Below are 72089 nucleotides of genomic sequence, written 5' to 3' on the forward strand. Positions count from 1 at the left end.
ATGAAACTATGAAACTAAATACTAACTCCCTTGCCCAACGCTTCCTAGAATTTATAAACTCGAATGCCCTGGATCAACGGGTCAACACCCCCACAAGAGGTGACAACATATTGGACCTGGTCATCATCAATATGGGCGACCGTTGTTCTACACCAAAGGTCAAACCCTCACTGGTTAGCTCAGACCATAGACTAATCACTCTGGATATCCACATTCCACCCTCACCCCCAATCAAGGAAACCACTATGAAAAACTTTTCAAAAACAAACTTCACATTACTTAAGACCGAGGTGGAAAGGTTCACAGCCCCCATGCTAATGGACAATACTGTCCAAGCTGCTGAATCCCTTAAAAAAGCACTCTATGAGCACCTGCAAGAATGCATGGATCGTGCCATCCCAAGAAAAACCAAGACTCACTCTTCCAAGAAAAGGAAACCAGTCTAGTGGACCCCTGCCATAAACAAGCAATACAATAGAAGGAGGAAACTAGTACAGAAAAGAGTAAAATCCCAAGAAGGGAAGACATCCCTGATCAGTATCAGCAAGAACCTATGATCCCTCATAAAATCATCCAAGTTGAGCTTTGAATGAAAAATTGCCAAGAACTCCAAAGATAACCATAAAGCGTTCTTTAGCTATGTCAAGAACCTAAGTGGAAACACTCAGATCTGCTCTGAGTTAGTGCAGAATGGCACAAAATACACTGAACTGATTGATATTGCCAAGATTATGGCAGACAGGTTCAGTGCAAACTTCACCCCCTCTCATCCCCTAAAGGGCCCATAACCATACCAGAAGAATGTAGTGCCCTGGCAATCACTGACACACAGGTTAAAACAGCCCTATCCAAAGCCAAAAATACAGCTTCAATGGGACCAGACAGTGTCTCAGGCTGTGTCTTACATGAGCTCCAAAATGAACTAACCCCTCACCTAAACACACTGTTGAAACTCAGACTCTCTACAGGCTACGTACCCATAGAGTGGTGCACAGCAACAGTTATCCCACTCCACAAAGGTGGAGCCACAACGGACCCCAGAAACTATTACCCTATAAGCCTGACTAGCCTGGTCTGCAAGGCTATGGAGCACATCATCATGGAAGTCATTAACAGAGACATTGGGAACCTTCAAACATTGGGCCCTACCCAGTTTGGATTTGTTAAGGGCAGATCATGCATCCTAAACCTAGTGGACTTCTTTGAAACAGACAATGGAAAGGAGGTCCACACAGCCTACCTAGACCTCACAAAGGCTTTCAACACCATTCCCCATTCTGGTATTATAGACAAGCTTACCAGCCTGAACATAAACCCCTAAGTCACAAGATGGGTTGCCAATTGGCTCATGGATATAACCCACACAGTAAGAGTTGCAGGCTCTAGGTCCAACTCTGAACCAGTTACAAGTGGCATCCCTCAGGGCTCAGTCCTGGGACCTGTCCTGTTTGGCATATTCTTCTTAGAGGTACAAGCAAGCACAGGAGGACTATGGCTGACCAAGTTCACAAACAACTGCAAACTGGGTACCATAATTGACTCTCCAGCTGATACAGACATCCTCCAGAAGGGTCTCACTGAGACGGATACCTGGTGTCAAAATCATGGCCTCAAGCTAAATGTCAAAAAGTGTATAGTCATCCCCTTTGGAAAAAACAAAGTACCCATGAACTACCACATACGTGGTAGTCCCCTAAATACAGAAAATGTAATAAAGGATCTGGGGACCCAAGTAGATAGTAATCTCTCCTTTGATAATCATATTGCCAAGGTGGTTAGAAAATCCTGCTATGTGGCCCACCTAATCACAAAAGGGTTAACATCTAGAACAAAAGAGGTTATTGTGCCCCTCTACTCATCACTCATCAGACCCATCATAGAGTACAATGCCCCATTTGGGATGTACCTTACTAGACACCTGCAACAGCTGGAAAGACCACAGAAGTACCTCACCAAGAGGATTACTGGCCTCAAACATATGCCCTATGCAGCCCGACTGAAGAAACTCCACCTGTACTCAGTTGCATACTGCTTACTCAGAAGTGATCTCTGCCTGACATTCAAGGCCATGTCCAACCCAGAACTGATGGATATGCTCCACCTAAAAAAAAAAAAAAAAAATCCCCAAGAGATACACGCTCTAGGGATCTAAACCTCACCACAATGATAAATAGGACATGCTGAAGGGATAGATTCCTGTCTCAGAGACTCCCCATGCTTTGGAACAGGATTCCAATCTACATTAGGCAGAGCCCCTCACTAACACTCTTCAAGAGAAACCTTGACGAGTGGATGGGAAACAGAAAATTTACCCAGGGGATCACTGCAGTGGCTCTGCTGGACAGAGGCACAGAGAACTAATGGCGCTGCTGGACCGAGGCACAGGGAACTAATCTAAGGGGGTGGCAAAAGCCAACACATTCTGGCTAGGCTTATAGATGCCCTCGGGCAGATAGCCTAGTACTTACCTATGAACCTATGAATACACCAAGTGTACATGGGTGAAATGGGAAAGGGTGCCCCTGCAGAGAGTGGTGCCCCTTGAATGCCTTTATGCTAAATAATTTATTCTGATCCAGTGCACTTGAAGTATGTTTTAGTGTCTAGATTCACACCTTTATTTTTGTGGAAAACAACTTTGACAAGCATGGTACAATGGTGCAAGGGTTAAGGTAGATGCCTCAAAATGCTTGGTTATTCTGTATGGTTTATGGCTAGGGAGTTTTCTGTGCAGAGTCTGCATTTCCCCTTTCTGTCCTTGTGGATTTTCAATGGCATCTCTTTTCTTTCCACATCCTTAACTATGCTGATAAGTGAATTGGTGATTCCTTCTAAGGTATAAGTGAATTAGTGATTCCTCCTTAGCTGCCTGTACATACATGTGCACTGACTTTGTGTGTAAGTGTCCTGTAATGAGCTGGTGTCCCACCCAGGACTGGTTCTCTGACTTAACCCCTGCTGTTGACCAGGAGAAGATCTGGCTTCCCACAAGCATGAAAATAATAAATTGCATGGGTTTCCTCCGAGTACTCAAGTTTCCTCCTACATTCCAAAGACATACGTCTGGAGCATTTCTCCATGGGCCTCCGCTGAAAATAGGCTCTGTCCTAGTCGGACTTTCCCAGTCAACAAATATTAAATAAATAAATTAATAAAATAAATAAATAAATGAAAATATACTGGACAATGAAAGAATGTCTATTACAGTTTATTTTTTAATTCATTTCCCTGTATTTGTTACCTATGTCGCTCAGCTGGTATTAAGACACATTCCAAACATGACTTGGACCAAAGGTACATCTAGAAGCAGAGGGACTGCAGATGTTAGCTGGAGCACATGTATTACACTATTACCTGAGAAGGGGGGTCATACACATTGTCCAACATGGAACAGATGTCAGATGACTGGTATTAGTACTTACAGAAGAGGATATCTTAGATCTGGTGGCACCAGATAGGAAAGGACAGAGAACCTCACTTACAGAACTTTATTTATTTATTCATTTGTTTATGTTTAGTTAACATAACTGGGCAAAGACCATTTTAGGGGGATTATCCCCAATTAGAAATACATGTAAACTGACTCCATGGCACAGATGGATGGAGTCCTGACTATGACTCAGGAACCTGAGATTAACCAGCAGCTCAGTCACTAGAGGAGCTGGGGGAGAAGGAGAGGAGGGGTGGGAAATAGTGGCTTTGTTGGCTCACCCATTCCAGGAGAAAGGCAGCTGTTTATGGTTATGATACAGACAAATTTCTGGTGATGAGGAAGCAACATAAACAAGAAAGCAAATCACCTTTCTGCATGCACATCCTCACTGACTGCACCATCAAGTGCCTGAGCTGATATTCAAACTCAAGTCATTTAAGCGATAGTCAATGTTTTATATCTGTATGCCAGTGGCACAGGCTGCACCTCTTCTTTGCCCTCTGAAAATAAGTTGAGACTGTATGGTTAAAAATGAAATGAAGTGTCATTAAACTTTTAAAATTTAAGGTGAAGCAGAAATCATTTGGTACTTTTGGTCAGCAGTATGTAGCTGAAAACATCTCGTATGAACTAACAGACTGATCATTCAAAAACACAGTGTCATTCTACTGCTGTGTTGTTACATCTGCTACTTACTATAGAATATCTACTGAACAATGTGGCAGTTTAAGACCATCTCAAGTAGGGTGAAGACATTATATTGTTTGAATTGACTTTTAAGTCCATATGTTTACTTGCCAAGCTTGTGACGTACTGACTTTTGAGAAGTTTAACTGTTGTAACACCAAGCTGATATTTCTTTATTCCCATATAACTCTTTTTACCACCCTTTCTCTCGATAAGCATTATTTTCCCTTACCTCTTCTCTGTTTCATCTCCACTCATTCCTTCTCTCATTAAAGTCACCATTGTTCTTAAGCTCATCATCATCGGTTTCTAAACTGCTTGTCTTAGTGAAGGCCACATTGTCATATGTCTTCATCATACTCATAATCATGTCCTGAACTGCTAGTCTTGGTGATGGCGACAGTAGTAGTAAACTAATTTGTGTGGTCCAGACTTTCCTCTCCCCAACAACAGCTTCCAAGTCATCCTATGGGACCCCTGACATCTTTAGTCAAGCTAAGAAATGTAGGCCCTCCAACGTTTACTGTGTCAGCCTTGGGACCTCCTCCCTTTGGGTGAAACATCCTTACAAGGTGCACAGACCAACTCATATGACTTCTGTCAATGCAAAGGATGTGTAGCTCTACCTCAGTGGGCTCTGGAATTACCAAGCCTCTCACTCTCAGTGATTTATATTATTAAATCATATAGCCTTGCTGTTGCATCATATTATTTGATGACCAAAGTAACTTTACATTTCTTAACTACAATAAATAAACTCTATAATAAAAAGGAAAAAAATTGATGTCCAGGTCCAAAAAGGAGCAGGTATCTAATTGGAAGCAATCTCTCCTTAGCCTGAACAAGAAAATAAGAGCACTAGTGAAATCCCTCTATTCAGTCTCCTACAGATGCCTCAGAGGTGACCTCTGCCTGGCATACAAAGCAATCTCAGACCTCACAATGATAGGACTGCTGCATATCCGCAGGTCAAGCTGCACTCGAGTAACCCCCACACGAGACCTGGTCTGTGACATCAATTGGTCTTGGCAGGATAGATTTGTGTCCCAGAGACTCCCCCTTTTGTGGAATAGACTCCCTCTCTATGTAAAGCAGAGTACCTCCCTAAACTTTTTTAATAAGCAGAGTACCTCCTTAAACCTTTTTAAGAGCAACCTGGATAACTGGATGAGGAACAGAAAATACACCAGTGAGATTCTACCTATGTCCTTACTGGGCATTCAGTGACATAGGTTGCTGACTTGTTGGAACACTGGCTAAATTCTTGGCTAGGCTTGTAAGGGCCTCGGGGCTAATAGCCTAATAACTTCCTATGATCCTATGATCCTATGATCCTATTTTGCTTTTCATTACTTCCTGACTGTGATCTTTCTGTAAGATGACCTCAAAAAGATATGTTTTCCGTGGAATTCTATTTCTACACATTTCTTTCTCAATCACAGTAATTCCCTTATCTGATTGTTTAATTTTCCCCATCCATTTTCAAAGTAAAATAAATTACTGTGTAACCATGCTACATGTTCCTCTTTTCTGAATTTCACCTTAAATCCAAACTTCATGAACATATTGTTTTAGAAGTACTGGATGATAAAACATTCACATGATTATTTTCATCTTTTTTTGCCTAAAACCACTCCCATAAAGACTTAGATCATCTTATAGTACTCATCCCCAATAAATTCTACATACCTGAAATAAAACATTATGCAAAATATATAATACGCAATAAATATACTTTGTAACTATATGATATAACAAATACTTTAAGGTAACTTATGAGATTTCTCCTTTATCCAGAACTTCTTCCATTTTTTTCTACCTTCTCTTAAAAAACATCTTTATTATCCCAGTCTGTTCCTCAAAGCCCTATATTTATCTTTATTTAAAATTAATGTTTACTAAATCTATAATAAAAGAAAGAAACATCTTTTCTAAAGCGCTGTTTCAAATCACTTCAGAAACTAAAGTGATATACATTCCATCCCATAATTTTCAGTTCATCTTATTTGCATAAATTAATAACTATTTTAACTATTATATTTATCACAAAATCAAATAGGACAGGACTGAGGTGACTTCCCTGGCTAACCCCATTTTTATGTAATCTCCTTTACTTTCTACACATTTATAATTTATCTGACCCAGTATAAGTGTAGATGTCACCATGTTAACCAATCTCTTACCAAAACCATGCTCCTACAAAATGTCTCATAAATGAAAAAGGCTTTATTTAGAACTACACACTTAAGGCTCATATACATAACACAAGCAGATGATTATACTTCAAGGTGGAAAGAGATAAGCCAACATGGGAATGGAGAAATGAAAAATTTCCAATAAGTGTGACTCGATGAAGGGGTACAGGAAAGTAATCAAGAGGTGGATGGAATTCATTGGATAAAACTGACAAAGTAGCAAAGATAATGGGAAAAAAATAATTAGAGTGGCAAAGGTAAGGGAGTGGAATGAGGCCAAGAAGAAATTTGTACTGCAGGTTATTGATACATTTCCTGTCAGGGATTGATTTCAGAGTATAGGCAAACAGAACAAGATAGCGGAGTCCTAAGTGAAAGATCTTCTCTGGAAAAGGTTGTAGTCAAATCTGGAATAGAAGCTACTGTTACAAAGAGATAAAATATGGCATATAAAATGATTGTGTCTTTCAGCTTTTCCCGGTCAGGGGTCGCCACAGCAGAACTCCGGTCCGCTAATGATTGGCAGTAGATTTTTTACGTGCCGAGTTTGCCAGCCCTGACGCACAACCTTCAATGAAGGTATGCACATTCACGCATGTCTCCACACAGAAGACGCTCTAGCTGAGAATCGAACGGCACAACGTCTTGCTGTGAGGCGACAATGCTACCGCAGCACCACCACCGCAGTTAAAATATGGCATGTAAAATACTGCTTAATAACTATAAGAATCAGAGGAGGTTATAAAAGATTGAGAGTGAAACTGAAAAAGCATTTCATAAGGAAACAATGGAAGACATATGTACAGCTTCCAATTATGCAACAAAGTCCAGAAGGTTTAGGATTTTTCCTTAAAAGTGTTTACATAGGTATTTTTACACCCCCAGCACACAAATATATTTCCACAGTTAGATAGCAAATGTTGTGGATGTGTGTAGAAAGAAAGAAGTAACTGGGAACATGTTTTTTTGGAGTGCAATGAGTTAGTATATTTTAAAAATTCCCTGTAGAGTACTCTGTCAGAAATATTGGGAGAGTGAATGGCTGTATCTAAGGAAATTAGTCACTTGAGCTGAGACACAAGATCTGAATTGCCTAGAAATAGCAAGGCCTTACTAAGTTTAATTCTGTTGGCTGCCAAAACTCAAGAATGGAAATCAAAATCTAAACCAACTGTATTTGAAGTACTGAGTATTGTAAAATAGATAAAAGAACTGGAAGGCAGATCTTTAGGAAAAGGGAAGGAGCAAAATACATAGAAATACATGGAATTTGTGGAAACAATACCTGAGGGCTAATGTTCAGTGTTAAGAGTGAGGTTTAAGGGAAGGCAGGATATGAGCTCTTTATGTAATGTTGGACTGAGTGATAGGTGTTAAAAAGAAACTATGTGTAATTTTATTTTACAGTTATTTATTTTACATTTGTTAACCGGGATGGTCCGACTGGATACTTGTCCATTTTCAGTGGAGTCCCGGGGAAAAAAGCTCCAAATTACATATAGAAATTACAAATTACAAATATTAGGGACATAGCACTTAAGTTATAGGCATTACAAAATAGATAATCCAATAAACCGAGGTTACATACAAGCTGATTGTAGATATAGTACATCCATCCATCCATGAGGCCTAAGGCATACTTTTCAATTAAAAGCAGTAGTTAAGATAACATATTACCTTGGGTTTAAGAAATTATATTTACTCATACAGTACCTAGAGTAGCTAACACAAAGGATCTCATTGGTTAAATGAGGAGAGATGGACGGGCAGGCGATATGTGGGGTCCTAGTCCGGGTTGGTACAGGGACATATCCAGTGTGATTTGAGGTGGCTTTTAAGTTTGTGTTTAAATATGGTTGGTGAAGACTCTAGGGTGATGTCAGCTGGTAGTGAGTTCCAGTTTTTACCTACAGAGTTGGCGAAGAGGGAGTCGCCTGCAGCATGGTTGGATTTGATTGTAAGTACTAGGAGTTTGGTGGATGAGCGGAGTGTTCGGTTGTTGCTGTAGGGGCAGATTATGTTTCTTAGGGCTGGGGTGGTGTCCGGATGGTGGAGGATTTTATGGGCAACTTTGAGCTGGTTGAGCTGTAGGAGGTGGGGTAGTTCCAGCCAGTCCAGGAGATTCAGGTTCTGGCAGTGGTGGGTACGGTAGGGTGAGCCAGTTGCAAATCTAGCAATGTGGTTGTAGCATGATGACAGTTTTTTAAGATCGGTTTTACTCAGGTGGGAGAAGAGAGGGGAGGCATAGAGAAGGGTAGATAGGAGATGGGAGCGGGCAATTGCAATTCTAGCTTGTGGGGTGAGGAATGATTTGATCCTGTAGAGACTACCAAATTTTTTATTGATGTTTTTATAGTTTGATTGATGTGTGCATCAAACCTGAGGTTGTTGTTGATCCTGATACCCAACAGCTTAGTTTGGTTTGCTGGGGAGATGATGGTACCATTATTAGCTGTTATGTTGAACAGTGGTGAGGAGGTCCTATATGTTGGGGTGAAGAGAAGTAACTTAGTTTTGTTGGGATTTAGTATTAGGCATTGGTTTAGTAGCCAATTTTCAACCTTGTTGAAGGTGCTCTGGGTTATTGTGGTAAGTTTTGCTGGGGTGGAGGCAGAGCAGATCATGGTTGAATCATTTGCATATTGAATGCAGATAGCCTCTGGTATGACTGTGCTAAGTTATAAAGATGTTGAAAAGTATGGGACCTAGTATTGAGCCCTGGGGGACTCCAAGTCTGATGGAGAGGTGTGAGGAGAGTTTTCCCTGCCACAGTACAGCCTGTTGCCTGCCTTGTACGTAGGACTCAAACCATTGGAGGGCCTGTTTGTTTAAGTTATAGGCCTCCAGGCTATTCATTAGCATTTTGTGATCCACCATGTCAAAGGCCTTGGACAGGTCTAGAAAGAAAGCAGAGGACAGTTTGTTATTGTTACGATTGTGGTCTATAGTGTTTGAGAAAGAGAGGAGGGCTGTTGTAGTGCTGTGATTAGGCCTAAAGCCATGTTGTGAGTTGAATAGAAGTTTGTTCTGCATGAGATATTTCATGAGTTGAATATGAACACATTTTTCCATGATCTTAGCTAGTGGTGACAAAATGGCTATGGGCCTGTAGTTAGACAGTTCAGTGGAACTGCCCCCTTTGTGAAGTGGCATGACATGTGAGATTTTCCATATGTCGGGGATAATGGCTTCTGATATGGATCTGTTAATAAGGACAGAGATGGGGTATGCAATTGCATCTGCAGCCTTTTGTAAGAAGTCTGCTGGGAGGAGGTCGGCAGCCAGGGTGGCGGGACTTAGTTTCCTAAGTAGGGTCTTAATGAGTTGAGTGGGGACTGGTTGGAGACTGAAGGGAGTTATAGCTTTGGAATTGGTTGTGTTGGGATTAGAACCAGTGGGTGTGAATTGGTTTGCTAAAGTTTGGATGGTTTCAGTGAAGAAGGTGTTAAAGGATTTGGCAATGTCTTCTGGGGGATTTTGATTAGTGGCAGATGGGCTTGGGGTGGTGGTTTGTCCTGGGTGGAGGAGTCGGTTTATTCCCGTCCAGAATTTCTGAGGTTTAGTTTTGTGTACTTGTTGTAGGCGGTAGTAGTATTTCTTTTTATCAATAGTTACAGATTTTTTTGCATCATTTCTTAGTTGCCTAAATAATAGTTGGTCAGGTTGGGTTTTAGTAGTCCGGTAGGTGTCCCATGCTTTATTTTTTAATGCAAATTTGGCCCTAGTTTCTTTAGTGAGTCAAGGTGCACTATTGGCCTTGGTTCTCCTAGTACGACTGGGGGCATGAAGGTTGAGAATAGCCAGGAATCTGGAGTCGAAGTAAATGACTGCTTCATCTAGCGGGACGCTTTTTAGGGCAGACCAGTTGCATACCTTTAGTTCCTTGTTAAATTTTTGGGGATCAAAGTTTTTGTTGCTTCTTATAGTTCTATAGGTGGGTTGATGATAGCAGTTAATCTTAAGCTTGAGTATATATGTGAGGCAGTGATCACTTAGATCATCTGGTACGGTGCCTGCCATATAGAGATTTGGAGAGTTATTGATGAGTATCCAGTCCAGGGTACTAGCTTTGTCTTGTCATTTGCTTAGCCTAGTGGGTGCGGTTATGGTTTGGGTAAATCCTTGGAGGTTTACATGTGTTGTTGGGGATTGAGAGGAGCAGGCTTTCCAGTCAATGTTGAAGTCCCCAAGGATTATGGTTTCCTGCGGCTGGTTGTTGTTGAGCCAGGTTAGGAACTCCTCAAGGGTGTCTGTGTTCTTCCCTGGGGGAATGTAGACACAGACAATGTTTATGCTTTTATGGTTGTTAATATGTAGCTTTGTGATAATGATTTCAGCGTTGTTGAATGGGGGGGTTGGAGGTTGGCTATGGTGACAGATAAGGTGGACTTGTAGAGTATTGCTACCCCTCCGCCCTTTTTTTGGGTGCGATCAAGTCTATGCATGTTGTACCCAGGCAGCAGAACTTTATTGTCCTTAGTGGTAGGTTTTAGCCATGTTTCTGTGAGGCAGAGTATATCAGGTGAATATACTGCCAGGAGGGCATGTAGGTGCTGGATTTTGTTATTTATGCTCCTGATGTTCAGATGGCAGGCCAGCAGGGAGTCTGAGGGTCTATGTGAGGGGTCTATATTGGTTGAGTTAGTGGAGTGAATAGAGGTAGTAGTAGTGGTTGGACCTGGGTTTGGATGGATGTCACCATCCATGGTGAGGTTGTTTTTTAGCCTAGTTATGAGTTTCCAGATCCTGAGTAGAGTACTATGATAGTACCTTGGTTTGGAGCGGATGTATTTTGGCCTGATAGGGACATAATTGGGTGGGTTGAAAATCTGAGAGGGGAGAAGTTGAGGAATATTGTGTGTAAGTGAAGGAGTTGAGGTCTGGAATCTGGGGTAGGGAAAGCCAAGGTATTTAGTGTTCTCATAGGAGGAGAGTAGATATGGGATGATTAGCATGGATGGTAGAAAGGTTAGCAATAAAGGTGTGGAGATAGACATAGCAGTTAGGTTAAGATTTGGTACTAGTATGAGAATGGTGGAGGGGAGGGAGAATAGTATTGGCAGATGGGGTAGGTTGAGGTTGTAGTACAGGTTGTGGGTGATTGGTTGTAGAAGAATTGGGAGTGGCCAGGGAGATATAAATTAAGCAATAGTAGGGGTGGGTGAGATTTGGGGGCAGGGTGGGGCACAGAGTGAGCCTGAGCGAAGCGAGGGCGAGCGGAGCAGGGCTTAACCAGTTTTCCAATTTGCCAGTGATTGGAGGTTGCAAGGTGGGTGTACTATTACTTCCAATAGATCTTTTAGGCAAGTTTTAAGTTAAAAATTATTTTTAGTTTAATAGGCCCTTTTAGGCAGGTTGTAAGTTTTAAATTAGCCTTAATTTACTGTTTTGCAGGAGGGTTAGCTGTAAGGTAGTCACTAGATGAATTTAAAACACTAGCGACTAAGGGTTTTTGTTTTTATGGCTAAGCAGTTTACAATAGGGCTTTTTGAGGGAAATTCCAGTGCCGGACCCAACTACAGTTCATTTAAAACATCAGTTAAGAGTTAGGGTTATTACCCTTTTAACTTTCAATGCAGGGTTTGGTGGTCCCGGTCCGCGTGCTTCACTACTCGCCCTGTTTAGTTCTTTAAGCTGGGGGAGCTTGCTAGGTACTGTTAACAGGGGAGCGATCTGTGGGAATAGATTTGTAACAGTTACCAGCAGGCAGCAGTGTTGCAAGTACACAGTTCTTGCCCTTTAGTTAAGTAGCGTCCCCTTGTATAGATATAGTCACATTTTAGTAGACAGTTATAATATTAAAAACATATTGCCTTACAGCTTGCACGCCTAAATATCTGCTAATACATTCTCACACTTTGTAAATAGCAAACAGGAGTTATCTAAACAGACTGTAGGTATTCCTGGTTACAGTGTGCTACGCTGCAACCTTTGAGCAGTAATTATCCAATGTAATCACATACAACAGTGCGGTAATTTAAATAGTGGTGTACAATTCAGGCACTGTCGTTATCTTTACTCTAGTTTATAGCGGCCTTATTTTAACAACAAATACAGAGCCATGAGGTAGTTTAAACAGCTAAGTACAAGCTTAAAAAACACTACAATGTCTAACGCTAGTCTGTACCACTCTTAGGTATCAAATTAAGTACACAACAAAGATCTGTTCATTACTCCCTATAGCAGCAGTAGATTCAAAAAAATCAAGCAATATTACGAGATATGGTACAGGTTATAAGATATTTACAAGATATTTACAAACCGTGTTAATAGCAGGTGACTGGCTAGGTCCTGGGGCACTAGAGCTTTGAAAAATGGCGGTTAGTGTGGGAGGGATAAGTAACCTCGGTTCAGTGGCTTAACCAGTTTTCCAATTTGCCAGTGATTGGAGGTTGCAAGGTGGGTGTACTATTACTTCCAATAGGTCTTTTAGGCAAGTTTTAAGTTCAAAATTATATAGATTCATAGGCTCATAGGTGTGTACTAGGCTAATGACCCTGGGGCCTTTACAAGCCTAGCCATAGGATTACCCTGGCATAGTGCCACCCAACATTAGTTCCCAGTGTCTCTGTCGAGTAGAGCCACTGGAGTTATCCCCGGGTGAATTTTCTGTTTCCCATCCATTCATCAAGATTTATCTTGAAGAGGGTCAGCAAGGTTCTCTGCTTGACATGTATGGGAAGTCTGTTCCATAGCATGGGCATTCTCTGGGTTATGAACCTGTCCCTCCAGCATGTTCTTTTAATTGTGGTAATGTGGTTAAGGTCTCTGGAGCATATGGGGTGGAGAGATTGGGATTTCTTTAGATGTAGCATTTCTAACAAAGATGGGTCAGACATGGCTTTGTAAATCAAGCAGTGATCGTCTCTAAGTAGGCGATATGAGACAGCAAAGAGATGGAGTTTTTTGAGTCTGTACATATAGGACAAGTGTTTAAGGCCTAGGATTCTCTTTGTGAGGTACTTTTGTGGCCTCTCCAGTTGTTGCAGGTGTCTAGTGAGGTACATGCCAAATGGGGCATTGTGCTCAATGACTGGCCTAATGAGGGAAGATTAGAGGGAGATAATGACCTCTTTCTGACCGGATGCAAAATCCTTAGTAATGAGATGCACCACAAAGAAGGACTTTCTGACCACAGTGGCAGTGTGGTGATCAAAAGAGAGGTTGCTTTCAACCTGTGTTCCCAGATCTCTTACAATGCCTTCTGTGTTCAGTGGACTACCATTAATGTGGTAATTCGTGGGAACTGGGTTTTTCCCAAAGGGGATGACGACACATTTTTTTGGCATTGAGCTTAAGTCCATGGTTCTGACACCAGTCGTTAGTCTCAGTGAGGCCATTCTGTAGGATGTCAACATCACTTGGGGATTTAATAATAGCTGCCAACTTGCAATCATCTGTGAACTTTGTCAGCCAGAGTCCCTTCATGTTGGCCTGGACTTCAGAGAAGTAGATACCAAACAGGAGAGGACACAGGACCGAACCCTGTGGGACTCCACTCTTGACTAGTCGGCAGTCTGACTTGGAGTCAGCTACTTTCACACTGTGGGTTATATCTGTGAGCCAGTTTGCAACCCACCCAGTGATATAGTGGTTGATGCCAAGCTTAGTGAGTTTTTTTATAATTCCTGAGTGGGGAATGGTATCAAAAGCCTTGGCCAGATCAAGGTAGGCTGTATGAACCACCTTGCCTTCATCCACAGCTCTGGTGACTGACTCAAAGAAGTCAACCAACTTGAGCAGGCATGATCTATCCTTCACAACACCAAACTGTGTGGGATCCAGAGTTTGGAGATTCCCTATATCCTTGTTTATTAGGTCAATGAGGATGCATTCCATAGCTTTGCATATCAGACTCGTCAGGGTAATGGAGCGATAGTTCCCAGGGTCTGTAGTCGCTCCTCTTTTGTGGAGAGAGATGACTGTAACAGTGCGCCATTCAGTAGGGACAAAGCCTGAGGTGAGGCTGTGATTGAACAGGGCACACAGGTGAGGTGGCAGTTCACTCTGCAGTTCATGTAGAACACAACCAAGGATATTGTCAGGTCCCATAGAAGCTGTATTCATGGCCTTGGACAGTGCTATTTTAACCTGTGCAGCAGTAATACTGGGTGCCTGGCAATCTACTGGTATTGTGATTGGTCCTTTAGGGGGAGAGGGGGTAAAGTTGGCACTGAATCTATCGGCCAGTATACTGGCAATATCTATTGGCTCAGTATAGGAGATACAATTGTGCAGTAGCTCAGAGCAAATCTGGGTATTGACGTGGATATTCTTTACACAACTACAGGAGGCCTTGTGGTTGTTTTTACTATCTGCTGCAATTCTGTTATCAAAGCTAGCTTTAGAGGATTTGATGAGGGATCTCAACCTTTTGTTGACGCTGATAAGGGGCTTTTTCCAGTCTTGGGACTTCACCTTATTCTACATCAGTTTCCTCCTTCTGTTGTAGACTTTGTTTATGGCAGGGGACCACCAGATTGGATTCCTTTTTTTGGAGGAGAGCGTCTTGGTTCTATTGGGTAGGGCAAGATCCATGCATTTGTGTACGTGTTCGTACAGTGCATTGGTGTATGATTCTGCGGTCAATCAACTATTCTCAATTTGCATGGTTGCCGTGAAGTTAGCCACCTCTGTTTTTAGGAGCCCAAAGTTAGCTTTGGAGAAGTTTTTCATAATGGTTACCTTTGCGGGAGAGGTGGGAGGGATGTGGATTTCCAAGGTGATTAGTTTGTTGTCGGATCTAACCAGGGAGGAGCTGACTATTGGTGTAGAGCAACAGTCACCCATGCTAGTAATGACCAGGTCAAGGATGTTGCTACCTCTAGTGGGGGTAAGAACGAGTTGGTCCAGGGCACTGGAATTAATGAACTCCAGGAAACTTTAGGTAAGTGTATTGGCACATGAGTAGTTTACCCAGTTAATGGAGGGGTAGTTGAAGTTGCCTAGTAAGAGAGTGTTAGGTTGGACCCTAATATTCTCCAGGGTGCTTAGGAATTTGGAGTGCGAGTCCTGGGACATGGTTGGGGACCTATAGCAGGCTACGACCTGAATCGCTGTCTTACCCAATGTTAGCTGCACTTGAAATATCTCTAATGCATTATGTTGGGCTATCAGTCTGGCGGTGTGCACATCCTTTATGAATATGGAAATACCACTGGCTTTGAAGCTTCGGTCCAAGTTCTAGGGTCAAAAGGTGTGGAATGAGTTATAGCCTGGTAGTGGAGGGGTGCTTTCTGCTCCCTTGAACCAGGTCTATGTTGCAGCACAAATGTCGATGTTCTCCCTTTTAAGGAGTGCTTCGAGCGAGTGCATTTTGAGATTTAGACTTCTAACATTGAGCTGCATGACCCTCAGGGTCTATATTATAACACCGAACATTCAAAATGTCGAGTGTTCTAATATCGAACCCTATGAATCGAAAATTTAAAACACTGAACAACCAGAACAGCGAATTTTTTCGCTGTTTAATACACACAACACAAGCGCACCAAACAAACAGCAATCCACACACATACACCTAAACTCTTACACTTAACCCTACACTAAACTATACATACACCACTAACTATCCACTTACCTTAGCCCAAACCCTAACCCTAAGGTCTGTCACTATCGCACAGTCACCTCACCCGCGCCCTAACCCTAACTCACCTACCCCACCCTAACCCTCACATCCACACAGTCGCACACTTCTCTGACCCGCGCCCTAACCCTAACTCACCTAACCCGCCCTAACCCTCACATCCACACAATCGCACACTTACTTGACCCATGCCCTAACCCTAACTCACCTAACCCGCCCTAACCCTCACATCCACACAATCGCATACTTATCTGACCTGCGCCCTAACCCTAACTCACCTAACCCGCTCTAACCCTCATGTCCACACAATTGCAAACTTACCTGAACCTGACCCGTAACTTTCCACCACAGCACTGAAAATACCAAAGCAACAGAAACGGACAACCAAATTCTTTCCCTAGGAAATAATTTGATTTTCTGTTTCTTCAATATTTTCAGTGTTCGCTGAAAACGGGTCGATATTAGAACACTCGGCATTTTTAACGTTCGGTGTTCTAATACAGACCCGTCCCTCAGATTGCATTTATTTGTAGCAGTTACAGTGGTAACTTGGTCTTTTGAACACAGCCTAAAAAAGGCACTGTAGGGTTGGCAAGAACCTTGGCCAGTATCCGTAAGCCCAGGGCTGACAAATGCAGGCCATCTCTGGCAAAACATCGAGGTCTGTCAATCATGTCATCCCAGGCAGACAGATACTGGATCCCCTTAGAATGACACCAGAAACTTAGCCAATTGTTGAAATCAATGTGAATCAATATGTAAATGGAAAAATGTTAATATGGTTTGTTTTCTTTTATATATATATAATATCACCTTCCAAAACTCCTACCAGAACTTCTTTAATCTGCATGTTTGTTATTTTCATAAGACCAAGAAATGCTCATAGCTTGTGAAAACTTTAATAAAACATACAAACGTGCACAGCATACAGCTTTCGGGTACAACCCTTCTTCAGTGCAAACACATATATGTGTTCTAACATCTCTTTTATATCAAAAGACAGTGATCACATGACATTCATAGCCAAGAAAATCTGAACAAATTAAAACTCTTTCATCATGTAACAATTATATAACTTCCTAAAAATATACAAATTACCTATGTGACATCTCTAAGTATATATAACACACACACACTCACACACACACACACAATTGTATATACACAAAATAAATGTAAACAATACCTTCATCTCTTTAATTGCATTTGCTTCTTAACCAATACTGGCTTAATATTAACTGCTGTGTTTAGTTTTGGGTGACTATCAGCTCAAAGTATTATTATCCATGCATACTCTCTCAATTCCAATAAATTCTTTAAGTCACCCCTCTTGCATTCTTATAAATTCTGTCAATCACTCTGAACACAAAGCCATGTTCATGGCCATCTCTAAACTATATGCTTGGCTAATGCATTTGATAAATTATTTCTACGAATCTCAGAGCAATGTTCTATTATACAATCTTTTAGTTTTCTACTACATTTACCTACATAAAATGCAGGACATTTTATGCATGTCACCAGATAGACAATATTCACTGTATTACATGTAACAAATAAATCAAACTAATATTCTTTCCCTAAGCTAGGATCTACAAAAACTGTACTGTTTGAAGAAATATATCTGCAGCTCACACAGTTAAAACATGGAAATGTTCCCTGTTTTTTACTTATTATTCTTTATTTGTTTACTTGTGCCTTAACATCCTTATAGCAAAGTCTTCTTTTAAGATTAATACAATTTCTATATGCAAACTTAGATTCATTCGTAATGAACTTCTTTAGTTCAGGCATACTTTCTAATATTCCCCACTTTCTCTTTATTATTTCTTTCACTCCATGAGTTCTTGTATATTATAAGTAGTAATATATCTCACATCACCTATTCTATTATTAACCATTTGTGATGATATTTGTTGGGGTTTGCTATCATATCTCTCAGAGACATTATATCAGATATAGTTTGTTTGAGAAAGGCATTATCATAGCCTCTTAGTTTAAACTCATGAGCAAGCTCTCTCTTCTCTGTCAGACATCTATTTTCATTGGTATTCATAGGTTCATAGATTGGTACTAAGCTATCGGACCTAGGGCCTGTACAAGCCTAGCCATAACAATTCCCTTGGTATTTCTTCCCACACTATTTACTTCCCTGGACCCCTGTCTAGCAGGGCGACTGATGTGATCCCCGGGGTGAATTTCCTTTCTCCCATCCAACTGTCAAGGTTCCTTTTGAAGAGGGCCAAAGAGGTGCTCTGCTTGACATGTATGGGCAGTCTATTCCAGAGTCTGGGGAGTCTCTGGGTCAGGAAACTATTCCTCTAGCCTGTTTTGTTTACTGTGATGACAAGGTTTAGATCCCTGGAGCATGTGGCTCTGAGGGATTGGGATTTCTTTAAGTGTAGCATGTCCAACAGCTCTGACTCTGACATGGCTTTGTAAGTAAAGCAGAGATCGCCTCTGAGTAGACAATATGTGACAGAGTATAGCTGGAGTTTTTTAAAGCAGTCAGTGTAGGGCATCTGCTTTAGGCCTGTGATTCTTTTAGTGAGGTATTTCTGCAGCCTTTACAGTTGTTGCAGATGTCTTGAGAGGTACATACCAAACGGGGCATTGTATTCTATAATGGGTCTCATGAGGGATGAGTACAGTGGGACAATGACCTCCTTTTTCCTGGATGAAAAGCCCTTAGTGATGAAGTGTGCCACATAAAAGAATTTCCTGATTGTTGTGGCGATATGATTATCGAAGGTGAGACCACTGTCCACCCGTGTCCCTAAGTCTCTTATCACACTTTCGGTGTTTAGTGTACTGCCATATATGTGGTAATTTATGGGTACATGCTTTTTCCCAAAGGGGATAACTATACATTTCTTGTCATTGAGCTTGAGCCCATGGCTCTGGTACCAAGCATCTGTTTCTGTAGGGCTCTTTAGTAGAGTATCCACATCATTTGGGGATTCAATAATGGCTCCCAGTTTGGAGTCATCTGCAAACTTTGTTAGCCAGAGTCCATTAGTGTTGGCCTGTACTTCAGATAAGTAGATGCCATACAAGAGCAGTCCCAGGACTGAACCCTGAGTTACTCCACCTGTCACTTGTCTGGAGCTGGATTTGGAGTCGGCTACTTTTACAGTGTGGTTTCTGTTAGTAAGCCAGTTGGCAACCCATCGAGTGATGCAGGGATTAATGCCCAGCTTATCTATGATTCCAGAGTGAGGGATGGTGTCAACAGCCTCGGCAACATCCATATAAGCTGTGTGGACCGCCTTACCCTCATCCACGGCTCTGGAGACTGGTTCGAAGAAGTCAATCAGGTTCAGGAGACAAGATCGGCCCTTCACGAACCCAAACTGGGTGGGGTCCAGTGTTTGAAGGTTGCCAAATGTGCCAATTTTGTGAGAAAAGTGCTAGTTTTCTCCCTAAGGGTGCTGCCAAAAGGTAAGTGCTTGGCATTTGTAGAGGAAAGTCATTGGGACTGTTTCCTATAAGGTTGTGATTTGTCTTCTCCGCCTTTGGGGGCTGTAGCACCCCATTGTTTAGATCTATATGAGCCTTGGGGCTGAGATCTCCCTCTTGAGCATCTGTATCTTCCTCTTTGTGGCCTGTCTGACACTGGAAAGGACCAATTTTTAGAAGGCCAGTTCCTGCTAAATCTAGGTGGCTGAACCTGTAAGAAATCCTTTACTGTCTGCATTGATTTTGCTTTATCCTCCATTTTCTTTAACACCTCTTCTGCCTTAACACCAAACAAAGTATCATGCTGTAATGGAGCATCCAATAATTTTGCTTTAACATGATCAGGTAAACTCTGTTCTTTTAACCAGGCATGCCTTCGAATGACAGAACCTGTAACTGTGGCTCTGCAAGATGCCTCTAATGAATCAAAACCACATTGCAAAGTATGCTTTCCCACTTGTTCAGCTACATGCAATAAATTCTGCATTTCCTTGTTCTCAGGACATTCAGAGCTTGTAAGCATTTTCTGTTTTAGCAAAGACATTAAGTATTGTTGATATTTAAGCATGTGAAACTGGCAGTCTAAAGCCCTTACAGCTAAAGTAGCAGAGTGTAAACTTTTTTCCCCCATCTATCCAGTGCTCTAGAATCCCTATCAGAGGGAACAGGGTTTTTTGCAGTGGAAGCTTTGACCCCTTTGGGATCCTGAGAAATAGTTTCTGGATCAGCAGCAGGTTTTTTATGAAGAAATTTATGAGAATCTGGAACCCTGTAGTACCTATCTGGCTTAACTGGTGCAGGGGGTAAAGAATCAGGAGTCAAACTGGATTCAGAAAATACATCATCAACAATATCTAGTACAGGGGGGATAGCAAGAGGCCTGTGCTGAGGCAATAAAAGAAAGTCTCTGAGCCTTTTCTTGGATTCTGAATAATCCTGGCTCTCCCAATGGAAATGTTTCCTCATGGTGCACATGGTTTCCCCAAAAGAGTAGTCCTCAGGAGAAGAGGCTGAAGGGATAGATTCTTCAGCATCAGAGTCCTCATAGGGAGGAAGAGAATATCCCTGTTCTGAAGAGGAATCAGAAGAAATAGAAACCTGGTCAGAGGAGTCATAGTCAGTGTCTTGCCTAGGTCTTTTATCAGGAGGGGGATGGGAACCCCTGATCAAAGTAATTAGGTCCTCGGCCATTTTGAGCATCTGTTTCTTTGGCATGGATGACTGTCCAGGAGAATGCTGTACTTGTTTCTTTGTAATGTAAAGCAAAATCGAACCAAAGCTTAATAGTGCGTTGGTTGAATCTAGCACAAAACCGACAACTAGCAATGTCGTGGTCAGGGCCTAGGCAAGGAATACAGTAAGAATGAAAATCCTTATGAGGTATTTGCTTCCCACAAGAAATACAATTGTTAACTTTTACTGACATCGGTCTGGAGCAAGAAAAAGTTTCCCCTATGGGGTACTTAGCTTTATTAAAGACTACAGATCTGAAATTCAATTTCAAAAATCTCAGGAGTTGGCTGACCGGCACTTGCGTACTGCTTTTGCTTCGGGCACCGTGCAGCAAGAAAGACTGATGAAAATGGCGTCGGCTGCATCTTATATACCCCTGGCGCACTGACGTCAGAAAAGAGGCGACAGCAACTGACACCGGACCAGGACTTTGGAATTCAGGCCAACTGCGGGTAGCCTGCCAGCAGGATAACCCTAGTGTAATGACTGCAACAGTGAAACACGATGAACATCTGTAGCTGTGCACCACTCAGTGGGCATGAAGCCTGAGGTGTGGCTATGATTAAACATGACACTTAGGTGAGGTGCCAGCTCATTTTGTAGTTCATGTAGTACACAACCTGGGATGTCATCTGGTCCCATGGATGCTGTATTCTTAGCTTTGGAGAGTGCATTTTTTACCTGTGTGGCCATTATTACCAGAATTTGGCAATCTTCCAGTATTGAGATGGGACATTTAGGGGGTGAGAGGGGGTGAAGTTGGCACTGAATTGATCTGCTAGGATATTGGCAATATCCTTAGGATCAGTATATTTAATGCCATTCTGTTGTAGCTCAGAGCTGACCTGAGCATTGCCATTTAGATTCTTGACATAGTTATAGAATGCCTTGTGGTTGTCTTTGGAATCTTTGGCAATTTTATTTTTGTAACTAGCGTTGGAGGATTTTATGAGGGATCTCAGCTTCTTACTGAGGCTGGTAAGGGAGTTTTTTTGCATCCTGGGATTTTCCTCTTTTCTGCAACAGTTTCTTCCTTTTGTTGTAAAGTTTGTTTATGGCAGGGGGCCACCAGATTGGCTCTCTTTTTTGGAGGAGAGCATCTTGGTTCTATTTGGGATGGCATGATTCATGCATGCGTGGATGTACTCGTACAGTGCCTTAGTGTAGGATTCAGCAGTCGAACTTTCAGTTCCCATCTGTATGGGTGTCATAAAGTTTGTTACTTCTGACTTGAGTAGCATAAAGTTGGCTTTGGAGAAGTTTTTTTATGGAGGTTTCCTTACTGGGGGGTGGGATGCAGATGTTAAGGAGGATTAGCTTATGGTCAGACCTGACCAATGAGGGGGTGACCACTGGTGTGGAGCATCAATTTCCCATGTTGGTAATGACCAGGTCTAGGATACTGGAGCCCCTGGTGGGACTATGGATTAGTTGATCCAGGGCGTTGGAATTTATGAATTCCAAGAACCATTGGGCAAAGGTGTTGGTACATGAGTAGTTTTCCCAGTTAATGGCAGGGTAGTTGAAATCATCCATTATTAGGGTGTTTGATTGTATCTTAATATTTTCCAGTATGTTTAGAAAGGTGTAGTGAGAATCTTGGGGCATGGTGGGGAATCTGTAGCAAGCTACAATTTGGATTGCAGTCCTACCTAGTGTTAGTTGCACCTGGAGAATTTCAGATGCATTGTGTTGGGCAACTAGCCTGGTGATGTGAATATCCTTGGTGAATATGGACACTCCTCCACCTTTAGTGTTTCGGTCCTGGTTTGGTGGCCGAAAAGTGTGGTAAGAGTTGTAGCCTGGTATTGCAAGGGTGCTCTCTGGAGCCTTGAACCAGGTCTCAGTTACTGCACAGATATCAATGTTCTCCATTTTTAGGAGTGCCTCGAGAGAGTGCATTTTAAGATTTAGACTTCTAGCATTGAGTAGCATTACCTTCAGAATTTGCATGCTTGTACCTGTTACGGTGGTGGTTTTGTCCTTTGAACTTTGCCTAAAAAAGGCACTATAGAGCTGGCAAGAGCCTTAGCCAGTAATCTGAATCCCAGAGGTGACAGATGCAGACCATCTCTGGCAAAGCATCGTGGTCTGTCGATCAAGTCGTCCCAGCCAGACAGATACTGGATCCCCTTTGAATGACACCAGAAGCTTAGCCAATTGTTGAAGTCAATCATTTTGTCGTTATATTGTGGTATAATTCTGGGTGAAGACAGGATGCTACTCAGGGCTAGGGTCATACCTGCTTAGGCCACATGATCCAAGACCTCCTCCATGTCTCTTTTCATGTAGTCCAGGGAGGTACGTCTCAAGTCATTCACTCCAACATGGACAATGACAGAGTCGTATTTGTACTTGTTGTGGAGTGACTTGAGTGCATGAGTTATGTGGCAGATCCTGGCACCCGACAGGCAGCTGACTGTAATTTTCTCCTTATTCAGCCTGGTGAGTGGGACATCAGCGTGCCTGACTATAGAGTCACCTATGACTAAAGTGTTGGGTATGTTGTCTTGCCTTAGGGGCTGTTGCTGGGTGGCACACTGGTGTTGTGAGCTATGTGAGACTTTGATTGTGATTGGTGTTTGTGTTTCAGCTTCAGAGGTCCTTGTTGCTTGGGGAGGTTACAGTTAAGGGCCTCCGCATATGTGGATTTAATGTTGCTATGTATGGGTGTTGGTGGTGTGGGTTTAGAAGGGCTATGTGTTGCTTGAGGTGTAGTACAGGTGTTAACCTTCTCCTCTTGACTGTCTAGCACAGTCTTGGGTGGAGAGAGCTTTGCTTCCAGTTTGGCTATGTAAGTGCATCTCTCACAGGTTGTAGTGTTGGGTGGTAGGAGGAGGGGGTTGTCTGTGTACGAGGCAATTGCTGCATTGCCTCAGTATGCCCAGATTCACCAGGTGTACAGGAGAAATGACCGGAAGCTGACCCTTGGACATGCCTGGTTTGGTGCTTTTTTTGTAAAGTACAGGAGCTGTTTTCCCTTGCCTTAGCAAGCTACTTTGCAATTATAGGCTGTTTACTGCCTACGATTAATTTCTCCTTATTAACAAGGAGAGTTGAGTGCTTGTATCAGTTTAAGGCTTCCTAATGCTTTCCAGCAGGTATTAGAGCAAGTGCTAGTCACAGGAATGCTTAAAGGTAAGATGAAAAAATGGTTTATCCTACACACTGCAGTGTGCACTAGATAAGTTAGATGTGAAAGTAGGTAACTTACGTTTTACCTGTCTAAAAAGTTAAGTTTTATTGGAGAGTCACTATTTTTAAAACAGAAAGAAAGATTGAAAGGGGGTGATCACTTTTGTATTCTGGTACTATGGAATACAGTAGGATGGTCAATAAATTTAAATAGTTGAAGGGGAATGATTTCACAAAATGATAATTTTGTGCTTACTCACACAAGCTAGTGAAAGCAGAGAGGAAATGAGATATATGGTCAAATTAACATAAGAGGCAGGCAACTAGAAAGACAGTGGTATTTAAGAACACAACAATAAGCGGGTTCGGAGGGTGGGTTAAAAATTTCTGCCTGACTCACAAGAGACAGAGCTGTGGTCTCTTTTGAAGTTTTACTATGCAGTTAGAAGCAGAATACAAGTAAAACACAAGATAAAGAAAACAAATCACAGTATTCAAAATATAAAAAGGCAATAAAGTAATACAAAATACAACAAATAAAAAGCAAACTAACCTTTCCTTCACAGCAAAGTGTAGCATTGTCTGGGTGAGCCTTTCTACTAAAGCTCTGAAATTTTTTATTTTACCCCTTAAATAGAAGGTTTAGTTCCTAGCTCCACCCCCTCAGTTCACAAATGATTAACCTTAAGTGACCTCTTCTATCTTATGTACGAGTCCTTAATTGATCAGTTCTAATTTCTGCCTGACTCCCAAGTGAAGTAATACAAAATACAACAAATAAAAAGCAAAGTAACCTTTCCTTCACAGCAAAGTGTTGTAGAGTCTGGGTGAGCCTCAATCTACTTACCCTAAGCATCTGACTTTTTACTATGCCTTTAAATATTTGAGAGGCATGCATAATTTGCTGATGCATATACCTATTAACCTGCACTGTTTTTCTATAAATTGTTGTTTCTATACCTTCTGGACTTTTCTTCATAATTGTAACATCCAGAAAACTTATTTCTCTGTCTGAAAAATTTTACTTAAATCATTCAAATAACTAACAAATGCCACTAATTCAATTTGATTACCTTCCCAAACCAAAAAAAGAAGTAAGGTTTTATTTTTTAATGTTTTGTGGATGATATATATATATATATATATATATATATATATATATATATATATATATATATATATATATATATATTTTATTTGGGGTATGTCACCTGGTGGATAGCCAGCAGGATCATAGACAGGACCCAGGAAGTTAGAACTGGGGAGTCCACCTCTACAAGAAAGACTGTCATAAGCGGAGTCCATTAGGGATTGGTCCTGTGGCTGCTCCTTTTTGGCATTTACTTCCCCAAAGTCAAGGCAAATGTCAATGGACTCTGGATAACTAAATTTGCAGATAATTGCAAATTAGGAGCTGTCATAGATTCTTCCACTGACACAAATGTTATCTAAGGAAGGGCTGACACAGACAAATAACTAGTGTCAGAGCCATGGACTAACAATAAATACCAGGAAATGCATAACAGTATCCTTTGGGAAGTCATTCACCCCTGATAACTGTCATACTGACAACATACCCCTAAGAGCTGACCCAGTAATCAGGGATTTAGGGACACACATAGGTTCATAGGTAGGTACTAGGCTATTGGCCCTAGGGCCTATATAAGCCTAGCCAAATGGTACCCTGGATTTTGCCTCCCAAGAAAATTATTTTCCTGTGCCCCTGTCAAGCAGAGCCACAGAAGTGATCCCCGGGGTGAATTTCCTATTTCCCGTCCATCATCAAGATTTTTCTTGAAGAGTGCTAATGAGGAGCTTTGTTTGATATAGACAGGTAGTTTGTTCCAGAGTATGGGAAGTCTCTGAGGCAGGAATCTATCCCTCCAGCATGTTCTGTTTATTGTGGTGACAATGTTTAGGTCCCTAGAGTGTGTAGCTCGGAGGGATTGGGATTTCTTTATGTGGAGCATGTCCAACATAGACAGTAATCTAGCCTTTGACCATCATGTGTCTACAGTAGAGGAAATCATTCCATGTTGTGCAACTTATAAACAAAGGTATGACATCTAGGTCTAAGAAGGTTATTTTTCCACCATATTCGGCATTCATCAGACCTATCGTTGCGTACAATGCCCTCTTTGGTATGTACTTAACCAGACACATTAAACAATTGGAACATCCACATAGGTACCTCACTAAAAGAATACAGGGCATAAATAACATGTCCTATGCAGACTGTCTCACGACACTATCCCTGTACTCTTGTCTCCTACAGGCTGCTAAGGAGAGATCTATGCTTTGCATACAGTACATTGCCAGACTGCACCCTGATGGAACTCCTGCATTTTCACAAAACAAACAGCACCAAAATAACCTGTTCTAAAATTTAAACTTTGCCTGTGATATAAATAGGACTTGCTGCAGACAGAGTTATATATCCCAGAGATTATTTTATTTTATTTTTACATTTATTAACCGGGTTAGTCTGACTGGGCCCAGAAAGCCCTTTTTCAGTGGAGACCCGAGGAGAAAGGCTCCAAGAAAGTAATTAAAAAATAAGAAAAAACCTAAACAATTCAAAGTTGTAAGATACTTAACAATATAAAAACAGAGAGGAAATATACAATACAAATATATACAAGGCAAAAGTACAGTATTTTGAGAATGCATAAGCATATGTTTGAGAAATTTGGTTAGCATTAAGTTATTTACAAGGAATGTAGCAATGCCTAAAATAAAAAAAAAAATTGAGAGTAACATCATGACATAGTCATACCTTTCAACTATACAGATTTTTGCAGAATGTCTAGATTTTAGCCTCATATTTTTGGTCCGTTTTTCATAAAATTCTGGTTTTCTGTCAAATTAGTGGCAAGTCATTAAAGATTAAACTTAGAAAATAATGACAGACATTTGAGTTTCAGACTTCATACCCTTCAGAAAATTCATGCTAATGTAAAACCTGTTATTCTATCAACTTTCTAAGTTTGTAAGAGCAATATTTAAAAACTGTCCCTATTTTTGGGCCTTTGTCCCACTTTTTCTTATTGCTTTGTCCAGATTTCTTGCTGTAAGAGGTTAACATATATGCATTTAATAGCATAGGTACTAAATGCAGAGAGAGTAATATATATATATATATATATATATATATATATATATATATATATATAGATATATATAGAGAGAGAGATATATATATAGATAGAGAGAGAGAGAGAGCGAGAGAGAGACAGTTTAGATAGATACCAGGCAGATATGTTAATTGAGAGAAGAAAAAAAATTCATTAGGTATAATTTCCTGACAAGTACAGATCCATGCATGTTGGAAATTAATTTTTAGTTGCTTTTTGAATTCGCCACTCTTGGTAGTGGAGCAAAGGGACAATGGAAGTTTGTTCCATGAGTATGCAATTGAATGACTGTAAAGTATTCTTCCAATACTTTTGTTTGGCTTGGTCACCTGCAGAAGGTTTTGTTGTGTGTTTCTTAGGTCACAATTAGGTGTGTAGGGTGTAATTATGGATGCAATGGCATGGCAGGAGTAGCGGCTATTTAGGATGCTGTATGCAATTTGTAGTTGTGATATTTGAGACATGTGGGGGAGCTCAGGCCGTCTTAAGCGTTTCAGGGATATACAATGATGGGATTTGTAGGTATTACTGGCTGCAAATCTGGCTATCCTGTTATAGGTGGTTTCTAGTTTGGTTAAGAGATTATTTTGGAGGTTAGTAAGTATGGGAGCAACATACAGCAGGGATGGTAGAATAAATGTTTGAGCCAGTATAGGTCTATATTTGTTAGGTATATATTTCTGGTTGTGGTATATAAGACCTAGTTTCTGACTGGACATTTTGATACAGTTTAAAATATGTAGGTCGAATTTTAATTGGTCTATAGTAATGACAAGCAATTTGGTGTTTGAGTCAGTGGTGATAATTGTATTATAATATAGAAACTTTTTGAAACAGAAACTTGTTTAAAACTTTGAGAGTTAAGCGTTTTCATTGAGTGACGTGAGAGAGGATGTGATGGATCATTTGTTGGAGGAAGAAAATGAAACTATTTTTTAGAACATGGGACCACTCCAGTTCTCCCAAGGTCAGAAAGGATCAGGAACCGATACTCCACTCAGAACAATCAATGGAACAATAGGAAACTTTCCAGGCAGAACTCCAATACAACCCAACAAAATTGTAGAGGACAATCCAGGAGACAGAATGGGTGCTGAAATTACAAGAAGTGGAATTTAGTCCCATCCCTGATGTTACTACACGTATGCTACCCCCATGCACCACCGTGATGAATTCTGTTGGTGATTTCACTATCTACAATTTTTCATCATTTAACATTGATGCTCGTCATGAGGATTTATTTGCTCAAGGTCTAACTTTTGTACCTAACAAACACATGGATATTGCAAACACACTCATGGATCTTAAGGAATATTCCAGAAAATTAAATTTCATGGTGATGTTTCAAAATGTGGGATCAGCCATGCAACCATTAAGGATATCCAGCACTTATAATCCCCCAATCCACCCAGTGATCAACTATTTCGAAAAAATCTGTGAGTTAGATATTTGCAACTTGACATGTTTGGATGGCAAGGTAAGAAAGCATACTTTCAAATACAATCTTTCTAGAGAAGAAACAGTGAGATTAAATGATTTGCAAAGCAACAAAGAAATCAGGACCATGCAACCTGACAAAGGGGGCGGATTGGTTGTGATGAATGTTTGTGACTATAATACGAAAATTAGGTTCATTTTTGCATCTGACACCTATAAGGAAGTGTCTGTGAATGAGTGCAATGTTGTATACAATAGAATAAAGGCAACTCTAAATGACTTATTTATTGGCCAACAAATCTCAATTGATGATTATAACTATCTAAATGTGATGCATCCTAAGAACCCCCACATGTTTGGTTTGCCTAAGATACACAAAAATAAGGATCAAACACCTATGCGACCAATTGTTGATGGCCGTGGTCTATCACCAACCCTTTGGCCAAATTTTTGGACACTAGATTAAAAAGTTTAGTTACTCAAGAGCCATATGTTTGTCGTAATTCATGGGAATTTTTACAAAAATATTAATGACCTTCCCTTCAAAGACACATACACCTTTATCACTGTGAATGTCAAGGACTTGACTTATATTCAGTCATTCCTCATGATTTAGGACAGAAATGGTTTTCTGAATTTTTGATGGAGAAGAATATCCCATAAGAACAAATTAATGTTTTGTCAATTTATTGGAGATTGTACTGAAAAATAATTTTCTTAAATTTGGGGGTGATTTGTTCTTACAACAAGCAGGGGTAGCCATGGGTGTAGCATGTGGAGGTCTTTTTGTCAACATTATTATGATATAATGAGAGAAGAAATTCTTATTTAACTCCCCTTTTTTGCATCATGTGGATTCTACACACACTTTTTGGATGATATTTTCATCTTGTGGGATGATGAAGCTCACCACATCCCCCATTTTTTGGCATATATTAATCAAACAACAGAGTTTCTTGCATTCACCTATGAGAATAATGATGTGAACATAGCTTACCTTGATATATGGTTGGCCAAAGACAACACAAACAGATTCACCTCCAAAATGTATATAAAACCCATGTATTCAAACAGTTTTCTCCAGTGTGAAAGTTTGCACCCTATAACACAGAAAAGGGCAGTGGTCAAGTGCCAGTTTGTGAGGGCAGCCCAAATGACCTCAGAAGATACTGTCTTTTGGGATGAGTCATATTGCTGAAAAGCATGTTTTTAAAATGTGGCTATCCTACAAACTTTGTAGACAACTTGATGGTAGAGGTGATCAATAAATGTGAGTCTCATCATTTTGTGCCAGTTCTGGGAGGACTTTGTGTGACCAACAACAGAAGCCAGGAAGTCCTAGATGGTGGGGATACTACATCAATGCCACCCATGGCTGAGACCACAAACATAAACACAGAGATCTTCAGGAATTATTTTATTAGAATCTATTCTACTGAAGGTCTCTCCATTAAACCAGTTCTGGAAAATAATTGGTGCCTTCTCCTACAAGAGAATACCATTTGTGATGATGTGGGGCCAGGTCCACGAGTGGTGTTCAAAAGGGGCAGGAATTTGAAAACAATATTAGAATACAATTGGTCCAAACACCAACAAAAGCAAAATTCTGAATTTATGGGGATGAAAAAGTGTGGCTGTTGCACCTACTGCCACAATATTCTGCTGTGCCATGAAATTGCTTTGAACAACCAGGTGGTTGCTATAAGAAACAGATTCAATTGTTGTACAACAAAGGCGATATATTGTGCACTGTGTATGATCTGCAACTGTTTTACATAGGAAAAATGGAGAGGAGACTGAGGGACAGAATATATGAAATTTTTATGACATCAGAATGAAAAAGAGACTAACGCCCTCTACAAACACATAAAATGTTACCCACACCACACGTTCAAATTTTGTATTTTGGAACAAATGCCTTCCAACAGTAATGAAAGTCCATGGACCATATTACTGGAAAAAAGTGAACTATATTGGCAGCTGCATTTGAATGCCAATAACTGGCCTGGACTCAAAGAACATGTTTCAATAGCATGTTTGCTCAAGTTAAAAGCATTTGAAAGATGAGCCCCAGGATTCATTAAACTCCATGCAGGAATAGTGCTACTATTCCTGCACGGAGTGGATCGTGGCTGTGTAAAATAGCAGCACACCTTGTATATTAATGAAAGCTCGCTGCTGTATTCCCCACATGGACACAATCCATGTACGAGCAAAGGGGGCATGCCCGAGCATTTCTCGCACAGTACACACACCCCCTACACTGCAGAATTGCCGTATGGCAATCCCAAAACAATTAACAGTGTCCACGGACACTGTTATCATAACATAACAGTGTCAGCAGGCAAAATACACTAAAAAACACAAAAACACAGCCCCCCACAATGGTCCAGCACAGATAATGTCCAGAATGGTATGCCAGTGTACATGCTGGCATACCAAATAAGTAAGCATGTTCCTGAGAGGAAAATGTAAAATAATACCCCCTGTATGATGTAGCCGTCCAGATGTCCTGCCCTAAGAGGCAGAAAGCAATGTGCATACTCCTAAAGTAAATAAAAATAAAACACATTTATTTTTTTTTTCGTCCCCAATAAAGTTTTAGAATAGCTGAGCAGGTGTGCCCGTCATGTAGCTGTGCATAGCATAGCTTAAACATCCAAAGGAGCTAAATAGAAACATACAGCCAAAATAGTTAAAGTGAAATAGTGTAGTGGTTAGAGCGTTTGCATAGCATACAGTCATTCATGGTTGTAGCCCCAATATAGTCCATTCATTTTTATATGTGAAAGCAGCACTAAAAGTATATTTTTTATAAATAGGTAGTGAATAATATATATTTGTTAACCAGGGTAGTGTAGCAGGTCCAAATGTGATGTGTCAGTGTAGTACAGATGTGAAACCCCCATATAAACGCAAGTGTCCCATACAGTATAGCCACAAAAGAATATAATGTAATGAAAGCACATAGGGGGATGTTATGGAAGGGAAACATGCATATCAGAAGATGTCATTAATAAGGAATCAACCCCACAATCCTAATAGTCCATAAAATGAAAGCTGAACAACGCTAAATTGTGCTCAGCTATGCTTAGTCAAAGTAAGCATTGCATTAATTTGTATACTTAGCAATAATCAGCATAGCTAAGCAGATTTTCACACTGGTAAGCAGTGCTTAGCATCTACCCATTTAAACAATGCTTATCTGTGCTAAGTGGGTTTGCCCATCGCTTAGTTCAGCAAATTCAAAATCGGCCAATCAGGGCAAAGGGTGAGAATCCAGCCCTATTTAAACCCCACAGACTGGAATATAACCATAACCAGTTGTAGCTCATCACTGCAGGCACTGTGGCTGGTGTTGGTGAAGGTGTGCACTTTCGGGCGCAGTGCTAGGACATTCAGGAGTCCAGGGTTATGGTTGGACTCCTAGCAAAAGACCATAAAGGGAGACTGCTGCTGGACCCATACACAGGGCTCCCAATACAAAGCAGAGGCCTGGTACCATCTCACATGTGATCTCACCAGTGCCACTAGCATCCCTCGGACTGGTGAGCAGGTCTGGCACCACTTTGCTGACTTGTGGCATAGGAAGAGGGAGTTCTTGGACCAGTGGGTCCAAGATACATGGATGAGGAATGTCCCAGATGTGTGTAAGTATCAGTATCAATAAGTGTTTTCCAAAGTCCAGCCTTTGTATGTGATGGGATAGGCATGCATAAATGTTTCTCTATCTCCTGTACAGCTGCAGACGAGAGGGCCGTGAATGTGAACACCCAAGCCAGCAGGCTGATAAGGCTGCATCGTGAGGCTGGTGAGTACAAATCTAGCTTGTAGTATTTAGGGCAAATAAATATAAAGGAGTATAATGTCACCTGTCAGTATTGAAAACTGGGCATGGTTTGTACTGAATAAATGAGATATTAGCAAAGTAATAGTGACGTACAGGGTATATACCAATAAAAGTGTCATTAAAAAGTCAAAACTCCTGACTGGTTGTGTTTACCTTGGTATGTGGTGGTATGAATATGTGAATATGTATAGAAACAGTTAGGTAGTGTTACAGAAATTCCCTCCACAGGTCTGCCAGGTAAGAAAAGGCATATCTTAGCTGTAAGAAGGCTGTACTTATACACTGTGTACAACACTCAATGTCCAACCCCAAGGCTGCAAATGACAGCAAGATAAGTACAGACACCAAGTAGTCTCCTCCAAGAAATGTCAAGTGTCACGCTGTCACAGCTAGTGGTTACTGCTGCCAACATCCAAGGTGACTGATAGAAATCAAGGCAGAGTATGATCTGTGGTTTTGAGTTAATGGGAATATCTATTCATGCTGTTATAACTAATCCTGGAATTTGTTTTTCATGACTAACCAACATATGTTATAAAACTGCAACACCATAGCATGTCTGGGAAGGCCGATCCCAGCAGATCCACCTTTCCCGCCTCAACTGGCCATGGCATCGGGCCCCAGCATGTCTGGGACCCAACCTGGGACCTCCTTGTCTGCTGGTCCTGCATCAGCTTTGGGTGGAACCACCTCAGGGGATGGGGCCTGCCCCCCCCGGGAGCAGGCGCGGACAGGACACTGTCACCCGAAGTCAGTTCTGGGGATTGGTGCATAGTGAGCTTTGAAAGGAGTTTGGAGATCTGCTATACCAGCTTGAGGATCATGTGGGCATCTTGAGGGTCAGCCTGCCCCTTCTGCTTAGCCCCCAGCACAGCCATCTTTGGGGCCATGAAGGTGCAGTGGTGACTGCCCATGGGTGTGGACCTCAGTCCCACTGTATCCATTTGGGGGCTCATGAGCATCTGATTCCCACCACCCTCCCCTTCCAAGGTGTTTACCCACCACATGCATCATATACCACCCCTGCCTGATGTCCTGTCTGTCTTGTCTGTCTTCCTACCCAACCTACCTCCCCAAATATACCTACTATCCTTCCCCAACATCTCACTCTCATCTTATTAAAAAAAAGGGGGCAATCTGTCCCCATGAAAAAATCTTGCCCCATACATAGCTGTCCATTTCACACATGTGTCCACTGGACATATGTAATCTGGTCTAATTGGCTTAACAACACATTACTGCCATCCTCAACCCTCTCTCAGGGGTTTTAGTGTCCATATTCACCTCCAAATTCTGTACAAATGCACAGCTGTTGCTATATCAGAAATGGACAGCTATGGACCTTCCCTACACCCGTCCTGCACATCCCTAGCTATCTGCCACATTGTTTTTCCCTCTCCATGCCCCCTTTTTCAGCACTTTCCTATCACCCCTTTTTTCTTCTCTTTTAAAGAAATTAGCACAGGGGTAAGCGGGAGTACGCTGCAGTAAGCGAATTTGCGCAATGCTAGGCAATACCTACACAGATTAAGCAATTTCTCATTTAACAGTGTGTTGGCATTGCTTACCATTATGCAAACCCATGCAAACCTGCTTACAAATGCTTAAACTGCCTTAATCACCCTGTCTCCATCAGCCACTGCTCTGTCCAGCAACAAAATAACTAGCACTACCAAGTCTTAAACCCAGGATCTTGTACACCACAGTCAGAGCAATTTACTACTACACCATCTAAGATGCAATAATGAATGCTGTTTTTTCAAATATATCATTCAGTACAAGTATAGAATAGTAGGAACAAACACTGTGGAATCAGTCATGTTTAGTATATATAAATATAAACATATGGATGTGTATGGTGATAGATAAATATTAAAAAGTATATACATCAAATGAAGCTATACATATAAAACAAATATGTATAGAATATATAAACATATATATAGATCTCAAAAAAGGAATAAATAAATATATATATATATATATATATATATATATATATATATATATATATATATATATATATGCCCATAACATGTAGTGGAGTCATACCCAGCATCATACCTCTACACCTCTTAGTGCAATAATTCTGGACAAAGGCTGTCAAAATGGGGGGACAATGGTCCAACACCAGGGACATAATGTACGTACTGCAGTTATAAATGTAGAATGTTCCTATGGTAACAGGGTTCGTGTCAGCATACATGTCCAGAAGGATGTGAGTTCAGAAACTGAAATGTATGTCATCATTTACAGAAATAAATCCTCACATCATCACAGTGACTTACCACAGAAATGAAAATTATGATTATGTGGAACAGAACATACATATGAGCAATAATCCTGGACAGTCTGAAACAATCTGGCCAGTTGAGAGGTATGCTCAGAATGCCTTAGTACAACAAATCTGGACCAAGCCAAACCGAGGGGGGTGTAAAGCCATGAAACTGGGAACATATCCCAAATACTGGAGTAGATAAGGTGGCACGGTTGATGCAGTAACACCCTCCTGTTTGTTATACCATATATTGACTGGAATAGCCCAAGTCCAAAACCAAATTACTCCCCACTACTCACTGACATACATCTTCACATTATCCCAATGATGTGTGAGACTTACACAACACGTATGGGGGCCAGGCAACAGTACATCTGATAAATATCAGGACATAACATCACAGTAGGGAAACTGCACTGAGCTGCTAGGCATGCCACCAAGTATTGTCTAAACTACAGGCAGACTGACACAACACAAACCTAATTTTGCTATGGAGGAATACACATGTAATTGCAAATATATCAGGCACTACAGGGAAGTAACAGCACTGACCAACAGACACCAGCATGAAAGTGCATACTCAGAACCAGTCTCACCACATTCAAAGTGACATACTGGTAAGCCACAGAAACCGTAGAGTATATGGACTGTGTGAACAAAATCATCAGCATGTTTGTCACTCACACACTACCCCTATATATACTAGCCCAATTCACAGTGCAGTCTGATGCCTGACTGTGGCATGGGACATGCCTCAGTCTGCTCCTACAAACATATACAGCTGATGGAGCACCAGAAGCTGGAGTAGCATGAAACGTCAGATAGAAAAGGACCTTCAACACTTACATCTACCCCCTCCTACACAGGCCAAATAACACATTCACAATACTCTGCTACACAATATTGACAGTCTGCCAACAATTTCCAGAAATACATAGTCCTATCAACTATATAGACTCCCACAGAGAGTCCAGGCTTCATCCTCATATAAGGCCTTCTATATGTAACATGTCTGGTAGTCTGATACATCACTGGGATGATGTTTGGAATGGAATCACTATATAATGATATACTACACCTATACACCTCCCACAGCATGACATCTAGGCATAGCCTGACATATCTGGGGGCAGAGGCCCATACACAGGGCTATCATTGACATATTACTGTCATAAACTGAGAAAGTTGCTGGCGTAACAGTGTTGTTGTGACATATCTGTTCTGAGGGATATGTTGTCAGAAACACACACTGATGTTACCATTTACTGACTGCTATCCTCAGAGTATGCCACTGCATCTCCAAGGCCAAAAAATGTGTGAGTAACACAGCAAGTATAAGAGTCCAAACTTTAGCCAGTTTGTGGATAGCCCTAAATTTGGAAGTTATGTCAACCACATAACACTATCAAATGTAAATTCATGCAGAGCAGCCATATCCACATAAACCCTGTCAAACTAGCATTAGTTCAACTGTATATCTGCAATACTTACATTCTGTCCCTATGTCTGGAAAATTCTCCCCCAGTTTGTTGGACTGTCTCCACAGTGTTTGTTGTAAAAGGTATTCCCAACTATACTCTGTGATGCTGTTTGTCACACGCCTCCATGAAGTACTCCTCCCAGGCAAGGAAAAGGGGCAATATCCACATGAAGTACTCAGTTATAGGAGTGTGTTTCCATGCTATTGGATATGGGAATGATACCACATTAGTTCAACTGTATAACAGCAATACTTACATTCTGTCCCTATGTCTGGAAAATTCTCCCCCAGTTTGTTGGGCTGTCTCCACAGTGTTTGTTGTAAGAGGTATTCCCAACTATACTCTGTGATGCTGTTTGTCACACACCTCCATGAAGTACTCCTCCCAGGCAAGGAAAAGGGGCAATGCCCACATGAAGTACTCAGTTATAGGAGTGTGTTTCCATGCTAGTGGGTATGGGAATGATACCACAGCTGTTCCACATGCAGGTAGCAAGTAGGGGATTCCAACTGGTGCACAGGCCATCAGCTGCTCATGAGCATTACCTACTAAAGGCAAGGTGTTGCCTATACAAAACAGATGTATATCCTACATCTGTCTCAGAGAGAGAGAGAGAGAGAGACATACACACCTACTAAAGGCAAGGTGTTGCCTATACAAAACAGATGTATATCCTACATCTGTCTCAGAGAGAGAGAGAGAGAGACATATACATACACACACACACACACACACACACACACACACACACACACACACACACACACACACACACACACACAAAACCACAGAAACAAACAAACAGACAGATAGACACACTGAGACTGATGGAGTATACCAACTGAACTGAAAACAATAAACACAGCTATGTCAAACAATCAAGCTTGTAATGGAATGTAGTAGGGGGCATGTAAACATGGAAAATAGGAAGTTGAAACAATATTATGTCTCAACAACGCATGCTGTACTGATATATTGCTGAGCAGGACCTATGGCCATAGAAACTGTGTCTGTCTGCACTGACATAGAACACAGGTCAGGGCCCTGAGTCACCCCCAGAAGGAATGGCTCACATATGACCACTACTGGAGTGTGTGTTGCACAATACCGACTGTGGCATTGCTAGGCCACACCCAGTGCAAATCATACCATCAGTAACTCTGCTATGTCCAGCTCTTTTTTCAGTGCCAATGTCTCTAACCCATATAACACAGTTGGTCTCACTACCCTCTTGTAGACCTTCCCTATCACTCTTAACGGTACTTGTCTGTCACAAATCACACCTGACACTCTTCCCCACCATCCACATCCTGCCCGTACTCATGTCGTCACCTCTCCCCCACACTTGTTATTACTCTGAACTGTTGTTCCCAAGTATTTACACCTATCCACCTTTGCAAACTGTACTCCCTGCATCTTCACCATTCCTCCATCCTCCCTCCCAATCACACACACATATATTCTGTCTTAGTCCTGCTGACAATCATTCCTCCCCTCTCTAGACCATACCTCCACCTCTCCAGGCTCCCCTCAACCTGTTCCCTACTCTCACTACAGACCACAATGTCATCTGCAAATTGCACAGTCTTGGGGGACTCCTGTCTGATCATGTCTGTCAACCTGTCCATCGCCACTGCAAATAAGAAAGGGCTCATAACTGATCCCTGATGCACTCCCACCTCTACCTTAAACACACCTGTCACTCCCAATGCAGAACTCACTGCTGTCACACCAGCCTTGTACATATCCTGTAACATTCTTACAGATTCCTCTGCCCCACCTCACCAGCTCATACAATACCAAAACTCTTCTCTAGGCATCCTGCCATATGTTGTCTGTAAGTCCACAAAGACACAACACATCTACAGCCAACCTACTCTGTAAATCCCCATCAACACTCTCAGAGCAAACATCACATCTGTACTGCTCTATCCTGGCATGAAACCATGCTGCTGATCAGTAATCCTCACCTCCCTTCTTAGCCTAGCTTCCACCACCCTTTACAATTACCTCATGCTATGACTGATCAGTGTTATTCCTCTGTAGTTACTACAGCTCTGCATATTACCCTTATTCTCATAATCAATACCCAAACACATTTCATCCAGTCTGCACTCATCCACTCACCTTCCTAGATTACAGTAAACAATCTGGTTAAAAAGACCACTGACATTTCTCCTAAACACAGCCATGCTTCCACAGATATGTAATCTGGACCAACAGCCTTTCCATTCTTAAACCTCTTTATAGTCATCCTTACGTCCTCTTGATAATCTGTTGCAAATCCTGATTCACCATACCCACATCATCCAACCTTCTCATTCTCTAATTCTCTTCATTCAACAACCCATCAATGTACTGTTTCCACCTGCTTGACACACAGTTCCAACATTATCCTTTCTCAGCCTTATCTGCTGCACATCCTTCCTAGCTACATGCCTCTGTCAAGACAATTGGTACAGGTCCTGTCTTCCATCCTTGGTGTCCAACCTTACATAAAACCCTTCAGATGCCCCATCCTCAGCCTTTGCCACCACTTTCTTTGCCATGCACCCCATCTCCCTATACACCTGTTTACTTTCTGCATCTGTCTGACAATCCCACTTCTCCTTGGCCAACCTCTTTCTCTGTATGCTCCCCGGTACTTCCTCATGCCACCACCAGGTCTCCTTGTCCTCCTTCTTCTGTGCAGATGTCACACCAAGCCCCCTTCTACTCATCTCCCTTACTAGCGTGGATGTAGTTACCCAGATATTTACTAACTCTTCACTGCCACCCACCGCCTGTCTTAACTCTTTCCTGAACTCACAATCACCCTTTCTCACTATCCACCATTTGATCCATGGTGCTGCCCTAACACTCCTCCCCCTCTTTGTGATCACCAACGTCGTCCCACAGACCAACCTTCCATGCTGACTAACTACACTTTCCCCTGTCACCACTTTACAGTTACCAATCCCCTTCAAACAGGCCCACCTGCATAGGAGATAATCCACCTGTGTGCATCTTCTGCCACTCTTGTATGTCACCCTATGCTCCCCAGTCTTGTAATACTATGTACTCACCACACCCATGTCCAACCTCTGTTGCAAACTCAACCACCATTTCACCTTCTGCATTCCTTTGCTTAACACCACACCTACACATCACTTCTGCATCCCCTCTGTCCCCTTCAGCAACATGCCCATTGAAATCTGCTCCAATTACCATTCATTCACCCTTGGGTACACGCATCACCACTTTGTTCAACCACACCAAAGTACGTATGTCTCATCCATTACACATGCAATTAGCAGAGCATATGCACTAACAACTATCAACATTGCACCATCAACTCCCAGCCTCCTGAACATCACTCTACTGGACACTCTTATAACCTCCACAAACACTCTTGGCATAATGTTCCTTCAGGTTAACCCCTACACCATTTCCCCTCCTATACAATCCATAATAGAACTATTTGTACCCGACTTCGATACACACCGCTGTACACCCCTTCCATCTGGTCTCTGGCACACACAATATATGCAACTTTCCCCTATCCAGCATATCAGCTAGCTCTGTCCCCATACCAGTCATATTCATAACATTAACAGTTCCTACCCTCACTACCACACACCTAGCCTTTCACCTCTCTGCCTGCCATATGAGCATCAGACATCCTCCAGGGTATGTCTGTGAATGCAAGGACTACTGCACTATCAAATGACATATGTGTGTTACAGCAATATGAAGAAAGTGTCACTAATTGCTGCCTGTAGCCCACCATGTATGTGCATTGTCCTACAGATGTCTTGCCCTAACAGGTTGACATGACTGAGCAGCAAGACTGTCATTACAGTGGGCCATACTGACATAGAAAAGACATGTATAGCAGGTATTACCTGTGCATATGTATGTATGGGTAAGTGTACCTGGCTGCCTCTCAACAACTAACATGGGATGCAAAACATCAGGTAAATAAGCTGTACATGTTGTACACGTGTGTAACCTTAGTTTCTGTACATCCAACAGAGTTACACCTCTACAGCTACTGGTTGTGGCATTGCTATGACACAGACATGGGTAGTATAATAAGCATGAGAATCACATTGAAATTGTAGAGGTGGCCAACTGTGTTCTGACCCTGTGTCCATGCCTACTATAAACAGATATATGACCACCCACATAGCTGTATGGCCTCCGCAATACCTAACTTGTAAAACTTGTCTTCACCAAAGTTAAGAAAACCCCTTTGCTGGACAGCAGCAATGCACAAAGCACATAATGTGATGCTATATTGGTTGTACAGGGCAAAGTAGGAGCAGGCACCAACTGGGTGGCATTTCAACCTTTGTCTGAATGAGCATAATAGGTCACAGGTGGATTAATGTAAGGCTAATTATTAGAACAAATTGGACACATCAACTAAGGGCAATCACAAGGCCATCTTCACATATGTCTGCAGTCTGTCTCAAAGGCACTAACCCAACCCACCCTGTAATGGTGGTCAATCACACCACATATACACACACCATAGCTACAGCCAACCTGCTGCAGACAGGTTTAGGGCAGACATCACCACCCTGGATCACCATCAGTACAGGTGGATATGCACAGCACATGCTCCTCTCCCCTCATCAGCATGGATCAGGTCCAAACTGCCTAATCAAAGTTGACAAAAGCAAGTTCACTTGGGTCCTGATAACATTCCTGTCTGCATCCTACATGAACACAGACATGTGCTTCCAGCTCCATTACACACTGTATGCAAATAAAGCCTGAGCACCATTGACATCCCATCTGCAAAGAACACGGCCACTGTCATCCCTCTACACAAACGTGAATGATGAATGGTGGTTTATGCAATGTACTGGCCCTCATTGGGGTGTACATGACACATCAGGACCAGGAGTACAATGCATGTTCATACAGTGCTGCCAGGTACAGGGGTATGATGTGTTTGTAAGTGGTGGCTAATGATAGTCGATATGCATCTGCTGGCTCTGTAAAAAACTCTGGGCAATGTCAGAGGTCCTGTGATGTGTTTATCTGTGTATGTCCTCCAGGTGCCATGCAGTAGCAAACACCTTACACCGATGTGGAGACAGCAGACATCACAAAAGCTGTAATCTGAAACTATGGCATCCTTTCTGGCCATAGCTGGAAAAGCCTGCAGGAGCAGACTGCCCTGTTGGATGAGATCATCCACAGAGTGAACGTGTTGGGCCACCATGGATGCACATACAATCAGGTCAGGCATAGAGCAACTGACCTGATATGTCATGCTCAACAAAGGAATGCTGCTGTAGTGGGGGACTGTACTGCTACCGGTGGGGGCCAGCTGCACAGGCCCCACTTACGGTGACAGAGGAGCTCCTTGCCAACCTTGGGGTAGCCCCACACAAACTCAAACACAGGAAACAGCAGTTGTGTAGGTGGGTGGCACCCAGGTAACAGGTGAGTAGCATCCAGATAAGGCCAAAGTGCACATCAATGTAATGAGGTAGCATTTAAACTGTCTTCTACAGAGTCTCTAGATGCATATGTCAGTGCAAAATGGATTAGTGGGTGGAGTGTAGTAATGCACACAAGTGCACATCTATGGTGAAGGACAGCAAATTGTGTAATATTATAGTGTGTACTGTACCTGTGCAAAGACATAGCATTCATCTTGTAACAATGCCTAATCTGAATCTGCTGACAATACCTCTCCCTCACAACTACATAGGTCCCACTGGTCTGCACATAGGACATAAACCTGAACCCAGTAAGTATGGGGTTTCCCTGTTGTGACTCACCAGTACCTCAGACATGCTAAAGTTAATGCATGTGACCATGCACACAACTGTTACACTCGGCCATTTGGCAATATCTGCATGTTCACCTGTGGTGGTGTTTACTGCATTGCATCATGGTAGTCATGACAGGGGCCTGTTTGCAGGAGATGTCACATATATGTAGCATACCTCACAACCTGTCATTGCAGGACACCTGGACAAAAAACAACAAAATGGGGGAAAAGGCCCCAAACTAGGGTCATATTGTAGTAATTAGTGATATACAGTGCATATAAATGGTGTTCACACTTGTTAGAATGCCAGGTATGTGTGATATACAAAAATGACAGCACAATGGACAAGTTCAGTATACTGCCAACCTTTCATGTGACCTATAACCTGCACAATTCAATTGTAAAGCAAACAAATCTGTCATGGAAACATATAACAATAGTACGACAACATAGATGCAAATGTGTGCACATGCTAAAGCTACTACTGTCTTTAGACAGCTTTTGCTATAACTACAGCAGTACATCTGATTAAGTACACAACAGCCATCAATTATAGAGACTCTTTGATTAACAGCAACTAACGGTCAGCTGTCCTGCCAGGATTATCCCAACATATACCCAGTTGCCCTCTAGAGCAACAGCCATGGTTCACATACAGCTGATGAGGCTGCTAAGGGACCACATGTTTGAGATGTATCAGCCTGGAGAAGGGTACCAAAACATTACCACAGCATTGCACATACCATGGAACACAGTGCAGAGTGCAGACAGTCATCAAAAGGTGGTGGAAATATGGGGGCTATAGTGACATTGGGAAGGATTGGACATCCCTTCAAAGTCTATGAGAATACAAGACCAAAACTGGCCAAGAAGGCTGCCAGGAGCCCTACAGCAACAGTGAAGGAGTAGCAGGAATCTCCAGCAAGTATTGGGTGTGTACTACATGTCACAACAACCTTCCATGGTCTCCACATATCATGCCTATAGAGTAGGGTTGGAAGTTGGCAGAAGTTCCTCACACCAAACAATATCCAGGCCTGGTGAAAGTCTAAAAATAATACATCAGGTCTCCAAAATGCAAGTGGGAAAATGGGTTATGGTAATATGGGACCATGGTTGTACTCATTGGCTACAATACTGACAGGTGTGTTTGTTGCAATATCACCACTGCACATCACCACAACACCATCCCTATGGTGAACCATGGGGATGGCAGTGTCCTACTTTAGGGTTGCTGTTCACAAGCTAGAACTGGTGCTGTAGCCAAGTCACAGGGGATTATAAACAGTTCAAACACTAGTTCCTTGTGGCTCCAAAACATTCTGGTGTATACCACATAACTGTGGATGGTGAGGAGTTCCACCTTTCCACACAACAATGACCCAAACCATAGATCCATATCAACAAAAGGATGGCTTCACCAGTACATATGCAACATTCTGCACTGGCCGAGTTAAAGCCCACACCCACGTCCAATAGGATATATGCAGGACAACTTGAAGAGGGGAGCGGACAGGGGATGCCCTTGCAATCTGACATAGTTGGAGGTGTTTTGCAAGGGAGAGTGTGCAAACAGTGGCAAGTCAAGATGTGTCATGCTGATAGACACCTTCCCAAGAGGACTGCATGCTACAATTAAATCAAAAGTTGCTTTAACAGAGTATTACTTTAAGGGTGTGCACACTCATGCAACCAGTCTATTGTACCTTTTTCAGTTACTAGATGATGCCTGTAACTGATGTGGATGTTGTTCAGTTGGATTGCACAGGTTATATGTCATATGAAATGATGGCAGTGTTGTGACCTGATTTCTGAGGTCTCATGTGATATATCACAAAACCTGGCATGTTAACAGGTGTGTGTACACTTACTATATCCACTGGAAGCTTGAAAAGTTGTTTGGGTAACCGGCTTTGTTTTAAAATACATGTACTGCAGGTTAGGCAGTCTGCACCTTCAATCAGGAGATTACTTAGTGGCACCATTCCACAGGCCAACCCAGTAATGTATCAGACAAACATAGGAGTTATGAGGAACAGACCAAACATATGAGCCACACATGTAGACATTCAGCAAAACCCTGTGCAGTTGGGGGGTATGTTCTGTAGGAGTTGCCACAGTGCTATACAAGTGAACAGCAATAATTTACATTGGGTGCAGTGTGTGCTAGGTGAAGGGCTATCACCTACTAACACCACTCACATATCCCAGAGGTGTATATTAGTAGTAACGGTAATTGGAAAGGGCTGCACTGCATGATGCTGAGGGTCCATCCAGAATCTGTATGTTATTGACTGACTGTGTGTCATGAATGCCACCAGTCGGCTAATGTGAGGTCTGTGTAATGCCTTTGAGGTACCTCACCTGTGTGTGTGTGTGTGTGTGTGTGTGTGTGTGTGTGTGTGTGTGTGTGTGTGTGTGTGTGTGTGTGTGTGTGTGTGTGCCAGCAAACCTTATGGTGTTATGGTGCCAGTAGTGATTTACTTATGTTGTTTTTCCCTCACAAGTGGACATGGTTGCTGCGGTCCCTCCCACTCTGATACTGATGTCAGTGTCTCTGCAGAATCTGACCATGATGATATGCATATTGAAGCACAGGTGGGGTTTCCAGGGGCTGATACTGTGCCATTGGTTGGCATCCCACTATTGTCAACCCCATCCCTGCACACAATCACAATGCCCACACATACCTCGTCACCAGTGGCCACAGATAATGGACGGTTGGTGGGTGTTGGCATGGAACAGGCTACTGTGGTGACTATGGCAAGTGAGGGTGCAGGCAGTAGCCATAGCCAGAGTGCTGCCGAGGTCCATACAGGCAGATGGGCAAGGGTGCTTGGAGGAGAATTGCAGCCCGTAATGCCCATGTTGCAAGTGCCATGGCAGCAGTCACCAGACGCATGTCTCAGGCTGTCAAGGGGGCACAGGCACATAATGAACGTAATAAAAGACATATACACAGGATCATGGATGAGAATGTCCTTGGTGTCCATGGCAATATGAACTCACTGCAGCCATCTGTGAGCATACTGGGGTCATGGATAGATGGTGGGGAGAGACCTTGGCACTCCTCGACCATGGAATATCTGTGCTTGAGCATTTGGCAGACACTGGCCAGCAGCCATGTGGCTGTAGGGCAGCACCACAATCAGCTGAGGGTGTACTTCTCCATGCACCATCACATTCCCATGCTGGCAGTACCACCAGCACTACTGAAGGGGGTGTGCTGTCCATGCCATGATGCAGCAGGCCATGGGCATGTGATCCTGGCTGGTCCCAACAAGAACATGGATCCAGCAGGCAGCATTCACCAGTGGGGATAAGTACTGCATCTGGACTCAGCCCTGGTGGTGCCAATGATACCCTTGGCAGGCCCAGTTCCCATGTCTGTGGCCAAAGATGGTGAACTGTACACTCTGCCATGTATGGCCCACAGCTGTCCAAAATACCCCTGTGTAGGGTGCCCACATGTCATGACTGTGTGCATACAAACACACACACACACACACACACACACACACACACACACACACACACACACACACACACACACACACACACACACACACACACCCTGCACTGTCCATTTAATGAACATCCCCAAACATATACACATGATGTCAATCGTGTGGCCCGGCCTAGGTGTCTGCCACACCCACCCAACACCCTGTGCATCTGATGATACATGTGTCACATCCATGTCATCCATACCATCACTGCAGGGACATGCTTATATGGGTCTGATGCACAGGGTGACTTTAGTAGAGTGTAGCTATTTCATGCTGTGTAAGGTGCTGCCATCTAGCATTTGTAATGGGTACACATCAGAGTCTGTGCTACCTTTTCAGCCATGATGCATTATTGGTGTTAGTAACACTAAACAAATGTGTTCTCATATGCTCTACTCAGTTTGTGTTCCGGGTGTTTGTGTGTCAGCAGGATGTGGCCCTGCAGACATCACCAACAAGGGATATGGCAGTGTAGTAACACATCGACCACATCATTGTCGGGGTACAGCTGTATCTGCACACATTTCCCAGGTCTGTGTAACAGTTCTTGCATATGCCTCACAGCGTATTGGGCTCAGGGGTTGTATCCTAGTGTATGGTGGCTGACATCAGCTCTAATATAGTAGACAATGGTAAGTGTGGTGGGTGGAACACAGCTTAGATTGCTAATGCCCTCAACCCCAGAGGATATTGTGTCGACCAAACACACAGAGAATACTGTTCACACACACACTCACACACACACACACACACACACACACACACACACACACACACACACACACACACACACACACACACACACATACACACACACACACACACACACACACAAACACAGGATCACAGTTACCAGTGTTGTGTTTGGATCCCCTCCCCATCAGGTTATGGTACCATAGTATTATGCAGTTATTGCAGGTGGCACAGGACTATTAGTGTGATGACTGTTACAAGGTACCTGTAAGGTGAATAACATCACGTGGCCTTGTGGGTATGTCAATGGTGGCTGTACTGGGTGTGAGAGTACTCATAATAGTGTTACATACAAGTCTACACACTCACAACCACTGCTATACACACCACACCCAAACACACACCCGCACACACACACACACACACACACACACCCAAAAACACACACACACACACACACACACACACTTGCCAGTACTGACATTAGCAGACCAACCTATCTTGTTATTCATACCATACTATTCCATACTGTTGCACAAGGCTTTTAGGGCTGATGAGTGTCTACAGATACCACTACAGTTGATGTGAGCAGCGGACCTCATACAGTAGACTTAGGAATATGTACTATGTGTACCATGGCATAAAATATGTATCCATGCCCATCCAATGGATGTTGTTCATACACAAATACACAAGATGCTCTTCTCTTACACACATTTGCCAGGATTGGGAGTAGAACCCCTACCTATCTATTTATTGTTACTACATTGTTAAACATTTATCACACGTGCCACAAAGGTTAAGGGGTGACAGTTGTCCAAAGGTACTTCTAAGGTGAGGGACATCACCAGGCCTTGTAAATGATGACAATGGGTGATGTACTGGGTGAGAGAGGCCACAAAATACTGTCACCTACACATATACATAGTTACACACAATAATACGTGCACACACACACACACACACACACACACACACACACACACACACACACACACACACACACACACACACTTGCCAGGACTCATATTAGAACCCATAACTGTGTGGTTATTGGTATTATAATGTTATGTAGTTTACGCACACACACCACAGAGCCTATAGGTTGTGGAGTGTCCCAAGGTACCTATGTAGTGAATGAGATCTACAGCACTTTTAAGGTATGGCAATGGTAGTTGTACTGGGTGAGACAGGCCACCAACTACTTTCACCCACATATTTACACACTCACAAACACTTTCTGATACACTAATGCACACACACACACACACACACACACACACACACGCATTTTACAGTACTGAGATCCATAGGTTCAAAGAGTCATACGTGTGTAGGTGGAAAATGGCCATGGAGGCTTTACAAGGCTTGCCCATGAGAATACACTGGCATCATGTCAGCTGATGATACTCCCCAGTGTGTCTACTGGGTATAGTTGCTGGAGTGATTCCCAGGGTGGTATTGCATTCCTCATCCACTCCTCCTGATTTCTCTTGAAGAGGGCCAGTGATGTACTTGGCTTGACATGTATGTGGCATCTATTCCATAGCGTGGCCAGTCTCTGAATTGTGAACCTGTCCCTCCAGCATGTCCTGTTGATTGTGAGGATGGGGTTGAGGTATCTGGGGCATGTTGTGTGGACAAATTGGTTTCCACAGATGTAGCATTCCTTAATGGGTTGGGTCAGACATGGCTGTGTATGCCAGGCAGAGATCACATGTAAGTAGTCAATATGAGTCAGAGATTCGTTACAGTTTGAGTCTGTCCATATGGGGCAAGTGTGTAGTACCTAGGATCCTCTTTGTGAGGTACATTTGCAGCCTCTCCTGTTGTTGCTGGTGTCCAGTGGGGTACATGGAAAATGGGCCATAGTACACACTGATTGGCCTACTGAGGGGAGTGTATAGGGAAACACTGTTCTTTTACTTCCCAGATTCAACACCCTGAGTCAGCAGACATGACACATGGAAGGACTTTCAGAAGACAGTGGCACTGTGGGGGTCACCAACGAGCTCACTGTCAACTTGTGCTCCCAGTTCCATTATACCAACATCAGTGTTCAGTGGACTACCATCGATGTATTTCTTTATGGGAACTGTGTTGTACCCAAAGGGGATGGTGGCACATCATCTTGCATTGAGCTTATGTCCAGGGTTCTGACAACAGTCATAAGGTCTCAGAGGGGCCTTTGTTAAGGATGTCAACCTCCCATGGGAGGGGGTAATAATAGCACCCACCTTGTAGTCATCTGAAAACATTGTCAGCCAGGGCACCTTTGTATTGGGCTGGTCCTCCGAGGTGTGGATTCCAAACATGAGGGAACCCAGGTCCACAATCTGTGGGACTTCACTTGTGACTGTTCAGCAGTCTGACATGGAGTCCACTGGTTTCCCACTGTGGGTTTTATCTGTGAGCCAGTTTGCAGGCCACCTACTGATGTAGGTGTGGCTGCCTACCTAAGTGTGTTTGTGACTTCTATTGTGACTGATATCTGCAAGACTGCTAAAGTAGGGAAAGGGGAAGTGCACTGGGTCTGAATGGACCCAAAAGCTTTAACTTCTAAACACACACACACACACACACACACACACACACACACACACACACACACACACACACTTGCCAGGACTGGGGTTAGAATTCCTACCTAACTAGTTATTTGTACTATAGTGTTATGCAGTTATCTCACATGCCACAGAACTTATGGGGCTAAGGTCTGATGAAAGGGACTTCTAAGGTGACTGATATCTGCAGGACTGCTAAAGTAGGGAAAGGGGAAGTGTACTGGGTATGAATGGGCCCAAATGCTTTGACTTGTAAACACATACACATACACACACAAACACCCACACACACACACACACACACACACACACACACACACACACACACACACACACACACACACACTTTAACATTCGCCAGGACTGGGATTAGAACTCCTGCCTAACTAGTTATTTGTACTAGTGTTACACAGTTATCACATGTGCTACAAAGCTTATGGGGCTGAGGCCTGGCAAAAGAGACTTCTAAGGTGACTGATATCTGCAGGACTGCTAACATGGGAAAAGGGAAGTATACTGGGTTTGAATGGACCCAAAAGCTTTAACTTCTAAGCACACACAATTTGACATTTGCCAGGACTGAGATTAGAACTCCTACCTAACTAGTTATTTGTACTGTAGTGTTAAATAATTATCGCACCCACCATAGAGCTTATGGGGCTGAGGCCTGACAAAAGGGACTTGTAAGATGACTGATATCTGCAGGACTGCTAAAGTGGGAAAGGGGAAGTATACTGGGTTTGAATGGACCCAAAAGCTTTAACCGGTAAACACACACACACACACACACACACACACACACACACACACACACACACACACACACACACACACACACACACACACACACTTTGACATTTGCCATGAGTGAGATTAGCACTCCTACCTAACTAGTTATTTGTACTATAATGTTACACAGTTATTGCATGTGCCACAGAGCTTATAGGGCTGAGGCCTGATGAAAGAAACTTTTTAGGTAACAAACATCTTCAGGACTGCTAAAGTTGTACAATGGGAAGTGCACTGGGTGGGGAAGGCCTGTTCATTCCTAGATCCTACTGACATTCTGTAAGTGTATGACCATGCACAGAGTAATCTTCTAGAGTACACGTGGGGCTCCATTCCAGGGATTGTTGTACTCCAGTCCAGTTTGTTTTGTGCTACAGCCATATCTTGCAACCTGTTGGTGCAGGATATCTGGAGATACCCTATCAAAATGGGGGGACAATGAGCCACACAGTGATTGTGACTATTTTTCTCAGTAATGTATGGGTTGCTAGGGTTACAGGGATTGTTTTAGCAGACATCTGACACATATGCTGTTTGACACTGTCATGTATTGTTTCAGTACCTCGCGACATACCTCCTCAGATCATCACAGTGATTTACCAGAGGAATACAGGATGGATGATGCACACACCAAAAGTATGGGCCAAAAGCTATGCATTGTGGCACAATCCAGCCTCTTGAGAGGTATTCCTACAAGCAATTAACTGCTGGGGTTGTGGAAACAGTCCAGCACCTTGGTGATCTGTTACAATGGTGGAATATCTGTGCATTTCTGTTCTGGCCTGGTCTGATTTCCAGTCCATGGTTGGGAAATATAAGTCAGACAGGATCAGGTTGACAGGCAGACTCTGGATAGATTTGTATGGGATAAGATATGGGGGGTGTCCTATATCATATATGTTTGCCTATAGCTATCCATGCTTTGCATAGGGGTCTGCTCAAAGGTTTATTGCACTTGGAGGGTCTTGTGTGTGTCAGACTATTTGACCAGCCTGGAGGTGTATGTTTGTCTGACATATATGTATGTCCCACCTCATTTTGCTTGGCTGGACACATTTTTGGGTCAGAATGTTGCATAGGATGAGTGATCAGGGAAGGGTGTGTTACTCCCCATGGCTGTGGGCCAGGGTTCTGTGGATGGAGACATGTCACTATCTTCTAGGGTTAGGACTGCCTGCAATGAGTGCATTCCCATGTTTAGACTACTAGCCCTGCCTATCGACTGTACAGAGTATCACAGAATGTCCACATTCATGACTCATATACCTTACTGGTTATGCAAACAAGTATGGTTTTCAAGGAAAAGTGTTTTGCAAGTCACTCATGGTTGAAGTCAGATATTACTGATAGTTGACATTGCAGTTTCTAATTTCGTACCCATCAGACATTCCATGCTACTACAATCATTCCATCAACTTTATTACATTATTATAGCAGTATTTCAAAGGTGTCATTCTCTTTGGACCTTTTTCACCCATTATTCATGGCTTTGTCCAGATTTCTGGCTCTCTGACACTGACAGGTTTTATCCTAGCAGTTAGCAGCATGGCCTTTCTTTGCCTTTTTTAGACGGTGTTATGTTAGTGTTATGGACCCCATGGCACTCCCTAACAGGGCACTGTGGGTGGGCATGGGCATTTGCCACAGGCCTGTAGGCCAGGTGTGACAGATGCAGGCAATCTATAGCTAGGCAGTGCATGCTGATGATCAGAAGTTCCAGGTCTGCCAGCAGTGGACAACCCTGAAATGGCACCAGTAAGTTGACTGTGGGTGTTACTGACAATTGCTTTCTGTTTGTGTTGAGCCATCACTCTAATTGGCAGCTGGATGCTGCTTAAGGCTAGGGACATGTTACTGCATTTCTATGGGACTAAGTGGGGTCCCACATCTGTACACAATACACATTTGAAGAGACTGTGCTGATATTTGCTTAACATTTTGGTCCAATTTAGCATAGTGGTGTGCCCTATCTTTCAGACTACAGGCATGACAGTATCAACCACAGGTCAGATTGTTCTGGCATAGACATTTGTAGTTTCAGACTTCTTACCTTTAAAAGTCATACTGTCACTCTCATACCTGCTGTGATATCACTGTGTAAAAGTCTGTAGGTGGGGATTTCATGGATGTTGTCATGTGGGGACTTTGTCAGGCATTTCTGTATAGTTTTCTACAGCTGGTCTGCTGGTTGAGGCTGGGGGTGAGTATGGGACCCCCAATTTGACATCCATGCATGTGACCTATGACCCCCCCCCCGGCTCACCACATATACTGCAGTGGCATTTGTCATCTAGTGTGGTACTGCATGGTGTGTGTAGGCCAGTACTGAGAATACACTTCCTGCTGTCCCACAGAGCTGTCTGTTGTCTGCTGCTATCCCAGTAAGCCACCCCATTTGCTTGCATGCTTGAATCAATACCATAGATATGCTATCAGAACATTCCACTCCATTCATTACTTTTGTTAAGGAAATTGACTTACTTTGTGCCTGAGGCTGTTGTGAGGATGTTGCTTGAGGGCTGACTATGTTAGTTGCCCACAGTACACTGCCTATACATGGTAGGTTATAGGTGGTGTGTTGTTTGGCATCCATTTTACTGTGTGTGCGAGTCAGAGAGAGAGAGATCAGTCCCTTGGGTCCTATAGTGTCAGTGTATGTGCTATGTGTTGCCTCTTTGCCAAGGACGGGGCATACTGGGCATGCCTCTGTCTGCCTACAGGGGCAGGCTCAGGATGTTCTTCCTCCGAGTCCCTCTGTGCTTGTGAAGACCTTGGCAATGGTGTGGGCGGGGGGGCTGTGTGGCCCTTCTCTGCTTTCTTCCTGCTGCAGCTGTTTCCACAGGATCATACTGTATAGCATGGCACATACTATGAACATGTGTGCACATGTGGCTGGAGAATACTGCAAGGCTTCACCGGATATGTCAAGTCAGTGGAACCATGACTTGAGCATCCCAAACACACAGTCTATAATGATCCTGGTTTGCGTGTGTGCCACATTATGGCATTCTTGTGTGGTGTGTTTGCATTTCTGATGGGTGTCATCATTCACGGCTCCAGTGCGCAGCCAGCATCCTCCACCAGATGGCCATATCAGATATCCCCACTGGCAAACACCTGGTACAACTGTGATGAATGCCACATGTGAGAGTCGTGATAGCTTCCTGGGCTGCCAGCACACACATTCATGATAATGCCCTGGGCATCACATACAACCTGGCAGTTGATGGAGTGTGGTTTAGGTAGGCCCTACCCTGGTCACCAGGTGGTGCTTTAATGTGGATGTGCGTGCAGTCTATGGCACCCAGTACCTCCAGGTATTCTGCAACATGGTGGAAAAGATGCATATTGCTGGTCCTCTCCTCACGGTGCTGGGGAAGTAAATGTGCTCAGTGGCATGCAGTCACATGGCAGATGCCTGTGAGACCCCCTGTGAAACCCCCATGATATCCCCAGTTGGTCTTTGGAAAGTACCTGTAGCTAGTATTCTTAAGGCTACACATACCTTGGTATCCACTGGGATGGGTTCCCTTCTGTTGGTTCTGGGTCTGAGGTGAGGCTGGCACAGCTCAACAAGTTGCTGAAGTATGTCCCTGTCCACCCTGTAGTGCTCTACTATCTCCAGATCATGTAGACCATGGTTGGTTACCCTGGGTCTGAACACTCTTCTCCTCCTCCTCCTCGGTCTGAGTTGGTTGTCAACATTATCCTCCTCACCCCCTCAGCCACTAGCACATACTGATAGATCAAAGCAACAACAGCCCCTAACATCTTTTGTTAATTTTGTCAGTTTAAAATTTCCCTGAATGTGTACACCAGTGGTGTACAGTTTGTGAGAAAAACTAGACTGAAAGGTGCTTGCATAGTTTATAGTAATGTGCTGGGCTGCTGCCTGTGTAATTGGCTGATTCTGATACATTCCACCTGCCAGCTAGGATAGTTCTCCTTGATTGCCTCCTTCTGCTGTTTCCCCTTCCCATTCCCTCCCCATTTAAGCCTTAATGCACGCCGTGCATTCCTGGTGCTCAAATGTAAACAGTTTTGCTATTCCCTGTCTTTTTTTTTTTTTTTTAGACCCGGTGCAAGCTGCGCACACCCGTTTAGATAAAGTAAACACTTTTAAGTAGAACTGGCCCTTCCTAGACATGAACACTCTCTGCATTTCATGGAATAAGAAAATATAACTTCAGACACACCCTTTTCCTTAGCTGTGCTTAGCTAAGGGCAAACACAGCCCACAGAGCTCCAATGTGCTTACAGCAAGCATGACACATCCGCTTTTCATGTTAGCTGCTCCTCCTGTCTACACGGTGATGTTATAGCACCTACACTGTTAGGTACAGTCTGACACTTAGAAGATATCTGTGATTCAGTATAAATCCCCTTATTTGCATACATCACTGACTTACTCCATAGTTACCACACTTAGCTGGCCCTTTCCCCTTAGCAACCACTATTCCCTGGTATTGTTTTCATTCTGCATGCCATTGACTATAAAGGCAAAATGCAGATTTCTGTATAAATTGATCCCCCCCTTTTTTAAATTTTTGGAACAATCCCATTTGCGCACCGCTGCCCTATGCTTAAACGGCTGAGATCGCCAAAAAAAAGTTTTATTTAAAAAATATAAAACTATTTTTCATGCCAATGGCCATATATTTGGCCATTGGCATGCCTACTACATATAATACATGCTTTCTTTCAAGCTGTCATGCCTCCGTTTTCTCATTTGCAGAAATGTATTCAGCTAGTGACTGAATACATTTCTGCAGGTTACACTATTCCTGCACGAACACCTGCCTGCTTGCTGAATCGCTAATTCACTTCATTTCCATGGTTTTCACCAGCAGATGAGGTAATTATCATGAGGCAGTGTTGTTCGTGCAGGAATGGTGTAGGAGAGCTCATGCATGTCCCAGGAGCTCTATACTGATGGACATATTGCGTGCAGCAGCTCCTGCACTATTCCTGCATATTGTGCAAGACTTAATGAATCCCAGGGGAGCTCTAAATACAGAGTTTATATTTTACATATTTTACATACTTTTGTCTTCTTTTTTCTGATTTTTATAGGGAATGCATTTTATACTATTTTATATATATATATATATATATATATATATATATATATACATATATTTATATTTATATTTTTTTACATATTTTCCTTGTTTGCAAATTTTGTCAGTTGAGTTTACTCAGTGCTACACATTATGAATTTCTTTGTGGTGGCTTTAAGATGATTTTTCATTTCCTGGTGTTTGGCAATCGCGATTGAACATAAAAGTTACAGATTGTGTGTGTACTTCCAGTAATGTTTATCTGATGAAGTTCATGTATTTTTGTGAACAGAAGCGCTTATCTCTCATAGTTTTAAACAAGTTTTTGTTTCAAAAAGTTTCTATATTAAAGTTCCTCTGGATTTTACCGGCAGCGGTTTGTTTCCTTGGGCCTTCCACTTGTGTTTTAATCTGTGTTTCTTCAGTTTGTTTTTTGGCCTGGATAATTGTATTATCTAAGGATGAGATGGTGAAATTGTCTTTAGCTGGACTGAAGTTTTTTTTGGAAGGTAAAGGAGAAGCTTTGTCTTTTTGGGGTTGAGAAGCAGGTTGTTTTCAGTTAGCCATTGTTCTACTAAGTGCAGAGATTGTTGAGTGACAGTGTGGAGATTTTGTATATTGTCAGAGGTGTTAATAATTGTGGAATCATCTGCATACTATATTAAGGTAGAGCTGGGGCAGGAGACATGGAGTTCTGAATGCCCATGACTTATTTCTTTTTAAGTCATTTTAATGGATAATGTCAGGCCAATAAAGCCAAACCCCCTAGCTGCAGATATGCATATTTCGGCCTTGTTATGAGCTCATCAGCCTAGCACAAGCAGAGTAGCTGAAACACCTGATGTTCATAAGGGTCATTTGCATATATCCCATGTGCCTCTGATACAAGAGGCACATAGAGGTCACTCTATGTGCGAGTTTTAGCTTGGGCAGAGTTTTCATTTAGTTTTTACTGATTTTGTTTCTGTTTGACCTTCTCACTCTTTGTATTAGTTTGTTAGTTGGGATATTTTGCAGTCACCCTAATGGCAATGGACATCAGCTGGGTATAATAGCCCTGTGTTTCTTATGCTTAGTTAAATACTCTGCTTGTGCTGTATAGATGACGTCATAGCAAGACTAAAATATGCATATCCACAGATAGTGGGGTCTGGCTTTATTGGTATGGAGTTGTTCTTTAAAATGATTTAAAAAGAAATAAGTCATGGGCATTCAGATAACTGAAACACCTGATGTTTATAAGGGTCATTTGCATATATCCCATGTGTCTCTGATACAACAGGTTTGAGAGGTCACTCAGTGGAAGTTTTAGCTTGGCTGGAGCTTTCATTTATTATATATTTTAGTCATTCACAATATCTCAAATTTTCACATCCATGGATGCCTTTGGTATATTTCTGCTGTACTATTTCTGGATTATTCATGTTTGTTTTCTTATAGGTTTTACATATTGTTATTTCATACTCAAGTTTGGGTCTAATGTAAGTAACAAATAATAGCATTGTCATTTCTGATTTCCTAGACTTTATAAATCTTTCTATACAACCTTTAGTTCTATAACTATCATTAACCAGTCAGTTGATATGATTAGAAAAACTCAAAGCTGGATCTACCCATATACAAAAGGTCCTTAAATGAATCTATAGCTTCAATCACTGTGTGCTGTATTAAATATTCACCACTCAATTTATGTCTCTCAAATCTCATATGCTTAGTTTTTGATGCATTTATCAGCATATTATTATCCTGTGCCCAAATGGTCAATTTAGTCAAGTTATTTTGCAGGCATGTCAAATCTATAACACATGTAATCATTTTACCCATTTTCAAGATATCTGCATGCAGATGGTAAAACGTCTCAGATGAAAAAAGATAGATTTGAAAGATACAGTCTAAACGAGTATGTCCCTAGGAGAGAGCCCTGAGGGACACCCTAGATGTAATCTCAAATTTTACCTTTCTAGTTTCTGAATGATACTTGCCATGCCCTATTTGTAAGCCATGCAGCTATCCATCTTATCGAGTACATCAGTACTAGTTGTTCTAATTTATTGATTAGTGTTTTGTGTACAGTCCTGTCAAATCCTGAAGTTAAATCTCTATAAATTATATCACAGCACAATTTGTCATTCACAGCTGTTATTATGTTGTTAGCAATGGTTTACTTGTGTGTATTATGCAGGTATATGGGAGAAATGATGTTTCAAAATACCTTGGTCAGTTCTCAACTACCTCCTTAGCTTAATGGAAGAGCACCTGGAATGGTGATCCAGAGGTCTAAGTTTGAGTCCTTCTTGAATTGTGTATCACTGTAGCACTGAGCTCCTGGACTTTGACCAGGGTGTTTGCATCCAAAATCTTCTAAGTAATAAGTAATCTAATTTTTCTGGTTCAGGGGGTATATTATATTATCAGAGTTCGTTCTGAAACCTTGAAAATAGTTATCACTTTGTTTGACGTAACTCAGTACTTTGAACCAGTTTGTAATTTAAAGCAAAGTGATAGAACATAATGTCTATAAAAGGCTGCAAAAGTATGTCACCCTGTTTCCAGGTTTTCTGCTCTGATGTGTACACAATGGCTCTCTTCAGCATTTTCCAGTTTTCGCTCATAGAACTAAATGTTATACAGCTTGTCACGTACCATACTCTTCAGTACAAAATTAAGTGGTGTGACTAGCGTATGAAGAACAACAGCCTGATAACTTTTTGGAGTAACCTAGTTCAGTTCATATCTTTCATTTTGCCCCTACTGCAATACATGAATATGTCAGTACACTTAAGACACTTTATAACGTACATTTGTTGGCATGCAATAATCTATTTTTTGTATCTGGTTTTGTCTTAGCTGGTTAGAGGGTCAAAATACCATCATGGATGATGTGGTAACCAAGGTACATAATGACCTAGTTTAGTATAAATTATGTACTGATATTAAGAGCAGTGGGTTTGTTTTTGTAACTTGTTTTGAATCACCTTCTTCTTGTTATTAATGGAATAAAAATTATGTACCTCTGTAGAGTAATTTAATAATGAGTAATATTTCAGCATGTATCTTTAATTGTAAAGTTATTCAAAGGACCTAAAACTTGTACATTTTTTTATATCTGAGAGCCATTATTTCAGCTATACCAAATATGTAAGTTAAATAAAATAGTATTAGATACTGATTATTGAAGAAATGATTATCTGTTTGTCAAATCATCTTAATTTAGGGGTCCAATCAGTAGGTCTTTGTCAGTGGATATAAATCTAGTCTTAATAAATATGGCATCAGCTTTTAATGCTTAAAACAACACGGGATGTACAGATCCTAACAGAGACATAAACTACCTTAAATGAATCATAAAGGTAAAATAAGGCTGAATTTTTCAAGTAAGTACAACATGCAAAATTAATCTGGAACAAGAAAGAACTGCAGAACTCTGTATCTACTTTTTATGATTATATATTTATTTAATGTTGATGTCTCCATGTTTTTACTAAGACATACGAATCTATTCATTGAGAAGAATCCAAAAATAAAAGATTTTTATGCATACAGGCAGTTGTGGAGGAGTTATGTGATATAAGTAGTAACAAATACGCTAGCATGAAAGTGGCAAACACTGAGCCTTGTACTGACAACAAGATATAAGCAACATTTTATTAATGCGCCTTAGTATTCTGAAGTACTCATGTTGTTACTAGAGCTTCTGCAGTATAACACAGCAGATATGGCTAAATGCTTAAGCAGGAAACTCACATGATGTAATATCAACTGCATAATAAGGGCTACACTCCATTCCAATTTTGTCTGCTAAGGATATGAATACAATCCAATTATCTGATGGCCTCATAGTGACTGGATCAGTTTGATCCTAAATGACTCCTGAAACAACAGTGTCTACAGAAAGTAAACTGAATAAAGTCGAATGTGTGCTATAAAGTGATGTATAGAAACGGTCTAAGGCTCAAGCATGTTAATCATGTTAAGAAGTACCACTGGCAAAGTTTACTGTCAGGAATTAGTAGGCTTGTTGGTTCACAGATCATTGTTAGACTTTTGGCAAAAAAGCTGCTATAGAGGAATATAGGGACATAAGACACTAAGCAGCTTCTGTTAAAACTTTCTGGCTCACAGCAATACCATCTAATCCTTTCTCATCATCTAAGTAGTATTGTAGTGGTAGGTGAAACAGATGGCAATTATTTCCCATTTATGATAACTTATATGTATAAAATTCAGTAAACCACTATCTTTAATGCAGTAACAGTGAAGTCAGAGTGTAACTACTTCTGTGTTACTTTATTTAACTTGCCTGACAGCTAGAGAAACATATTGTCTGCCTATTGGAGCATGTTTTTTCAGCACACTGACAAAATTAATTCCAAAAGTGGGAATATAATAGAATAATGGGGCAATAAATGACTACTAGAATGCAGCTTGTGAAATGGATAGAAAACAATTGTTTTGCCCAAGAAATTCTCCGAACCTTGTCAGTGATATAGCTTTTAAATCAAAAAAAGTCAAGAAAATGTTACCCAGAGTTGCTATGCTTATACTGCAATACCAAGGAATGGCTGGCAGTCAAAGTCTTTGATCACCTGTTTGAATTAGGCAACGCAACCTGTGTCTTCATTAGTGTTTCAGATGATAGAATAGTACATAATTTCCATCAGAACTGTTTTAAGCCCTTTGTAGTATCTGTTTTAAAGCCCTGGTATTTTTTGAAAGCTTAGTGAGCATCGGGAACTATACCATAAGGTCTGAGTTGATCTATAACCTGCTTGTATAGTACTGGCACAAGAAATTTAGCTGGATCTATACCATCTAGTCAACAATTTATTCAATAAAACTGAAATACATGACATTGCTTAACCAGGAGTAAGTGATTCACTGTAAAGCAGGCTAAATAATAAGGTTTACTATCATGTTCTCAAGACGGACTCGGTCGAATACACTTTGCACAAAGTCCAAACCTTGAATGTTGGCAATGTCAAACACCGATAATGCGGAAGTACAAATCTCAACCACATCTCGACCCATGTTAGTGCTCATTCCAAAATCGCATTTGATTTGTAATTCGACATTACCAGAGTTCGACACTGTCAGTTTTTGAGGTTTGGGGTCGATAATATGACCATTTGACCGAGTTTGTTTGGGAACATGATAGTAAACCAAATAATAATATATTATTAAAGAGTATTGTGGAGGGTTTCACTCCCCACACCCTTGTTATTCTACATTACTCACTCAGCACTGTTGAACTTTTGACTACTGATTCATTTGTATTGAGTATGGAAATTTTGACAATGAAAATATGACCAAGCAAATGAAGACCAACTTAGAGAGTAGAATACGAAAATATATCCAGAAATTGTTTGTCATTTTCTCAGTAACACCATCTTGTGCAGACATAAACCATATTATCATCCTTCCAGCACTGTGGGTTTGATCACATGCAACAAGAGACCCAGCAGGCATCAGCTGATAGGTTTATACACTTTAGTAGGAGAATATAACCACATGAGAACCACCAGGAGTAATTTTTATCATTTCTGATCTGGTATCCTCTCCAAGTTGAAAAACAGGACCAGGGTAGTAATTTCATAGTACTCAGCACTCGCCAAGTTTGAACCCACCATCAGTTTCTAAAGAATCATCTCTGCTGGAATAGAAAGATATTTATTTTACATTTGTTTACCGGGAAAGTCCGACGGGACATAGCTCCTTTTTCAGTGGAGTCCCGGGAAGAAAAGCTACAATTAATACATAATATTTATGTAAAATCATATGACAAAAACATTTACAGTAGTATGGTGCAGTTATTCCTTAAAATAAAATCAGTTTTAAATGCAATAGCACATAGCATAGCACATAGAAAATGAAACAGAGATACAGTAGTACATGTTAAATGAAATAGAGATGCAATAGTACATGGAGAAATTAACAATCAGAGCACATGCTTTCATGTAGTGTTAGGCAATTAATTTAAAAGTAGAGCTGAAAAATGAACAGTCAGGGTACATGCTTTCCTGTAGGTTATGCAATTAATTTAAAAGTAGAACTGGAGTACAATGGAATAGTGCAGAAGTATATAAAATATGTAGTATAAGACAGGCTAGGTTTGCAAAATAATTCATAGAAGGATGCTTGCAACCGAGGAGAATGAATATAGCTGAGGAGGTATCACAAACTAGATTCAAAAGCCCTGACCGATTTGATCTGAAACAGGAGATGACACTGATTTATGGTAGCAAAGGTATATGCATTTGCCTTAAACAACCTTTACTGACTTATACATGGATTTTTGTTAGCAGGAAAATTGCATTTGACATAATCTTTTCCTGCTTGTATTTTGTAATTTGTAATAAAATGATAATGATGTCTCCCAAAAACATTTAAATTCCTATCATACTTTACTGCAAGGGGTAAAAGCTTACATGAGAGCATGAGTGATACTGGTACAGAACATTCCTTTGCCCTCATTCATCTTTATAGAAAGCCTATGTGAAATGGAAAAAATCTCTCCTATAACACACACAATTGATGCCATTCTTATGTGAAGTACAAATTATCCTGCACCTTTAATCCATACTCTTCAGATGGGTTTCAGCTCTCTTTGTCAATACATAAATAATAATATAGCAATAATCCATGCCTGGGTGTGGGTAATGCTGGATTTACCCACGGTTGGCGTGGTTTGGTCCCGAGGGCGAAGCCCGAGGGACCAAACAAAGTCAACCGTGGGTAAATACAGCATTACCCACACCCAGAAGTGGGTTATTGCTATTATACCATGACATTATTTAAGAAAAGAAACTATTACTTTTCTTAAATAATGGCATAGTATAATGCCTGTTTGCTGCCCTTCTGCAGATGTCTGGCATCCGCGGCAGTTCTGATGTACTGCGCGCCTGTGCAGTACATCAGAGCTGTGGGCAAAAGCAACGGAGAAAGCAAGATCTCCGTTGCTTTTTTTACTGTTTCGCTATATTAAATGGGTTTAACATAGCGAGGCAGGTTTAAAATAAGCAACGGAAATGAGCGTTGCTTTTTTTAAAACTGTCTCGCTATGTTAAACCATTTAACATAGCTTAAACAGTAAAAAGCAACGGAGATCTTGCTTTCTCCATTGCTTGTTTTTTAAAACCTGTCTCGCTATGTTAAATGGGTTTAGCATGGCGAGACAGCTTTAAAATAAGCAACAGAGATCTCCGTTGCTTATTTTAAAGCTGTCTCTCTATGTTAAAACCATTTAACATAGCCAGACAGTTTTAAAATAGAGTTATACTAACGGAAAAAAGTCCAGGCGACTGGACCTTTTTCCATTAGTATAACTCGATTTACAATGTGCACGCTGGCCAATCAGTGTGCACGTTTTGGAATATTAATGGGGGGTCATGGTATAATACAGTGTAACTCCTGTGCTGCACCACTGCATTTAGCATTGCAGTGTTGGAGATGTACAGAAGCTGGTTTGGGCCTGTTATAGAGCACTCACAGTGACTTTTGTCACCTCAGCTCCCAGCTATGCACACCTATTATAGGGCACTCAAAGTGACTTGTTATCTCAGCTCCCATCTATGCACACCGAGTTCACTATTATAGGGCACTCATGTGACTTGTCATCGCAGCTGTCATCTATGTACACCTAGTTCACTATTATAGGGCATTCACAGTGAATTGTCATCTCAGCTCCCATCTGTGCACTCCTAGTTCACTATTCTAGAACACTCACAGTGACTTGTCATCTCAGCTACCAGCTATGTGCGCCTGGTAAACTATGACACGGCACTCACAGTGACACTTGTCATCTCAACTCCCAGCTATGCACATCTAGTTCATTATTATTTGAGAATCACAGTGACTTGTCATCTCAGTCCCAGCTATGCACACCTAGTTCACTATTACAGGGGGTTGACAGTGATTTATCATCTCAGCTCCCAGCTATGAACACCTAATTTATTATTAAATGGGACTCACAGTGACTTGTCATCTCAGTTTCCAGCTATGTGCACATGGTTCACTATTATAGGGCAGTCATAGTGATTTCTCATCGCAGCTCCCATCTGTGCACACCTAATTCACTATTATAGGGGTCTCACAGTGGTTCTTGTCATCTCAGCTCTCAGCTACACACACCTAGTTCACTATATAGTGGACTCACAGGTACTTGTCATCTCAGCTCCCAGCTTTGCATACCTAGTTCACTATTATAGGGAACTCTCAGTGACTCTTGTCATCTCAGTTTCCAATTACATATACCTAGTTCACTACTGTGGGGCATTCACATCAAATTTTGTCATCTCATCTTCCAGCTATGCACACCTACTTCACAATTATGTGGCACTCACAAGGATTTTGGGTCATACTCCTGCTATGTATATCATATCTCCCTTTAGACCACAATGGCTCTGGTTTGATGGTGAGGTTTATGTGCTGAGGATGACAAGAGGTTTGCTGAAATGCAGAAGAAATCACCCAGGCCAAGTGAAGAAGAAGAAGCTTGTCGTGGACAATGACTATTCATGTTACTGTACAGAGCCCTCCCAAAATTAATCTACTTGTCTATGGAGATCTCTGAGGCAGCAAACTATCTGGCTGCTCTTTTGTGCATGGTTAAAAAGGTGTGCAGTTCAGACTACCCAGCCACCTGATTACTTTAGACATCTGAAGAATGTGATCTAGTGGCTTGTGTTTTTGCTGCTAAGCTTGCCTCATTCAGGTCAGCCTTTGCACATGCACTGCCTGCTGGGCATAGAAATAGCCCTAAGGATGTCAGGTCATTTTTGACTTGTTGTGACTTCCTACTGCTTAGATATGGTACTTTCAATTCTCTATTTTTATAAGTTCATAGGTGATTACTAGGCTAATGGCACAAGAGCCTGTACACACTTAGCCAATAATACCCAACATATGACAATATTATATCTTAATTCCCCAGATATGGGATGGGATAGAATCAGGGTAGTGGGTCTTTGGGTGTTGGAGCTCTGAGTCATTTTACAGACTGCCTCTGTCCATAAGGGACATGAGCAATACCCTGGGAGTAAATTTATGGTTTCCCCATTCATTTATCCAAATTCTTTTTGAAGAGAGTGAGAGCTGGGCTTTGTTTACAAAGATGGGAAGTTTATTCCAAAGACAAAGCCTTTGGGATCTGAATCTGTCTCTCCAGCAAGTTCTTTTAGAGTCACAATTAAGGTTTGGGTCCATGGAATGCATAATCCACATTTTCATCAGGGCTGGATTAGACAATGCCTTCTAGGTCAGGCATAAGCCACCTTTCAATAAATTATATGAAATGGAGTAAAGGGATGGGGCCTTTAGTCAGTTTGCATAAGGCATGTATGTGTCTTATGCTTTGCATTTTTTTTAGAGAAAAAACACTGGGTGCTGCTCCAGTTGCTATAAATGCCTGGTTAGGTACATGCAGAGAGGAGCACTGAACTCAATTATGGGTCTGATGAGGGCCGTGTACAATGACACTATGATTTCCTTTGATCTTGATGCCATGCCTTTACTTATAAGCTGAGCCACACAGAAGGATTTCCTCACTACTGTAACTGGTGGTCAAAGTTTACGTTACTATCCATCTGTATTCCTAGGTCCCTCACCACAGGGTCTAGTTTTAGGGGTTTGCTGTCAATATTATAATTTGCAGGGATATCTGATTTACCAAAGGGTATGATTACACAGTTTTTAGCACTTAGTCTCATACCATGGTTTTGGCACCAGTTGTTTGTAATTTTTAGACCTGTCTGTAGAATGTCAACATCATTTGGGGATTCAATGATTGCTGCCAGCTTCCAGTCATCTGTAAACTTGGTGATCCAGAGGCCCCCAACATTGCCCTTCATTTCACAAAAGTATATACCAAACAGGAGAGTCTAAACACTAAGCCCTATGGGAAACTGCTAGTAACAGGTTTCTTATCGGAAGTGGATTCACCTATCTGGACAACGTGTCCTGTCAGTGAGTCAGTTGGCTATCTATCTGACGTTATAGAGGTTTATGCCTAACTCAGTAAGTTTATCTGTGGTTCCCCAAGTGGGGGATTGTGTTGAAAGCTTTGGCCAGGTCTAGATAAGCAGTGTGTACCATTTTACCCTCATCCATGGCCCTGGTGACTTTCATGAAGAAGTTCACCAGATTGAGAAGGCAAAACCTTCCTTCGACAAAGCCAAATTGGGTCTGTTCCAGTGTTTGAAGAGCTCCTAGTTCACTACTGATCAGGTCCATGATAATTCTCCCCATGGCCTTGCAGATAAGACTGATCAAAATTATAGGTCTATAATTCCCTGGGTCAGTTGATGGGCCCTCTCTGCTACAGTCTTTCATTCCTCTGGGACAAAGCCTGAACAGAGACTGTGGCTAAACAGGATTTCTAGTGGTCTTGGTAAATTCTGTTTTAAGCTGTTTAAGAAGCATCCTGAAAAGTTGTTGGGACCCATGGAGGCTGTGTTTTTGACTTTAGTGAGTGCAGTAAGGACCTGTTTCCTTGTAATGGCAGGAGAATGGGGGATGGTTGCGGGTATTTCTTTGGGCGTACGTAAAACAGTAATCCAGTCCAAAGTTCCAAATGAGACCACAAATGTCCAAATGCACCATGATAAAAATTGTTTAATAATTCCACACAGATTTAGCGCTTTCGTCTGGTTATATCCAAAGACTTTCTCAGAATGAGTTTTTTTTGTGGTGCATTTGGACATTTGTGGTCTCATTTGGAACTTTGGACTGGATTTCTTTGGGTGTGGTAGAAGGTGATGGGGGGTTTGAACTGAACTTGTCAGCCAGCAGGTTTGCTGTAGTTTCAGGATGGGTGAAAATGTTGCCATTCATGATTAACTTGGTACATTGCTGAGCATTTCCCCTGAGGTTACAAACATAGTTAAAAAAGTCTTATGGTTATTTTTCACATGGTAGGCTATCTTTACCTCATAGTTTGCTTTGGCAGATTTGACCATCTCTCTAATTTGCTTGTTTAGAGTGGTGAGCATTTTTTTGCACTGTTTTGTCTGTCCTTTCTTGGCTTTGGAGAAGATTCTTTTCTTCTGTTGAATAACCTATGTATGCTAAGTGTCCACCAGGGTGGTTTATTTTTGCCAGTAATCATAGGTTTGACTCAGACAGGTACTGCTTCCACTATGTAGCTATAAATGTGGTTGTACAGTGCATTTGTGTATAGCTCAGAGTAGGTCTCAGTGTCATCTGGGTTTGGAGGGGCTTGTAAGTTTAATAAGCTGTCACTACTTTGAGGAAATGGGCCTTAGCAACGTTTTTAACAGATCTGGAGTTTGATGGGGGTTCTAGGTTACCTGTAATACTAAAGGAGATCATTTTGTGATCAGAGCTTACCTGGGAGGAGATAATACGTGTTCACGAGTACTAGGTCTATGATATTTGTACCTCTAGTTGGGGAGCTAACTAGTTGCTCCAGGGCGTTTGCATTGATGAAGTCCAAAAACCTCTGAGCAAGTGAATTATGAGTCATATAAGTCTCCCAGTTTATGGCGGGATAGTTGAAGTCACACATAAGTATTGTGTGAGGCTGAATGTTAAGAAATTCCAGTTGGTTTGGGTAGGAGGTGTGGTTTTCCAGACTGATGTTAGGGGATCTGTATCTAGCAAGGAGATGATAGGGAGTTGCACCTATGGTTAGCTGGGCATGGAGCAGCTCAAGTGATTCATGTTGTTGGACCAGTCTAGCAGTGTACTTGCCTTTATAAACACTGAGACACCTCCTCCCTTTGTTTTATCCTGAGCTGAAGGAGATCGGAATGTTTGAAAGGCATTGCAGCCTTTGATAGCCAGGGTGCTTTCCATGGCTCTGAACTATGTTTCCGTGATTGCAGATATGTCTGCATTCTCCAGGGTGAGGAGTGCTTTCAGTGAGTGCAGTTTTTTTTAATCTCTAGCATTGAGCAGCAGCACTTTTAGGTAGTCGTGGTGCTCTGCTAAACTTGTTAAGTCTTGCCTAGATGAGCTAGGCATGTTCTTGCACCAGATCACTGCTGTCTTTCTTTGAGATGGGGAGAGGGTTCCTCTGTATTAATGGAAACCTTGGTTACTTCTTTCCAGACCTAGACTCTGAAGAACTCTACAATATAGACATATTTCCAAAATGCCCTTTCTGGGCAAGGACTTGGAGAAGGTGACATATGTGAAGCTAGAATCTTATTTATGAGAACGATACTTCTGTTCCTTTTCAGTGTGATGTTTGTCTAGATGCAGTACTGAAACAATCCTTAATGTGGCCTTTAATGATCTTTTCATGATGAGGGATCAATGTTACTACTTTATCAAGGTCCTGTTGGATCTCAGACTGTGACTCATGAGAATCTATTGGACCATTTATAACATTACTGTGACAAATGCAGGGGAATTCCTGGACTTGGCTGCCTTTGAACATTGACAAAGTGTAGTGTCAGAACAATAGCAAGGGTAAGGCAAAGGGGGCAACTGCCTGAGGTGCAAGTAGTTAGGCGGTATGATCGGTGGCTCTGACAAAGTGCCAATTACTCCCTGGTTAGTATTTCTGAGAATGCATTTATGTAGCCATGATCACTTGATTGTGGTTGCATTAATGCTTAAATGACAGTTACAGTTTGGAGCTTGCGAAGAGCTCTCATATATGCACATAATAGTTATTTGCTATGTTCACATACTGACTTCTGCTTAAAGTAATGAAGCTCTTTGATTAAAAGTAACAGGACTTTAATCTCTTTATCTGTTTGACACACTGTATTAAAGAAAGTGACTACAATGTATGATTTACCCCAGGGATCACTTCACTGCTGGACAGGGGCACAGGGAACTAATCTAAGGGGGCGGTGAAAGCCAACACATTCTGGCTAGGCTTATAAATGCCTTCGGGCAGATAGCCTAGTACCTAACTATGAACCTATGAACCTATGATCAGAACAAATAAGAGGACTTTCATTCACACATTATAAGAAAGAGGCATCAGTTTGTTATGTTTGCTACATTGCATGAGTGAAACTGACTACTGTTTGTGAACATAGCAAATAAAGTAATAGGATTTTCCTTGACATTAATGTAGCTGATAGGCATCTGTTCAATCTGTTTGCTGCATTTTTTGAGTGAAAGTGAATGCAGTGTTTAAAAAGATCAAACAGGAGCCCTTTGGAGCCCATTTATTTTATTATTATATATATATATATATATATATATATATATATATATATATATATATATATATATATATATATATATATCTATATATGAACTTTGGTTAAGGGCACCAGTTATGGACATTTCCCAGGTTAACAGCTGACTATAATTTTGAGAAGTGTCAGTGGTAAATTTCTCTTCTCTCTGTTCCAGTACTTGTGGTGTACCACAGGGATCCGTATTAGGCCTGATACCATTCACTGTTTATATGCAACCTCTGTGAGACATTACACAAAGCAGTTGATTACCCTATCATAGTTACACTGATAAACACACAACATTGCCTCATCTTCCCTCAAGAATCTGCATCTGACATCAATAATCTGGCTAGCAACTTGCTGTGCTAATCAATTAAAGATCAATATTACTAAGACATTGGTCATGGCTGAACACTCAGAGGAATTCATGTGCTCTAGTCTTATCCCCCTAACCCCAACTATGATTGCACCGAAGGAGCAAAATCTGGGTGCTGTCCTTGAAAACAAATTAACTGTTAAAGATAGTGTGCAAACTGACAAAATCAAAGTATGCTGTCTGTTCTTATAATGCATTTTCTCAGTAGTTGCTTAAGGTGGTTGTCTTTCTGTCACTTATGTTTGCATTTTCAGTTTTCTTTTCTAAGGAAGATGCCCCCTAAAAGAATGTCTTAGCCATAAAATGCTCCATCCTCACAGATTACTCTACAGGGCGTTTTGCTTCCTTGCTGACATCACATCAAAGGCAGAGTCCATGATCTAAACAGCATGAGGGTGAAAGGCGTACAGAGAGAAGATTTTCAGATTGGGGCAATTTTACTGGTATTCTTTGTCTGATTTTCAGTTTTAATGTTAGTTACACATTGTTGGTTAATCTGGGTTTCAAACCCCCATGCATTCTGCATTCCTTTTATGTCAAAACAAATGTGAAGGCTGCTTCTGCTTTACTGTCACACAGCACATCATGTGCAGCACAAAGTTCACAACCCTTCATTTTCACCGAGAAAGCCTAATGTTATTGAATCTTACCTCGCATCTCTCCATGATTTTACCAGAACACTCTTGACTTTACCTCATATTTTTATCCCGTCCATCCTTCATAAAACTCTCATTTTTTTAGTAAATCACTGAGGATTAGAGTTGGACACTAATGCTAGATGTAGAATTCCCAGTTTTTAGTTAATTTTGCCAGGAAAAGTGCATGCTAGTGCAAAACTTGTCCAATTAATAAAATGACATACTGCACTCAGCCCATGTGCAACTTTAACATATTTGCTTACATAAAAAAAGAAAAAAAACAGAGGAAAGAAACACAGCCTACCAGTACAGGAAGTGCAGGAAAGATCCAACTTTGTATCCTCAAAGTGACAAGTGTGATGATGAGAAGACAGGAAGTATTGCCATCAGAAGTCTGTAGAGAGCCAAAGTTTGCTAGCAGGAAATAAAATGAAACAACAGAGTATCCAGTAAATTGGATTTGCAGAGTGGGAAGCCATCTTCTCATCTCAGAAGAAAGAGAAAGACTGCAGCCATGTGCAAAAAAAAAAAAATGGTTGCACATTACTTTTAAGGGTCATTCTTCAGCAGTTGTCAAAGCTTCCTGCTTTTACATCATTCTCATCATGCACCTTACATCTACTGCAGATGTTCCCATAAACTGGGCTACTATAATGCTCAGTACCTGAGACCTTCTGACTGTGAACTTGAGTGGGTGGTTCAGAACTCAGCAGCCTGGGTACTTACTGGTGTTGGTATATTATACTGGTCTTTTGTAAGAGATACTGGCTGCCCATTCATTAACAAATAAGTTTTAAAGTTATAGTCATGGTTTATCTATCCGTGCATGACTTTGAGACTCCCTACTTTTGAAAGTATCTGGCTTAGTACTGGCTGACTCATTCCCTGAGCTTAGCCACCCAGGGGCTGATATCATTTCTAGATTCAAATCATGGCTCATATCTCTGGCATTTATGCCTTTGCTTATAAAGATCCACACTTCTGGAACATTCTACCTTGAATGCTGAGGTAATACCCTATAGGTAGTGGTTGTGAATATTCTCTAAAGACTGACTTATTCAGACTTTCTTACTCTTGGTCAATACCCGGTATTTTACCACGAATGTGCCAACATCTAGTTATTTTGTACTATGCCAGTGTTAACCCAAAGTATACTTTTTCAGTACTTTATTTTATTGATTTCAGTCTATTCATTTCTCTTTACTGTATTTACTTGTACTTGATAACATCTGCTGTTACCCTATTTGTCATTTGTTTTTGCACTCATTGATTGTAGCTGTGATTAACAGTAAGCAAAGCTTGAACTTTGTCAAGTGGGAGCGATAAAGTTATGTGGTTTACTAAACAGCAGCTCAGAATTACTAGTGAAACATCTTATTACATCATGTCAAGTAGAGATAAGCCTCTGGAGACAGTGCAAAATTGTAAACATTAAGGTTATTTGGGTATTACAACAGAAAGCAAGTTATCTTATGCCTTATAGGAAGGGTGCATTAGCAGTAAATTGTAAAATGACAGTTTATTCTTTAGCGAAACTGGTTAGTCCATCCATTTCATTGAATCTCTTGAGATGGTTAATGCTGATCTTGCACAGATGTAGGATAGGGGTATCCACATTTGGTAGCAGATAACTCCCATGTAAGTAGAGCCACCATATGGTATCTGCTTAGTTCATACTTCGATTCCTGCTGGATCAGAATCACTAGTCACTTGAATACATTTCTTTCATATGCATTTTGCTTTCTTTTATTAAGCATTATTGAAGATGCTGTTTTGATTATTTCACATTTGGATCTACCAGAATATATTCACTGTGGCAATTTCTTTGAAGGGTTTTGTCAGAAAGATATGATTTCTCTTTCAAACTGGTGAATGAAAGCATTTGCAGTAGATGAAATGCCCCTAAATATTTTCACACACTGTTTATTTCGTTTAAGGCCTGATCATAAAATTGATAACCACAATCTATGCTTACATTTTTATAAAGCTACTAGAGTGAGAAGCCTAAAAATGTTATTGTCTTATCTGACAAAAATAATTTACATAAGCTATGAAAGCTCCCTAGCCGAAAGGAAAGCAGTGTTAAATCGGTTGTTTGAACCTCTAAAATGATGGAAAAAATAAAATAAATTAGCCAAAAATGTACTAAAAATAAGGCAGTATCTTATAAACACAATAACCTAAGTCATCCTCAGTGGCTGCACTTTTGATAGCTCAAATTCTAGAAAATAAAAGCTTATCATAAAGGCGCACAAAAAAGAGCCATCACTCTCAGCTCTGGCTATTTATACAGTTAAATAGCCTACTCCAGTGTCAGTACTGCCAGAATAATGCTGCCAGTAAAGATGCCGTCAAGTTCACAGAACAATTCAAAATGTTTGTGGAGATGTCTCACTGTATGTCAGGGCGGGCCTATATTAGATAATCAAAACTTAAGGTAACTGAATAAATAAAGATCAACACCTAAACAGTGAAAGCTGTAAACATCGAACAGCCACTTCCACAGATTCTTTCATAGGGAAAGAATTTGCTTGGCCATTATTGGGAATTTGTCCTTTTCTGCACTGTAGAGCGATCTTGGACTTAGTATATTTAGTTAGGGGTGTGGGGGGCACAGCCCACCATTTGATTAGGGTTTGAATTTTTATTTTCTCCATTCAAGTGAATTCTTTCCCTACAAAAGAATTTGTGGAATTGGCCGTTTAATGTTTACAGCTTTCGCTGTTTAGGTGTCGAGCTTTAGGTATTCTATTACCTAAAGCTTCAACTATATAATATAGACCTGTCAGGGCCACTAGTCATGATAGAAGGGCCACTGCTGCCACTGATATCAGTCAGCTCTTTCCCATACTCTTCACTACAAAGAATTTGCAAAGAGTTTAAATTAGTACTTGACATGGCAAGTTCACAATAATTGTTTGCTATAAGAAGAGCAGGAACTTCTTTGGTCCTGTCTCATTAGAAAATGGACAGAATCTTTATCCTTATCATCACCGGTAAGAGAAGGTAAAAAGAGAAGAAAGAGGCATACCTCTCAACTGTCCAGATTTCTGCCTCATATTTTTGGTCTGTTTCTAATAAAATTTGTGATTTTTGGCAAATCATTGATAATTGAAGTCACTAAATAATAACAGACAATTAAGTTTCAAATTTCATATCCTTCATTGAATATATGCAAACACAAAACCTGTTATTCTGACAACTTTCTAAGTTTATAAGAGCAATATTTAAAATATGTCCCTATTTTTGGGCCTTGGTACCACCACTATTTTAGCCTTTGTTCAAATTTCTTGCATTAAGAGGTTGAACAGTATGGAAAGAGGCTTCCCACCATCTCCACAATAAATGCCTGACTATGACCAAGATGACTCATGTTCTGGGCAGGAAAGGGTGGGAGTGAGTAGCTGGTATTGGGTTACCCATCCTGTGGCATGGGAAGCAGTTTGGCTTGCTACATTAGTGCAGAGAAATGTGAGTGTATCTCCTACAGTAATAGGTCTAGGGAGCCTACACTTCCCAACAATACACATTTTAGGCAGGGAGAGGCTATGCGTGGTAGTATGCACACCCTGTCTGTAAAACAGCAATTATGGAGCTAGCACACTACTGAATGGGTAGAGGG

This window comes from Protopterus annectens, chromosome 2.part0 (genome assembly GCF_019279795.1).
Source record: "Protopterus annectens isolate FY-2018-M chromosome 2.part0, PAN1.0, whole genome shotgun sequence".
In the NCBI taxonomy this organism is placed as follows: Eukaryota; Metazoa; Chordata; order Ceratodontiformes; family Protopteridae; genus Protopterus; species Protopterus annectens.